At 47.3% G+C, this 72,089-nt stretch overlaps 2 protein-coding genes across 2 annotated transcripts; both read left to right on the top strand.

Annotated features, from left to right (window-relative positions):
• Positions 1-5,027: 5,027 nt before the first annotated feature.
• Positions 5,028-5,989, top strand: LOC100278208 (uncharacterized). The gene has a single exon (NM_001374036.1). The coding sequence runs from the start codon at positions 5,071-5,073 to the stop codon at positions 5,770-5,772; it is 702 nt and encodes a 233-aa protein (NP_001360965.1). The 5' UTR covers positions 5,028-5,070; the 3' UTR covers positions 5,773-5,989.
• Positions 5,990-37,498: 31,509 nt separating this feature from the next.
• On the top strand, positions 37,499-44,514 carry LOC103645850 (crossover junction endonuclease EME1). Its single transcript, XM_008670560.2, has 12 exons — positions 37,499-38,186; positions 38,530-38,621; positions 40,807-40,869; positions 40,949-41,014; positions 41,092-41,245; positions 41,344-41,486; positions 41,590-41,765; positions 42,491-42,548; positions 42,628-42,746; positions 43,302-43,391; positions 43,794-43,908; positions 43,990-44,514. The coding sequence occupies exons 1-12, from the start codon at positions 37,640-37,642 to the stop codon at positions 44,152-44,154; spliced, it is 1,788 nt and encodes a 595-aa protein (XP_008668782.1). The 5' UTR covers positions 37,499-37,639; the 3' UTR covers positions 44,155-44,514.
• The last annotated feature ends 27,575 nt before the right edge of the window (positions 44,515-72,089 follow it).

The following is a 72,089-nucleotide window of genomic DNA, read 5'->3' as shown; positions in this document are numbered from 1 at the left end:
CAACAGGGACCGGGAAAGGGGACACCCCAAAAGGGATCCTTCTCCGCGAAGGAAGCGGGCCCCGAGCCCCCCTACTGATCAGAGGTTCGAAGGCTGGCCCCTCGGAAGGGTTCAACAGTCGCCTTAGAGCACTTGGGCTCCGCGCCCACTACTGGTCAAAAGTTCGAAGGCCGGCCCCTCGGAAGGGTTCAATGGCCGCCTCAGGCCACTCGGGCTCCGCGCCCACTACTAATCAGGGGTATAGGTGTACATTCGGGCCGCCCGGCCCGGCCCGACCCGGCCCAAGCCCGAAAAGGCCCGTATTGTTTGAATTTCGGCCCGGCCCGGCCCGTTTGAATTTCGGGCCGTGCCGGGTCGGCCCATGGCCCGGCCCGTAATTGCTTAAACGTGTCGGGCTCATTTCGGGCGGCCCGAAATTATAAAAGCCCGAAATTCACATTACGGCCCGAAATTCAATTTTTGGCCTGAAATTCAGTTTTTTGCCCAAAATTCACATTAGAGCCCTAAATTCAAAAAAATAATAAAACAAATAAAAGATAAGACAAATAAATGTGAACAAAATCAAACTTAATATTTGTATTAAAGTTACCACAGCTATGCAATGACTACCTCGTTTATAAATCATTTTGTTAGAAGGAAAAGGAGTATAATCAGCTCTATACAAAGTTCGTAAGTTCAGTTTATTGTCTAATATTCATAACAAAAGCAAAATTACATCACACACTCTAATTCAAAGCTACAAAAAAACATTTAACTAGCATTATCTCTAGCTTTGTGTTCTTTATCAAGTATATGAAAGTGTGGAATGAAGTGTGGTTTTAATAAATATATGGGCCTTTTCGTGCCTCTATATGGGCCATTTCGTGCCTGCCTTAAACGGGCCGTGCTCGTGCCCGCCCATGGGCCGTGACCTCGGCCCAAACCCGGCCCGATATAACGGGCCGTGCCGGCCCGACACTAAATTATTTCGGGTCGTGCCGTGCCTGGGCCGTGTTTTTTTTCGTGCTTCGGGCCGGCCCACCAGGCCCGGCCCAAATGTACACCTATAATCAGGGGTTCGTAGGCTGGCCCCCGAAGGGTTCAACAGCCGCCTCAGACGCAGAGCGAGGGATGACCCTGGGTACGTTCGATACATAACCAAGGCTCAGGCTACGCTCCCGAGGTACCCTAGGACATTTCCAAGACCAACGGGAACGATTTTGTAACGGAATCCCACCAGAGGGAGGCATCGAGCCCTCGAACCCCGTCAAAAGGGGACCGGGTCCGGCAAATCACCTACATGTACTTTTGGAGCGCGCCTCCGGGCCACTAGCCGACCCCTAACAAATGGGGCACGGGCATCCACTCGGATTACCCGTTAGCAACTCACTGGAGACACCATGTTCGACGCCCTCCGAGGGCAACATGGCGCTTTCCCCCTCCTCCTGCGGAAAGGCGACGCAGGGGCGTATGTAAAAAAGTCGAGTCTGTCCTTGACCGTCCTCTCGCTCTGTGCGGAGGCTCGGGGGCTGCTCTCGCAAACTCGGCTCCGGCCAAACCGTTGACAACGTCAACATACCAGCCCGAGAACTTGGGACTCGACTGTGCACCCGGGCTACGGCCAGTTCGCATGAGGGAACAACCAGACCGGCCGAAGCATCACGAAATGCATTAAGACCTCGAAGGAGTCAAACCACTCCTCCGAGGCCTCGGGGGCTACACCCGGCGGGTGCGCCCGCGCGCACCCACCGGAACGAAACGCAACCGAGAAAGGCCGGTCCCCTTGCAAAAAAGTGCGACAAAAGCCTCCAAGCGAGTATTAACACTCCCTTCAAGGCTCGGGGGCTACTGTCGGGGACCATAATTAGGGGTACCCCCAAGACTCCTAATCTCAGCTGGTAACCCCCATCAGCACAAAGCTGCAAAGGCCTGATGGGTGCGATTAAGTCAAGGCTCGGTCCACTCAAGGGACACGATCTCGCCTCGCCCGAGCCCAGCCTCGGGCCAGGGCAGCCGACCCCAGAAGATTCACGTCTCGCCCGAGGACCCCCTCAAGCGACGGACACACCTTCGGCTCGGCCGAGGCCCAGTCTTCGCCGAGAAGCAACCTTGGCTAGATCGCCACGCCAACCGGCTGTATCGCAGGAGCATTTAATGCAAAGGTGGCCTGACACCTTATCCTGACGCACACCCTTCAGTCGACAGAGCCGAAGTGACCGCAGTCACTTCGCCGCTCCACTGACCAGCCTGACAAGAAGACAGCGTCGCCCGTGTCGCTCCGACTGCTGTGCCACTCGATAGAGTGAGGCTGACAGCGGCCAAGTCCGGCCTCGAGCGCCATAGGAAACTCCGCCTCGCCCGACCCTAGGGCTCAGACTCGGGCTCGGCCCCAGAAGACGACGAACTCCGCCTCGCCCGACCCCAGGGCTCAGACTCGGGCTCGGCCCCAGAAGACGACGAACTCCGCCTCGCCCGACCCCAGGGCTCGGACTCGGGCTGGGCCCCAGAAGACGACGAACTCTGCCTCGCCCGACCACAGGGCTCGGACTCGGGCTCGGCCCCAGAAGACGACGAACTCCGCCTCGCCCGACCCCAGGGCTCAGACTCAGCCTTGTCCTTAGGCGATGGTCTCCGCCTCGCCCGACCCGGGGCTCGGACTCGACCTCGACCTCGGAAGACAGACTCGACCTCGACCTCAGAGGAGCCACCGCCTCGCCCGACCCAAGGCTCGGACCGACCACGTCACAGGGGGCCATCATTACCCTATCCCTAGCTAGCTCAGGCTACGGGGAATAAGACCGGCGTCCCATCTGGCTCGCCCCAGTAAACAAATAATGATGGCGCCCCGCGTGCTCCATGACGACGGCGGCTCTCAGCCCCTTACGGAAGCAAGGAGACGTCAGCAAGGACTCGACAGCCCCGACAGCTGTCCTTCTGCAAGGCTTCAGCGCTCCTCCGACGGCCACGACATCACATGAACAGGGTGCCAAAACCTCTCCGGCTGCCACGACGGCATGTACTTAGGGCACTAACTCCTCTCTGCTAGACACGTTAGCACACTGCTACATCTCCTATTGTACACCTGGGTCCTCTCCTTACGCCTATAAAAGGAAGGCCCAGGGCACTCGTACGAGAGGGTTGGCCGCGCGGAGAGGACGGGACGACGCGTGCAAGCCTCTCGCTCCCTCCCACGCGGACGCTTGTAACCCCCTACTGCAAGCGCACCCGACCTGGGCGCAGGATAAACACGAAGGCCGCGGGTTTCCCCTTTACGCCTGTCTCCTTGTTTTCCCCCCTTCGTGCTCTGTCTCGCGCCGACCCATCTGGGCTGGGACACGCGGCGACAATTTACTCGTCGGTCCAGGGACCCCCCGGGGTCGAAACGCCGACAATATCTTTATCTGTGTCAGAGCAAGGTTAATAATATAACCTATGACAGGCTTTATGATGTTGTCATGTCATATATAACAAGCTAAAAGTTGTATGTTTAACATTTGGTACACTTCTTTATCTCGTAGGGAATATTGAAGTTCGTGTGGAGCCTCCTCTTAGTTGTATTATAGTGAGCAACTCATTTTCTCTCTCTTTATTTCCCTTTTCTTTCACATTACCATAAATCTATCTCCTATAGCCTACTTACATAAGCTTATTATAATTTTCCTAAAAATAAGGAGACATACATTACTCTCATCAATTTATAACTGATTAAAGTTCTGCATTGATTGGACTATGGCCCCGTTTGGTTTGAGGGACTAAAGATTAGTCCCTTCATTTTAGTCTCATTTAGTTCATAAATTGTCAAACGGTAGGACTAAAACAGGGACTAAACTGCTTTAGTCCCTAGTCCCTCAAGATGTGGCTAAAGGAGACTAAACCATATTAATTTCACACTTGCCCCTCATTTAATTCAATTATACTAATAGCAGGAGAATGTTAAAGGTCATTTTAGTCTTCTTATAAGTCATTTAGGCCCCGTTTAGTTCCATTAGTCCTAGGACTAAAGTTTAGTCCATGGACTAAATTTTAGTCACTATCCTATTTGGTTGTAGGGACTAAACAGATTCTAAATATATTAAATGCAACATATAAAGACTAAAATGTCCCTTTTTTGTTTGACACCAATTTTATAGCAAGGGTAATTGAAGTAAATATTGCCCTTTAGTCTCTATTAGCACCCATATGAGGGACTAGAGACTAAAACAAATTAGTCCATACTTTAGTCCTTTCGTTTGGCAAAATGGAGACTAAACCGGACTAAAAACCAGAGACTAAAGATTAGTCCATCTAACCAAACGGTGTCTTAGTATATTCTTACTAATTTTAGTCCCTAGAAAAATATGTTAGGAACTAAACTTTAGTCCCCTTACTAAACTTTATTTCCTAGACTAAATAAACCAAACATACATGGTCTATGTTAGGTTCCACTGAATTAAAGTTCTGAAAACTATACGGGAAAAGACGGATACACGAGCTGACCAATGATATGACCTCGCCAACTGGCAATCATGCCATAGGATTAGGAACGTGTCGTCTAGAGCACAGAGGAACGGTCTACATCTCCACTTCCCCTCGTACTACACATACGGACATATACCTCAACGGATGACTACTCGTGCGGTCAGTGCAGCATTTGCGACAGTGACCACATCAACGCCCCGCCTTCCCGCCCGCCAAAACCCGCCCGTCTTCCAGCATTTGCGACAGAACGACGCTGCGCTTTATCTACAGTCCTCGCTTCTCAGTTCTCACTCACCAGCTCACGGCTGACATGTTTGCCCCACACGGGCCGGGAGGCGGGAGCCCGGGACCCGGTTGCCACTGTGAGGGCTCAGACGCTGACGAGTGGCTGCTGGTTTTGAGACAAAGCACACGCTAGTCGTACCGGGACCGGGGGGTCTAGCTTTTCGAAGTAACTCGCCTCGGGAAGCGCGACGGGGAAGTTGATCAACGGCTGGATTAGATAGCCTAGCCTTTTTTGTCTTCTGATGCGACCTCAAGCAGTCGTCCCACTCCCCCAAACACTCCCCCAAACACTTTCCCGCTCCCGCACCGCGACCACTCCGCTTGGCGCCCGGCGCCAGCCAGCCAGCCATGTTCACGGACGGCATGTCGAGGCTGGCGGTGGCGGTGAGCGTCACGGTGGCGCTCAGCCTGGCCATCTTCCTCACCATCCTGGTGCTCCTCCTCGCGGACCTCATCTGCGCGCACCTCCGGCGCCGGCGGCTCCGCGCCGACGCGTCCCGGTCGAAGCTGGGCCTCGGCCTGTCGCTGGCGGCGTCGTCCCCGGCGCGCGCCGACGCCGCGTCGTCGTCGGCCACGACGGCGCTCGCCGGCACGCCGCCCTTCTACTACGCGCACGGCGTCCTGCACGCGCCCTGCACCAAGGACCTCCTCCTCGCCATCCCCAGGCTGGAGGGCGCCGTGTGGCGGTGGTCGCCGCCGACGCCGTCGTCGGGCTCGTCGGGGGGCGGCGACGGGTTCATGTGCATCTCCAACCCGGTGTACGACCGGGCCGCGGCCGCCCCCGGCGGCGGGGACACGCCGCCGTCGCCGCTCGGGATCACGGAGGAGGCGGACGCGTACGGGTACGGCGAGGAGGACGCCCGCGGGTTCTCGCCGCCGCTGTCGGCGATGAGGAAGCTACCGCCGCTGGGTGTCCTGGCCGCGTACCCCCCACCGCCGCGGCCGAGCTTCACCGATGCCATGCCGACAATGGCAGCACCGGTGACCGACACCAACCGGGCCTCCTCCTCTTCGTCCGCCTACTTTTTCTCTTCGTGGTCGTCCAAGTAAGAGATCACCTGTGACGTACGCGGATTGTAGTGAGATGGAGGTGGTCAGCAGCTTCGATTTCATTCATTATTTTGGCCGTTTTTTCCTCGTTCTGTCATATCATTGTCATCTACGGAGTACGGAGTAGTACCATCGCCTCGGTCCTGCTAGCTCCTCCTGCACACTCCATGTCCTACGACTACGATAACCGAAGCTTTTGCTTGGTGTTTTATCCAAATAACTCGCCAAGTTTGTGTCCAGTATTTATTAGTTCTAATGTTCACGGAATATTTGGTGTCGTCGCTATAGATGAGCATGCAGCCCGGTGGCCCGGCACGCGGCCCGGTTTTTTTGGCCCGGCCCAAGCACGGCCCGACACGGCTGGATGCGTGCCCGGGCCGGCCCGGACCATTCCACCAGGCCGTGTTTGGGCTGCCGGCTACGCCCGTCGGACGGCACGGCCCGGCCCGCCTAAAAACGGCAGGCACGTACCGGCCCGGTCCCGGGAGCGGCAGGCGACAGCGTAGCGGAGCGCCGGGGCATAAGCCACTCGTGGCTGCGCGGCTGGCCCCACTCCCCGCTCCGTCTCTCACTCTCTCGGTCTCTCTGTTGTCCGCTCGCTCGGCTCTCTCCCTCTCGCGGTCTCGCTCGCCAGTCGCCTCTCGCCCTCGACCTCTCCGTCGCTGCTCGCTCCGCCTGCTGCTCACCGCCTCACCGTCGCCCGTCGCCGTAGTCTCTGCCGGATCCGTTCCGTGCGGCGCCGCTCTCTAGGCTCCGGCTCTGCATCGGTGAAATCCCTAACCCTAATCACAAATCCCTAACCCTAAATCCCTAATCTCCGCTCTCCGGACTCCGGCTCTCCCTCCCGCCGTCCTGTGTCATCGTCTCCGGCTCCGGGCTACGGCTTGGCAGATAAGTGCCTCTCCGGCTCTCTCTCCAGTCGGCCATCCCAATCCCTAACCCTAACCCTAATCTCCTCTTCTCCGGCTCTCCCTCTCGCGTCGTCCGTCGTCGTGCACTTTACCCTCGTCTCCGGCTCCGGGCTCCGGCTTGGCAGGTATGTCACTCACTCACTCTTCCTCAGTTTCTCACCACCAGTCAGCCATCTCAATCCCTAACCCTAAGCCTCGCTGCTTGCTTGTGACTTTGGTAGGTTGCCGGCCGACTACGTAGTCGTGCTAGTGCCGCCACTGCCGTCGAGGTACGTGTCGAGATAGAAGGCAGTTATGGATGACGACGACGACAACGGTTGGTACCCTAGAACCATCAACGAGGAGCTCGTTGAGTTAGGACAGCTTCCCGATGACGTCGACGACATGGGAGATGCTGCTGCTGCCTTGTTTGGTGTCGACAGCACTCATCCCGGGCCAGTAAGTGATGCTGCTGGCTCTAATGAACTTGATTCATTGACTTCTAGCACTGATAAACGTCGATCTGCTGTTTGGGATGACTTCACTAAAGTCACAGAAAACCGTAATGGTAAGAAGGTGCGCATTGCGGGTATTTGCAAATTTTGCAAAGCTAGGTTGAGTGCTAATTCTAATGCTGGCACTGGACATTTGCTTAGGCACCAGAAATCATGTAAAAAGAAGTCTGATCATGCTGCTATGGTTCAAACTAGACTTGCTTTGAACCCTAATGGGTCTTTTAGAAACTGGGAATATGATCCTCAAGTGGCTAGAACTGAGCTTTGTCGTTTGATTGCTAGACTTGATCTTCCTTTAGGGATAGCTGACACAGATGCTTGGGATGATTACATTCAGCATGCTCACAACCCTAGATATGTTAGAGTATCTAGGTTTACAACTGCTAGAGACTTGGTTAAGTTATACAATGACAAATTAAAGAACTTAAAAGATGTTGTTTTTCCTACTGTGTCTTCTATTTGCTTGACTTCTGATATATAGTCTGGTAATGCCAAGGAAGACTACATTACTGTTGTTGCTCATTTTGTTAATGCTGATTGGGAGTTAAAGAAGTGTGTGATAGGCTTTAAATTGATCCAAGTGTCTCATAATGGTGTTAACATTGCTGAACGCATTGCTAGAGACATTATGTATGTTCCTGCCTCAACTACTTCTTCGGAGTCTACTTTTAGTTTGTCTGGCAGGATTCTTGAGGATCGACGACGGCGCTTGAACTCAGAGACAGTGGAGATGTTGGTGTGCATCAAAGATTGGGAGCTAGGCCAACAGCGGGCACAACATGCTGTGGTGGATAATGAATTAGAGGAGTCCTTCAAGGACCTCTGGCTGGATGAAGCTGCTGGTGCTACTGACAGTTTGGCTTGATACTTTGTCTGGATGAAGCTGTTGTTCCTGAATCCTGATACTTTTTCTTGATCTGTCATTCACTCATTCTATCCTGATACTCATTCTGTCCTGATACTTTGGCTAGATCTATATTCTGTCCTGATACTTTGGGTTTGTAAATTGTAATAACTTTGAACATTTGAATTATAAACTGAGCTGGCCATACTCTTTTTTCCTTTCTAGGGTTTCTCACGAGGTGTGAGTTTTACCTAGAAAGGTTTTTAATGAGGCGACATTGCACTAACAGCTCAAAATTTCTGTATATTTTGTTGTACTGTGTTGAATTCAATTTGATCTCTGTTTTCTATTTAAACTGTGTTGAATTATGTTTTTTCTATCATCGAGCTTCGGGCTGGCCCGATCCACTTTTGGGCCTGGGCTTTTCGGGCTGGCACGGCCCGAAAAACGACCCGAAGGGCCGTGCCTGGGTCTCTGGCCAGGCACGTAGGACTGTGCAGGCCTGGCCCGGACGGCCCATGGGCCTGGTCGTGCCGTGCCAATTTGGGCCGTGCCTTGCACGGGCCCGGGTCGTGCCGTGCCAGGTGGCCCGTTTGCTCATCTATAGTCGTCGCGAAGAAAGGAACAATGTGTAGAATAGCAGCGTCTGCGCAGTTCTTGCATTGGGTCGGTCGTTCGTCAACCTGGGCAGCACCGATGCAGAAGGGCCTGTCGCCGTCGTGCTGTGTTCAGGAGGCAGAGTGGCTGACATCGGCTCAGTGAGCCCTGACATCAAACCCGAGAGCACTGTTCCATTAACCGAGCTGTAACTTTGTTGCACAAAAGGTATCAAACTGTTGTTGGCCACGCCTCAACACAAACGCAGGCGCAGTATACTCAATTACTCTGACCCCCCATTGCAGTCTTGCAGAATGGATCTGTCATGGATGATGAACAAAGGCACAAAGCTTGTTCACAGAACAATAGCACACCGCCAACTCCTGGTGCCATGGGAACATGCCGCAAAAGCTATATAGCTCGGCACGCCCCGCTGCATGTGTTCGGTAACTTGGGCGGTTGGTGATGCACATCTCGGGGGACACCAAAAAGAACAGCACCCAGCACACCCTTTATAGCCGTATGAAAAGCCTGGCCGAAACGTGCATGCATGCTTGTTCCCGCCTTTGGGCAAGTTCGGCTTCGCGGTGAGGGCGTCACGACTCTCGACTTACGAGTCCTGGGCTTGACCCTGAACCAACCGAGACGAAAAGGCAGCCGGCGGTCCGGCGCCCCAGCCGCAGACGCCCAGTGGTTTGTCTTTGCTTTCCCGGGCTTTTCGGCAGCGCCGTGGCTCTGTCCTCTAGCCTCTAGCATCTAGCTCTGGTCCCGGCGCTGCTCCAGTTCGTGCACCCGGTTGCAGCGGTGCATGCATGCTTCCACGTTTGGTTGCTTGGCGTCTCCACGGGACCCCACTTAGGGCTTGTTCGGTTCTACCACAATCTATATGGATGAGGGGGATTGAGGAGGTTTTAATCCCTAGTAAGTCAAAATCTCGTTCAATCCGTATCAATCCTCTCCAATCCATATGGATTGAAAATAACCGAACAAGTCCTAAGTGGATTAATGGGATCGGAGGAGATTAAATTTTCTCCTATATAAATTTGTACAGAAGGGGATTTAATCCCTTCTATATATATATTAGATTGTATATTAGGAGCCCTGGGCTTCCAATAACTAGAGGAAGCCCAGGTCGGACGGCGCACACCGGTTGAGCCGGACTAGATGAGGACGTCTATAAAATAGGACCCGAAGTGCTAGGGTTCAGTTTTTTACGCTCCACCCGATTCATTAGCGACGCCGCGTGCGACGACGGCAGTTGCCCCAGAGCGTGCGCGGCGATGGACCCCCAGCCGGTGGCCGCAGCTCCATGACCTCGACGTGCGGTGGCGGAGGTTCCTCGATCCGGAGTAGTGGTGGCGGTTCCCAGGTCGGTGGTGGCGGCTCCCCGATCTAGAGGGCGAGCGACAGCAGGGCCCTTGTGCGGGCAAGCGGCGGCATCCCCGAGGCCCTGAGGAGGCGGCACTTCCAAGGCCGGCGAGCAAGCGGCGCCCGTCGACGTGCGAGTAGCGACGGCGACGCATGAGGCGCGAGGTTCGAGCGAGCGGCGTCACGAAAGGCGCGAGATGCGCGCAGCGTTGATCGCGCGTGACATCCTCCGATCTGGCGCGGTTTGGGCGGCCCAAGTGACGATCTACATTTGTGCTTTTGTCATCGACGACGTCCTCCGGCCACTACATCCTTCGATTCGTGTTTTCTTTTCGATTATTGTGTTTTATGCCTACCACATGTATTATTTACGCTAAAAACTGTATGATTTTATGCTTGAACACGGAGTTCGTATATCAGTTTACTGCGTGCACATTGGAAAGGCAATTTCTTGATTTATGTTGTTCATAATTTGCGGGCATGCAATGGAAACTCCCACGATTTTGCTATAATTTTTGGATCTGTATAAAAATAGAAACCACATAATTTGCGCGCATGCAATGGAAACTCCCACGATTTTGCCATATTTTTTGGATCTGTATAAAAATAGAAACGGCATGCATGCAGCTGCCATATTTTTCGGATATGCCATAAAAATAGGATCGTAATAACAACCTACTAGAGCTATCAACTTCTCACATTGGCTCGGTATTTACGCTTATAATTGAGGGATTTTTTGCTCAAAACTTAAGGATTTTACGCTCCACCCGGAGATGCGTCCACCAGTGAACAACATGCCAGATTTTTTACGCAGTGTAACGAATTGCATAAATACCTACACCGTATAGTATAATTTATATCAGTATATATCATAAACTAGTTCTAATGTGTTTAGCTGTATGGCTGTTGGAAGGATCCTATATTTATGATGGAAATAAAACATTAAGGGCCCCTTTGGCAGGGCTCTGGCTTCTCCAAAAACGGCTTTGGCTCTGGCTCACGATGTGAAACCACTTCTTTAGATGAGCCAAAGCTATTCTAAAAAATCATTTGGCAAAACGGCTTATAGGTTGTTTTTCAGAAAGACCCTTGTATATGTATATCTCTTCTGTACGTGGCTAGGGATTGAGGGCAGGACCAAAAAATAATAATTTGGACTGGTGGGAGGGCTATTGTGCAAAAATGACGTGAGCTGAAGCCGGGTGAGCCACTTTTTTTGGCTCATGCCCTCTAGTTCATTTTGGAAAAGCACTTCACTGGTGAAGCCATTTGAAAAAGAGGTGTTTGGCACAACTTTTGCATGAGCCAGAGCCGAAGCTGAAAAATAAGCCCTACCAAAGGGGCCCTAAATACGATTTTTTGTTTCTATGCATGCAATTCATTTCCTTTCATTGCATATTCTTTCCATCATAAATTCGTGCGCATGCAACCTGTAACAGATTTTTACGCAGTATACCGAATTGCATAATTATCTACACAATGTAGCATATTTAGTATCAGTATATATCATAAAATGGTCATTACGAGTCTAGCTGCATGACTGTTGTAGCGATCCTAAATTTATGGAGGAAATAAAGCATTTAAAAATAAAAACTGTCACACATATCTTTCCTAAATTTACGCGCATGCAAATGAACGTGTTAGACCATTGCATGCATTTTGCCATAATTTTTGGATCTGTATAACCGCATGCATGCGGCTGCCATGTTTTTCGGATCTGCCATAAAAATAGGATCGTAATAACAACCTACTAGAGCTATCAACCTCTCACATTGGCTCGGTATTTACGCTTATAACTGAGAGATTTTATACTCAATACTTGAGGTTATTACGCTCCAACCCGGAGATGCGTCCAACAGTGAACAACATGCCAGATTTTTACGCAGTGTAACGAATTGCATAAATACCTACACCATGTAGTATAATTTGTATCAGTATATATCATAAACTAGATATAATGTGTTTAGTTGCATGGCTGTTGAAAAGATACTATATTTATGAAGGAAATAAAACATTAAATACGATTTTTTATGCATGCAATTCATTTCCTTTCATTGCATATTATTTTCATCATAAATTCGTGCCCATGCAACTGGTAACAGATTATTACGCAGTATACCGAATTGCATAACTATCTACACATGGTAGCATATTTAGTAGCAGTATATATCATAAAATGGTCCTTACGAGTCTAGCTGCATGGCTGTTGCAGTGATCCTAAATTTATGGAGGAAATAAAGCATTTAAAAATAGAAACTGCCACACATATCTTTCCTAAATTTACGCGCATGCAAGGGAACGTGTTTGACTCATGCGTGCATTCCTTTTTTGTGCGCACAGACTTGGGACGGGTGGCGCAACCGACAGCCTGGTTCAGTCGGTGCGCTAGGTTGAACCAAGTTGCAACGATGATCGACCTGGACTTTCTTTAACTATTGGAAGCCTAGGTCTTCTGTTATACCTGCCCTCTACATATATATATATATATAGGAACTTATGAACGCATAATTACTGACCTTAAGTAGTTTTCTAATAATTTTAGTTTTAAAAAAATTGGCAGATGGACACAATAAAGAAGATTTGGTATACAATAGAGACATTAGTATAACAATCCATCTCTTTTATACGCTCGAAAATTTCTATAGCAGACAATACTATATCAAAAAATTACTTACCTTAGCCTTTTAATCACTTGGTGCCAAGATAAGATAAGAGCCGGGGACAAAAAAATTGGCTTTTGGATCCTATACAGAATAATGTGAGTTTGAAAATATACACATATATACAATACAGGCACTAGTACACTATACACTATAGCTACATCTAGTGGCGGACCCCGCTGCTATGCTTACGGTGTTCCAGGAAAAAAATAAAAATAAAAACAAAAATAGGGATCAACAGGACTCGAACCTTAGCTACCAAGTTCAAAATATAGCACTTATACTACTATGCTAACTACTCTTATGTAATCTTAGAGTGTGTCGTGGCCCATATGGACCACCCACTGAGTCCGCCCCTGGCTACAGACATCTAACAAACACACACTCAGTGTGTCGCCGTGTCACATTAGCAGTTTACGATGATTTATTCCCTCTAATACTGCGGCAGTAGACTCATCGATTCATTTATTAGATTTCCAACAAGCTGATGTTAACGAATAGTTAACGAAACTACCGAATGGTGACTAAAATAAGACCAACTACTAACAATATATAGTATACATTATATACTTGGTACATACTTAGGAGCCCATAACTTCGGAGGCCCAGGGCGGCGGCCCACCTTGCCCCCCTCAAGGCAGGCCCTGTCCGTGCTCTGCTGCTTGCTTACATTGTCAACGTCAATCACCGGCTCAGTGGCCCACCCTCCTAGATGACATGTGAGGCGTCCTCAAGATCGTCGTCGTAGACTGTGCACGAGGCGTCCGGCACGATGCGTTTGTGATGGAGGTTGTTCTTCGTCTGGAGGCGGTCGTGGCCAGTGAGCCAGACAAAGAACTAGACGTGGGGCGCCCGGGTGCGCCAGCGAACTTGAGCTCCAGAGTCGCGACGGTGGCAGAACCTGCACGGAGGATGTAGTACAATGAGCCCATGCGGAGATTGCTGTTGTCATCCAAGAGAGAGCACACCGACGAATGTCATGCCCCACAGAGAGGCAGACTCTGACTGTTGCAACGCGGAGGAGGAGGAGGTCAGCGGTCGCCACAGTGGAGAGACGAGGTCGCATGAAGGGTGTTGATGTGACAGTCATCATGGTGCACACACTGGTGTCGATGTCGGTGTTGGACACCAAAAAAGCCTAGCAGACGGTCTGGCCCTGAGGCCGAACGGTCCGCGGTCCGGACAGTCCGCGGTGGTGGCGCGGACGGTCCGCGCGTGCGTAGAGTCAGTTAGGGTTCCTATTTTCTCGTGGGATTTGTTACCTAAAACCGCGGGATTAACTCGAGAAACAGTTTGAAGCGGATCCAGACCTCCCCCTTTATATAGATGAAGGGCTACACCGATTGAACCCCCCAACAATCGATCAAATCAAGTCTATTTCTCGTTTTTACCTTATGCATTAGGAGTAACTCTAGTTTAGTATTTCAATCCCCAAATTCTCCACTTCTCTTTGACTCTACGTCGATTAGAGGAGTCTAGGTCGGCCTGCCGAGCCTAGACAACCCCTAGGATCTCTCCTCCCCGATGGGGTCCCTCCTGGGAGCGAGATCGAGGCGCCGTCGGCGACCTTCGCCGTCCCTGCGCACGCGCGAACCGTCCGGCCCCAGGGCGCGAACCGTCCGGCACATTAGGGAGGGAACTCAAGCCCTACGCCAGGTCGTGGACCGTCCGGCCCTTGGCCACGGACCGTCCGCCCCTGTGCAGAGAGCACCGTCGCCGGTTCTTGTTAGTGTTTGACGCCCGAAAAAGGCGTCAACATACTTTTGGCGACTCAGCTAGGGACTAGGTGTCCAGACCTGCTAAAAATCGACACATAGATGGTTGGTTCTAAGGATCACACCAAGATCTCCACCACCAACATCAAGCCGGCCATGGAGGCGCTCCCGGCTGATGACCAAAGACCCTTTGAAGACCTCATAATGCGCAATGAGAAGGAGGTGATGCGGCAATGGAACAAACAACGTGACAAGGAAGAGGCAGAACTGCTGCATAAACTCTCCGAATGGCGCAAGGAGGCGGCAGAAAAGTACTTGTCACACTTCATGGTGGATCACCACCAAAAGATCATCCATCAAGGGGAGATCGATATGGAATCTCTCCTGCCTCCACTTCAGGGTCCCACTGTAAGTGCTCCAGATCTATCTCTTACGACTTTCATGGATCAACGTGGAGATCAGTTAAAGCAATATGTAGATGAATCTATTAAAATGCATCTACGTTCATACGAGAAATCAGCTGCTTCTAGCTTTCCATCGCGAGAGTCTAATACAGAGCCACCCGCGCCAAACACATCGGCTATAAACGGGTCACCCTTGACCCAACCATCATATGGTATGCCGATGCACGCTTTCGTGTCGCCGTCACAGCCGCAACCACTAGGCACGCGACAGGTACTAGATGTGGCCGAACTGTCTGAGCCTCATCTCAGACAGTCCGGTTATACCGCAGACCTTCCGGTGTATTACGCCAGACCGTCCAACCCGATGTAGGCCCACACACAAAACTCTCAGGTCGCACTGTGCATGGTCGGACCATCAGGGTACAACCCTGAACAATTCAGCCCCATCACAGACCGTCCGGTGTATCACACCGGACCGTCCGGATATGTTGCGGACCGTCCGCTATCTTACGTCGGATCGTCCGGATATGGCATGAACCGGCCAGCGTATTACGTCGGACCATCCAACTCTACACGAGTCCACACGTAGACTGCCCAAGTCGCGCCATATATGACCGATCTGTCTGGGTATAGCCCTGGACCATTCGGCCCGATCGCGGACCGTCTAGTTCTTTACGACAGACGGTCTGGGTACGAGACTGCCCAGGTAGCACCATATACGGCTGGACAATCCAGATATACCTTCGGACCGTTTGCCCGGTCGCGGACCATTCGGCCTCTTAAGCCGGACAGTCCGGGTATGCGTATGCAGAGCTGAGAGCTGCGCAATACACACAGTTCCCACATTCATCGCAGCAACATTGAAAGTCGCCTAGAGGGGGGGTGAATAGGCAGAATCTGAAATTTATAAACTTTAAGCACATCTACAAGCAGAGGTTAGCGTTAGAAATAAAATCGAGTCCGAAAGAGAGGGTGAAAACAAATCACAAGCAAATGACAAGAGTGACACGGTGATTTGTTTTACTGAGCTTCGGTTCTTGCAACTTACTCCCCATTGAGGTGGTCACAAAGACCGGGTCTCTTTCAACCCTTTCCCTCTCTCAACCGGTCACCTAGACCGAGTGAGCTTCTCTTCTCAATCAATCGGGACACTTAGTCCCCACAAGGACCACCACACAATTGTTGTCCCTTGCCTTGATTACAAATGACTTGGGAACAAGAAAGAGGAAGAAGAAAAGCGATCCAAGCGCAAGAACTCAAACGAACACAAATATCTCTCTCTCACTAGTCACTATTTGATTGAAGTGAACTTTGGACTTGGGAGAGGATTTGATCTCTTGTTTGTGTCCTGGAGTGATGTCTAGAGCTCTTGTATTGAATGCAATGGCTGAAAACTTGGATGCCTTGAAATGTGGTGGTTGGGGGGTATTTATAGCCCCAACCACCAAAGTGGCCGTTGGGGATGGCTGCTGTCGAAGGGCGCACCGGACAGTCCGGTGCGCCAGCCACGTCACCCAACCGTTAGGGTTCAACTGTTGCAGCTTCTGATAGCTAGGCCACCGGACAGTCTGGTGGTGCACCGGACAGGTCCTGTTCACTGTCTGGTGCGCCTTCTGGCGCCTACTCTGACTCTACGCGCGCAGTCCACACTGTTCACTGTTCACTTTTGCAGTCGACCGTTGGCGCGCTAGCCGTTGCCTCTGCTGGCACACCAGACAGTCCGGTGAATTATAGCAGAGAGCATTTTCAAGAAACCCGAAGCTGAGCAGTTCAGAGTGATTCTCCCTGGTGCACCGGACACTATCCGGTGGCACACCGGACAGTCCGGTGCGCCAGACCAGGACAACCTTCGGTTTTCTTTGCTCCTTTGTTTTGAACCCTATCTTGGACTTTTTATTGGCTTGTGTTGAACCTTGGCACCTGTAGAACTCATAATCTAGAGCAAACTAGTTAGTCCAATTATTTGTGTTGGGCAATTCAACCACCAAAATTATTTAGGAAAAGGATTGACCCTATTTCCCTTTCAATCTCCCCCTTTTTGGTGATTGATGCCAACACAAACCAAAGCAAATATATAAGTGCAAAATTGAACTAGTTTGCATAAAGTAAGTGCAAAGGTTGCTTGGAATGAAACCAATATAATTATTTCAATAGATATGCATGGATTGTTTTCTTCTTATTTTAAAATTTTGGACCACATTTGCACCACGAGTTTTGTTTTTGCAAATTCTTTGGTGGATTCTTTTCAAAATCCTTTTTGCAAATAGTCAAAGGTATATGAATAAGATTGAAAGAAGCATTTTCAAGATTTGAAATTTTCTCCCCCTGTTTCAAATGCTTTTCCTTTGACTTAAACAAAACTCTCCCTCAATGAAATTCTCCTCTTAGTGTTCAAGAGGGTTTTACAAATTTTTGAAGATACTAGAACTTTCTCCCCCTTTTGAAACACATTAAGATACTAATTTGAAAACTTCGTTTTTTTAAAATTCGTTGGTGGTGGTGCGATCCTTTTGCTTTTGGCTAATACTTTCTCCCCCTTTGGCATGAATCGCCAAAAACGGATACTTGTGAGTGAAATATAAGCCCTTTTACTTTCTCCCCAATGTAAACAAATAAATATGAGTGAAGATTATATCAATGGAGAGATGGCGGAATACCGACAAAGAGTAGATAATACCGATGGAGTTGAGTGGAAGCGTCGTCTTTGCCGAATACTCCATTTCCCTTTCAATTCTATGACTAAGCATAATAATACACTTGAAAACACATTAGTCATAGACATAAAAGGGATATGATCAAAGGTATATAAATGAGCTATGTGTGCAAAGTATCAATCAAAATTCCTAGAATCAAGAATATTTAGCTCATTCCTAAGTTTGGTAAAGGTTTTCTCATCTAATGGCTTGGTAAAGATATCGGCTAATTGATCTTTGGTGTTAATATAGGCTATCTCGATATCCCCCCTTTGTTGGTGATCTCTCAAAAAGTGATACTGAATGGCTATGTGCTTAGTGCGGCTGTGCTCAACGGGATTATCCGCCATGCGGATTGCACTCTCATTATCACATAGGAGAGGGACTTTGCTAAGTTTGTAGCCATAGTCCCTAAGGGTTTGCCTCATCCAAAGCAATTGCGTGCAACAATGGCCTGCGGTAATGTACTCGGCTTCGGCGATAGAAAGAGCTACTGAGTTTTGTTTCTTTGAAGCCCAAGACACCAGGGATCTCCCCAGAAACTGACAAGTCTCTGATGTGTTCTTTCTATCAATTTTACACCCTGCCCAATCAGCATCAGAATATCCTAATAAATCAAAAGAGGATCCCTTGGGGTACGAAAGGCCAAACCTAGGCGTATGAACTAAATATCTCAAGATTCGTTTCATGGCCCTAAGGTGAACTTTCTTAGGATCAGCTTGGAACCTTGAACACATGCATACAGAAAGCATAATATCTGGTCGAGATGCACATAAATAGAGTAAAGATCCTATCATCGACCGGTATACCTTTTGATCTACGGTTTTACCTCCCGTGTCGAGGTCGAGATGCCCGTTGGTTCCTATGGGTGTCTTGATGGGCTTGGCATCCTTCATTCCAAACTTGGTGAGTATGTATTGTATGTACTTTGTTTGGCTGATGAAGGTGCCCTCTTGGAGTTGCTTGACTTGAAATCCTAGAAAATACTTCAACTCCCCCATCATAGACATCTCGAACTTTTGAACCATGATCCTACTAAACTCTTCACAAGTAGATTTGTTAGTAGACCCAAATATAATATCATCAACATAAATTTGGCATACAAACAAATCATTTGCAATAGCTTTAGTAAAGAGAGTAGGATCGGCTTTTCTGACTTTGAAGCCATTAGCAATAAGGAAATCTCTTAGGCATTCATACCATGCTCTTGGGGCTTGCTTGAGCCCAGAAAGCGCCTTTGAGAGTTTATACACATGGTTAGGGTACTCACTATCTTCAAAGCCAGGAGTTTGCTCAACATAGACCTCTTCCTTGATTGGTCCATTGAGGAAGGCACTTTTCACGTCCATTTGATAGAGCTTAAAGCCATGGTAAGTAGCATAGGCAAGTAATATACGAATTGACTCAAGCCTAGCTACGGGTGCATAGGTTTCACCAAAATCCAAACCTTTGACTTGTGAATAACCCTTGGCTACAAGTCGTGCTTTGTTCCTTGTCACTACACCATGCTCATCTTGCTTGTTGCGGAATACTCACTTGGTTCCTACAACATTTTGGTTAGGATGTGGAACCAAATGCCATACATCATTCCTCGTGAAGTTGTTGAGCTCCTCTTGCATCGCCAGCACCCAATCCGAATCTTTAAGTGCATCCTCTACCCTGTGTGGCTCAATAGAGGAAACAAACGAGTAATGTTCACAAAAATGAGTGACTCGAGATCGAGTGGTTACCCCCTTATGAATATCGTCGAGGATGGTGTTCACAGGGTGATCTCTTTGAATCGCCTGGTGGACTCTTGGGTGTGGCGGTCTCGGATCTTGTTCATCTTCCTTGTCTTGATCATTGGCATCTCCCCCTTGATCATTGTCCTCCTCTTGAGGTGGCTCATCTTCTTGATCTTCTTCTTCATTATCTTGAGCCTTTTCCTCATCTTGAGTTGGTGGAGATGCTTGTATGGAAGATGATGGTTGATCTTGTGTTTGTGGAGGCTCTTCGGATTCCTTAGGACACACATCCCCAATGGACATGTTCCTTAGCGCGACGCACGAAGCCTCTTCATCTAGCTCATCAAGATCAACTTGCTCTACTTGAGAGCCGCTAGTCTCATCAAACACAATGTCACAAGAAACTTCAACTAGTCCAGTGGACTTGTTAAAGACTCTATATGCCCTTGTGTTTGAGTCATAACCAAGTAAAAAGCCTTCTACAGCCTTAGGAGCAAATTTAGATTTTCTACCTCTTTTAACAAGAATAAAACATTTGCTACCAAAGACTCTAAAATATAAAACATTGGACTTTTTACCGGTGAGGAGTTCATATGATGTCTTCTTGAGGATTCGGTGAAGGTAGAGACGATTGATGGCGTAGTAAGCGGTGTTGATTGCTTCTGCCCAAAATCGGTCCGAAGTCTTGTACTCATCAAGCATGGTCCTCGCCATGTCAAGTAGAGTTATATTCTTCCTTTCCACTACACCATTTTGTTGTGGTGTGTAGGGAGAAGAGAACTCATGCTTGATGCCCTCGTCCTCAAGAAAGCCTTCAATTTGTGAGTTCTTGAACTCCGTCCCATTGCCGCTTCTAATCTTTTTTATCCTTAAGCCGAACTCATTTTGAGCCCGTCTCAAGAATCCTTTCAAGGTTTCTTGGGTTTGAGATTTATCCTGCAAAAAGAATACCCAAGTGAAGCGAGAATAATCATCCACGATAACTAGACAGTACTTACTCCCGCCGATGCTTATGTAAGCAATCGGGCCGAATAGGTCCATGTGGAGTAGCTCAAGTAGCCTGTCGGTCATCATGATGTTCTTGTGTGGATGATGAACATCAACTTGCTTCCCTGCTTGGCATGCACTACAAATCCTGTCTTTCTCAAAATGAACATTTGTTAGTCCCAAAATGTGCTCTCCCTTTAGAAGCTTGTGAAGATTCTTCATCCCAACATGGGCTAGTCGGCGATGCCAGAGCCAACCCATATTAGTCTTAGCAATTAAGCAAGTGTCGAGTTCAGCTCTATTGAAATCAACTAAGTATAGCTGACCCTCTAACACTCCCTTAAATGCTACTGAATCATCACTTCTTCTAAAGACAATAACACATATATCTGTAAAAAGACAATTATAGCCCATTTTGCATAATTGAGAAATTGAAAGCAAGTTGTAATCTAAAGAATCTACAAGAAAAACATTGGAAATAGAATGGTTAGGTGATATAGCAATTTTACCAAGTCCTTTGACCAAACCTTGATTTCCATCCTCGAATGTGATAGCTCTTTGGGGATCTTGGTTTTTCTCATAGGAGGAGAACATCATTTTCTCCCTAGTCATATGGTTTGTGCACCCGCTATCAATGATCCAACTTGAACCCCCGGATGCATAAACCTACAAAACAAATTTAGGCCTTGTTCTTAGGTACCCAAACGGTCTTGGGTCCTTTCATATTAGAAACAAGCACCTTGGGTACCTAAACACAAGTCTTTGACCCCTTGTGTTTGCCCCCAACATATTTGGCAACTACTTTGCCTGATTTGTTAGTGAGCACATAAGAAGCATCAAAAGTCTTAAATGAAATATTAGGTTCATTTGATGCAATAGGAGATTTCTTTTTAGACAATTTAGCATGAGTGGATTGCCTAGAACTAGATGCCTCACTCTTATACATAAAAGCATGATGAGAACCAGAGTGAGACTTCCTAGAATGAATTCTCCTAATTTTGTGTTCGGTATAACCAGCATGATATAAAATATAGCCCTCGTTATCCTGAACCATGGGAGCTTTGCCCTTAACAAAGTTAGACAATTTCTTAGGGGCATTAAGCTTGACATTGCCTCCCTGTTGGAAGCCAATGCCATCCTTAATGCCAGGGCGTCTTCCATTATAGAGCATGCTTCTAGCAAATTTAAAATTTTCATTTTCTAAGTCATGCTCACTAATTTTAGCACTAAGTTGAGCTATGTGATCATTTTGTTGTTTAATTAAAGCTAGGTGATCATGAATAGCATCAACATTAATGTCTCTACATCTAGTGCAAATAGTAACATGCTCAACGGTAGATGTAAAGGGTTTGCAAACATTTAATTCATCAATCTTAGCATGTAGCATATCATTTTCATTTCTAAGATTGGAAATAGAAACATTGCAAACATTTAAATCCTTAGCCTTAGCAATTAACTTTTCATTCTCATTCCTAAGGCAAGAAAGTGATTAATTCAACTTGTCAATTTTAGCAATCAAACTAGCATTATCATTCTTAAGTTGGACAAGAGAATCATCACAAACTTCTAACTTTTCAACCTTAGCAATTAATTGGACATTTTCAATTCTAAGGTTAGAAATAGTGTCATGACAAATGCTAAGCTCACTAGTTAATTTTTCACATTTTTCTACTTCCTGAGCATAAGCATTTTTAACCTTAACATGCTTCTTGTTTTCCTTAATAAGGAAGTCCTCTTGGCTATCCAAGAGTTCATCCTTCTCATCAATAGCACTTATTAACTCATTTAATTTTTCCTTTTGTTGCATGTTTAGGTTGGCAAAAAGAGCAAACAAATTTTCTTCATTATCACTAGAGTTATCCTCATCACTAGATGTAGCATATTTAGTGGAGGCTCTAGATTTTACCTTCTTTTTGTCGTCCTTTGCCATGAGGCACTTGTGGCCGACGTTGGGGAAGAGGAGGCCCTTGTTGATGGCGATGTTGGCGACGTCCTCGTCGAAGGAGGAGTCGGTGGAGCTCTCAAGGAGTCCCACTCCCGGCATACATGGGCATCGCCGCCCTTCTTGTAATATCTCTTCTTTTCCTCCCTCTTTCCCTTCTTATCGTCGCCCCTGTCACTGTCTAGAAATAGGACATTTTGCTATAAAGTGACCAGGCTTACCACACTTGTAGCAAACTTTCTTGGAGCGGGGTTTGTAATCCTTCCCCCTCCTTTGCTTGAGGATTTGGCGGAAGCTCTTGATGATGAGCGCCATCTCCTCGTTGTCGAGCTTGGAGGCGTCGATGGGAAGTATACTTGATGTAGACTCTTCTTTCTTCTCCTCCGTCGCCTTGAATGCGACGGGTTGTACCTCGGGTACGGAGGAGGTGCCTTGCTCGATTATTTTCTTGGAGCCTTTGATCATCAATTCAAAGCTCACAAATTTTCCTATAACCTCCTCGGGAGACATTAGCTTGTATCTAGGATCACCACGAATTAATTGAACTTGTGTAGGATTAAGAAAAATGAGTGATCTTAGAATAACCTTAACCATTTCATGGTTATCCCATTTTGTGCTCCCGAGGTTGCGCACTTGGTTCACCAAGGTTTTGAGCTGATTGTACATGGCTTGTGGCTCCTCTCCTTGGTTGAGCATGAACCGACCGAGCTCCCCCTCGATCGTTTCCATCTTGGTGATCTTGGTCACCTCGTCTCCTTCGTGCGCGGTCTTTAGTACGTCCCAAATCTATTTGGCACTTTTCAACCCTTGCACCTTATTATACTCCTCTCGACTTAGAGAGGTGAGGAGTATAGTAGTTGCTTGGGAATTAAAGTGTTGGATTTGGGCGACTTCGTCCGCATCATAATCTTCATCCCCTATAGAAGGTACCTGTACTCAACATTCAACAATGTCCCATATGCTTTTGTGGAGTGAGGTTAGGTGATATCTCATCATATCACTCCACCTAGAATAATCTTCACCGTCAAACATCGGTGGTTTGCCTAAAGGGACGGAAAGTAATGGAGTATGTTTGGAAATGCAAGAGTAATGTAAGGGGATCTTACTAAACTTCTTGCGCTCATGGCGCATAGAAGTGACAGACGGCGCGTCGGAGCCGGAGGTGGATGGTGACGAAGAATCAGTCTCATAGTAGACCACCATCTTCATCTTTTTTTCTTGTCACCACTCCAATGCGACTTGTTGTGGGAGGGTGATTCTCCCTTTCCTTTAGAGCCGGACTCCCTTGATGGAGCCTTCCCGTGGCTTGTGGCGGGCTTATCGTCGGTCACGACCTCCTTCTTGGCGTGATCTCCCAACATCACTTCGAGCGGTTAAGCTCTAATGAAGTATCGGGCTCCGATATCAATTGAAAGTCACCTAGAGGGGGTGAATAGGTGGAATCTAAAATGTATAAACTTTAAGCACAAGTACAAGCCGAGGTTAGCGTTAGGAATAAAATCGAGTCTGAAAGAGAGGGTGAAAAGAAATCACAAGCAAATGACAAGAGTGACACGATGATTTGTTTTACCGAGGTTCGATTCTTGCAAACCTACTCCCCATTGAGGTGGTCACAAAGATCGGGTCTCTTTCAACCCTTTCCCTCTCTCAACCGGTCACCTAGACCGAGTGAGCTTCTCTTCTCAATCAATCGGGACACTTAGTCCCCACAAGGACCACCACACAATTGGTGTCTCTTGCCTTGATTACAAATGACTTGGGAACAAGAAAGAGGAAGAAGAAAAGCGATCCAAGCGCAAGAACTCAAATGAACATAAATATATCTCTCTCACTAGTCACTATTTGATTGTAGTGAACTTTGGACTTGGGAGAGGATTTGATCTCTTATTTGTGTCTTGGAGTGAAGTCTAGAGCTCTTGTATTGAATGCAATGGCTGAAAACTTGGATGCCTTGAAGTGTGGTGGTTGGGGGTATTTATAGCCCTAACCACCAAAGTGGTCGTTGGGGATGACTGCTGTCGAAGGGCGCACCGGACAGTCCGGTGCGCCACCGGACACTGTCTGGTGCGCCAGCCACGTCACCCAACCGTTAGGGTTCGACCGTTGGAGCTTCTGACAGCTGGGCCATTGGACAGTCCGGTGGTGCACCGGACAGGTCCTGTTCACTGTCTGGTGCGCCTTCTGGCGCCTGCTCTGACTTTGTGCGCGCAGTTCGCACTGTTCACTTTTGCAGTCGACAGTTGGCACGCTAGCCGTTGCCTCCGCTGGCACACCGGATAGTCCGGTGCTACATCGGACAGTCCGGTGAATTATAGCGGAGAGCATTTTCCAGAAACCCGAAGCTGAGCAGTTCGGAGTGATTCTCCCTGGTGCACCAGACACTGTCCGGTGGCACACCAGACAGTCCGGTGCGCCAGACCAGGGCAGCCTTCGGTTTTTTTTTGCTCCTTTGTTTTGAACCCTATATTGGACTTTTTATTGGTTTGTGTTGAACCTTGGCACCTGTAGAACTCATAATCTAGAGCAAACTAGTTAGTCTAATTATTTGTGTTGAGCAATTCAACCACCAAAATTATTTAGGAAAAGGTTTGACCCTCTTTCCCTTTCAAACATTATGGTGCCCCACCAGCAACACATTATAATCATGCCATACCACCTCATGGACATAGGGTTGAATACTGTTCGGCCACAAGAGAGCCTGAGAGGTATAGGACAAGAGCTGGTGACATTAATAAGACACCTAACACACACCTCAAACACCACTGGGAGGAAAACCGACAGAGTGATGTCAGGCAACCTGAGATTTCCACCCACAAACTCAATGGATGGTGAAAGTCGCCTAGAGGGGGGGTGAATAGGGCGAAACTGAAATTCTCAAAAATAATCACAACTACAAGCCGGGTTAGCGTTAGAAATATAAATGAGTCCGCGAGAGAGGGAGCAAAACAAATCGCAAGCAAATGAAGAGTGTGACACGCGGATTTGTTTTACCGAGGTTCGGTTCTTGCAAACCTACTCCCCGTTGAGGAGGCCACAAAGGCCGGGTCTCTTTCAACCCTTCCCTCTCTCAATCGGTCCCTCGGACCGAGTGAGCTTCTCTTTCTCAAATCACTTGGGAATCAAACTTCCCGCAAGGACCACCACACGATTGGTGTCTCTTGCCTCAATTACAAGTGAGTGTTTGATCACAAGAAAGAATGTCAAAGAAAAGGAAGCGATCCAAGCGCAAGAGCTCAAATGAACACAACAAATCACTCTCTCTAGTCACTAGGGCTTTGTGTGGAGTTGGGAGAGGATTTGATCTCTTTGGTGTGTCTAGAATTGAATGCTAGAGCTCTTGTAGTAGTTGGGAAGTGAAAAACTTGGATGCTATGAATGGTGGGGTGGTTGGGGTATTTATAGCCCCAACCACCAAACTTGACCGTTGGCTGGGCTGTCTGTTCGATGGCGCACCGGACAGTACGGTGCACACCGGACAGTCCGGTGCCCCCGCCACGTCATCAGTGCCGTTGGAAATCGACCGTTGGAATTCTGACTTCTGGGCCCGCCTTGATGTCCGGTGGCGCACCGGACATGTACTGTAGAGTGTCCGGTGCGCCAGCATGCGCGTGCCTGACCTCTGCGCGCGCTGGCGCGCAATAAATGCGCTGCAGGTAGCCGTTGGCGCCTGAAGTAGTCGTTGCTCCGTAGATGCACCGGACAGTCCGGTGCACACCGGACAGTCCGGTGAATTATAGCGGAGCGGCTGGAGTGAAAACCCAAGGCTGGCGAGTTCCTGAGGCCGCCCTTCCTTGGAGCACCGGACAGTCCGGTGCACACCGGACAGTCCGGTGAATTATAGCGGAGTGGCCTCTGGAAATTCCCGAAGGTGACGAGTTTGAAACCTGAGTCCTCTGGTGCACCGGACATGTCCGGTGGCACACCGGACAGTCCGGTGCGCCAGACCAGAGGAGCCTTCGGTTGCTCCTTTGCACTTTTGTTGAACCCAACACTTGGTCTTTTTATTGGCTAAGTGTGAACCTTTGACACCTGTATAACTTATACACTAGAGCAAACTAGTTAGTCCAAAGATTTGTGTTGGGCAATTCAACCACCAAAATTATTTAGGAACTAGGTGTAAGACTAATTCCCTTTCAATCTCCCCCTTTTTGGTGATTGATGCCAACACAAACCAAAGCAAATATAGAAGTGCATAATTGAACTAGTTTGCATAATGTAAGTATAAAGGTTGCTTGGAATTGAGCCAATATAACTACTTACAAGATATGCATGGATTGTTTCTTTCTTATTTAACATTTTGGACAACGCTTGCACCACATGTTTTTTTTTGAAAATTCTTTTGTAAATCCTTTTCAAAGTTCTTTTGCAAATGGTCAAAGGTAAATGAATAGGATTTTGCAAAGCATTTTCAAGATTTGAAATTTTCTCCCCCTGTTTCAAATGCTTTTCTTTTGACTAAACAAAACTCCCCCTAAAGGAGATCCTCCTCTTAGTGTTCAAGAGGGTTTTGATATATCATTTTTGAAATACTAATTTCTCCCTCTTTTGAACACAATAGGATACCAATTTGATAAATACTCTTGGAAAATACTAAGTTTTTGAAATTGGTGGTGGTGCGGTCCTTTTGCTTTGGGCTCATACTCTCTCCCCCTTTGGCATGAATCGCTAAAAACGGAATTATTAGAGCCCTCGAAGTGCTATCTTCCCCTTTGATCATAAATAAATGAGTTAAGATTATACCAAAGACGAAGTCTTTTGCTTTCTCCCCCAAAGGTGAAGAGTGGCTTGGAGCGACGGCGAAGGATGAGTTACGGAGTAGAAGCCTTTGTCTTTGCCGAAGACTCCAATTCCCTTTCAATATACCTATGACTTGGTTTGAAATAGACTTGAAAACACATTAGTCATAGCATATAAAAGAGATATGATCAAAAGTATATAAATGAGCTATGTGTGCAATCTAGCAAAAGAAGTTGCGTGAATCAAGAATATTGAGCTCATGCCTAAGTTTGGTAAAAGTTTGTTCATCAAGAGGCTTGGTAAAGATATCGGCTAATTGATCTTTAGTGTTGATGTAAGAAATCTCGATATCCCCCTTTTGTTGGTGATCCCTAAGAAAATGATACCGAATGGCTATGTGCTTAGTGCGGCTATGCTCGACGGGATTGTCGGCCATTTTGATTGCACTCTCATTATCACATAGCAAAGGAACTTTGGTTAATTTGTAACCGTAGTCCCGCAGGGTTTGCCTCATCCAAAGTAATTGCGCGCAACAATGGTCTGCGGCAATGTATTCGGCTTCGGCGGTAGAAAGAGCGACCGAGTTTTGCTTCTTTGAAGCCCAAGACACCAAGGATCTTCCCAAGAACTGGCAAGTCCCTGATGTGCTCTTTCTATTAATCTTACACCCTGCCCAATCGGCATCCGAATAACCAATCAAATCAAATGTGGATCCCCGAGGGTACCAAAGCCCAAACTTAGGAGTGTAAGCTAAATATCTCAAGATTCGTTTTACGGCCGTAAGGTGTGATTCCTTAGGGTCGGCTTGGAATCTTGCACACATGCAAACGGAAAGCATAATGTCCGGTCGAGATGCACATAAGTAAAGCAATGAACCAATCATCGACCGGTATACCTTTTGATCCACGGACTTACCTCCCGCGTCGAGGTCGAGATGCCCATTTGTTCCCATGGGTGTCTTGATGGGCTTGGCATCCTTCATCCCAAACTTGTTTAGAATGTCTTGAGTGTACTTCGTTTGGCTAATGAAGGTGCCCTCTTGGAGTTGCTTTACTTGGAATCCTAAGAAATACTTCAACTCCCCCATCATAGACATCTCGAATTTCTGTGTCATGATCCTACTAAATTCCTCACAAGTAGATTCGTTAGTAGACCCAAATATGATATCATCAACATAAATTTGGCATACAAACAAATCATTGTCAAGAGTTTTAGTGAAGAGTGTAGGATCGGCCTTGCCGACTTTGAAGCCATTAGCAATAAGGAAATCTCTAAGGCATTCATACCATGCTCTTGGGGCTTGCTTGAGCCCATAAAGCGCCTTAGAGAGCTTATAGACATGGTTAGGATACTCACTGTCTTCAAAGCCGGGAGGTTGCTCAACATAGACCTCTTCCTTGATTGGTCCATTGAGGAAAGCACTTTTCACGTCCATTTGATAAAGCTTAAAGCCATGGTAAGTAGCATAGGCTAATAATATGCGAATTGACTCAAGCCTAGCTACGGGTGCATAGGTTTCACCGAAATCCAAACCTTCGACTTGGGAGTATCCTTTGGCCACAAGTCGAGCTTTGTTCCTTGTCACCACACCATGCTCATCTTGCTTGTTGCGGAAGACCCATTTGGTTCCTACAACATTTTGGTTAGGACGTGGAACTAAGTGCCATACCTCGCTCCTTGTGAAATTGTTGAGCTCCTCTTGCATCGCCACCACCCAATCCGAATCTTGTAGTGCTTCCTCTACCCTGTGTGGCTCAATAGAGGAAACAAACGAGTAATGCTCACAAAAATGTGCAACACGAGATCTAGTAGTTACCCCCTTATGAATGTCGCCGAGGATAGTGTCGACGGGGTGATCTCGTTGTATTGCTTGGTGGACTCTTGGGTGTGGCGGCCTTGGTTCTTTATCCTCCTTATCTTCATCATTTGCATCTCCCCCTTGATCGTTGCCGTCATTTTGAGGTGGCTCATCTTCTTGGTCTTCTTGTTCAACATCTTGAGTCTCATCCTCAACTTGTGTTGGTGGAGATGCTTGCGTGGAGGAGGATGGTTGATCTTGTGCATGTGGAGGCTCTTCGGATTCCTTAGGACACACATCCCCAATGGACATGTTCCTTATCGCTATGCATGGAGCCTGTTCTTCACCTATCTCATCAAGATCAACTTGCTCTACTTGAGAGCCGTTAGTCTCATCAAACACAACGTCACAAGAGACTTCAACTAGTCCAGTGGACTTGTTAAAGACTCTATATGCCCTTGTGTTTGAGTCATAACCAAGTAAAAAGCCTTCTACAGTCTTAGGAGCAAATTTAGATTTTCTACCTCTTTTAACAAGAATAAAACATTTGCTACCAAAGACTCTAAAATAAGAAATATTGGGCTTTTTACCGGTTAGGAGTTCATATGATGTTTTCTTGAGGATTCGGTGAAGATATAACCGGTTGATGGCGTAGCAAGCGGTGTTGACCGCCTCGGCCCAAAACCGATCCGAAGTCTTGTACTCATCAAGCATGGTCCTTGCCATGTCCAATAGAGTTCGATTCTTCCTCTCCACTACACCATTTTGTTGAGGGGTGTAGGGAGAGGAGAACTCATGCTTGATGCCCTCCTCCTCAAGAAAGCCTTCAATTTGAGAGTTCTTGAACTCCGTCCCGTTGTCGCTTCTTATTTTCTTGATCCTTAAGCCGAACTCATTTTGAGCCCGTCTCAAGAATCCCTTTAAGGTCTCTTGGGTTTGAGATTTTTCCTGTAAAAAGAATACCCAAGTGAAGCGAGAATAATCATCCACAACAACTAGACAGTACTTACTCCCGCCGATGCTTATGTAAGCAATCGGGCCGAATAGATCCATGTGGAGTAGCTCAAGCGGCATGTCGGTCGTCATAATGTTCTTGTGTGGATGTTGGTTCCAACTTGCTTCCCGGCTTGACATGCGCTACAAATCCTGTCTTTCTCAATATGAACATTTGTTAATCCTAAAATGTGTTCTCCCTTTAGAAGCTTATGAAGATTCTTCATTCCAACATGGGCTAGTCGGCGGTGCCAGAGCCAACCCATGTTAGTCTTAGCAATTAAGCAAGTGTCGAGTTCAGCTCTATCAAAATCTACTAAGTATAGCTGATCCTCTAACACTCCCTTAAATGCTATTGAATCATCACTTCTTCTAAAGACAGTGACACCTACATCAGTGAATAGACAGTTGTAGCCCATTTGACATAATTGAGATACGGAAAGCAAATTGTAATCTAATGAATCAACAAGAAAAACATTGGAAATAGTATGGTCAGGTGATATAGCAATTTTACCCAATCCTTTGACCAAACCTTGATTTCCATCCCCGAATGTGATAGCTCGTTGGGGATCTTGGTTTTTCTCATATGAGGAGAACATCTTTTTCTCCCCTGTCATGTGGTTTGTGCACCCGCTGTCGAGTATCCAACTTGAGCCCCCGGATGCATAAACCTACAAAACAATTTTAGTTCTTGACTTTAGGTACCCAAACGGTTTTGGGTCCTTTGGCATTAGACACAAGAACTTTGGGTACCCAAACACAAGTCTTGGAACCCTTGTGTTTGCCCCAACAAACTTGGCAACTACCTTGCCGGATTTGTTAGTAAGCACATAAGAAGCATCAAAAGTTTTAAATGAAATGGCATGATCATTTGATGCATTGGGAGCTTTCTTTCTAGGCAACTTGGCACGGGTTGGTTGCCTAGAGCTAGATGTCTCACCCTTATACATAAAAGCATGATTAGGGCCAGAGTGAGACTTCCTAGAATGAATTTTCCTAATTTTGCTCTCAGGATAGCCGGCAGGGTACAAAATGTAGCCCTCGTTATCCTGAGGCATGGGAGCCTTGCCCTTAACAAAGTTAGACAAGTTCTTAGGAGGGGCATTAAGTCTGTCATTGTTTCCCTTTTGGAAGCCAACGCCATCCTTAATGCCAGGGCGTCTCCCATTATAAAGCATGCTACGAGCAAATTTAAATTTCTCATTTTCTAAGTTGTGCTCGGCAATTTTAGCATCTAGTTTAGCTATATGATCATTTTGTTGCTTAATTAAAATCATGTGATCATGAATAGCATCAACATTAATATCTCTACATCTAGTACAAATAGTGACATGCTCAATGGTAGATGTAGAGGGTTTGCAAGAATTAAGTTCAACAATCTTAGCATGTAGTATATCATTCTTATCTCTAAGATCGGAAATTGTAACTTTGCAAACATCAAAATCTTTAGCCTTAGCAATCAAATTATCATTTTCTACTCTAAGACTAGCAAGAGAATCATTCAATTCCTTAATCTTAGCAAGCAAATCATCATTATCATTTCTAAGATCGGGAGCTGAATCAATACAAACATGAGAATCAACCTTAGCAATTAATCTAGCATTTTCATTTCTAAGGTTGTTAATAGTCTCATGGCAAGTGCTTAGCTCACTAGACAATTTTTCACATTTTTCTACCTCTAGAGCATAAGCATTTTTAACCTTAACATGTTTCTTATTTTCCTTGATTAGGAAGTCCTCTTGGGAGTCCAAGAGATCATCCTTTTCATGGATGGCACTAATTAGCTCATTTAATTTTTCTTTTTGTTCCATGTTAAGGTTGGCAAAAAGGATACGCAAATTATCTTCCTCACCACTAGCATTATCATCACTAGACGATTCATATTTAGTGGAGGAGTTGGATTTAACCTTCTTCCTTTTGCCGTCTTTTGCCATGAGGCACTTGTGGCCGACGTTGGGGAAGAGGAGTCCTTTAGTGACGGCGATGTTGGCGGCGTCCTCGTCGTCGGAGGAGTCGCTAGAGCTTTCGTCGGAGTCCCACTCCCGACAAACATGGGCATCGCCGCCCTTCTTCTTGTAGTACCTCTTCTTCTCCTTTCTTCTCCCCTTCTTGTCGTCGCCCCTGTCACTATCACTTGATAATGGACATTTAGCAATAAAGTGACCGGGCTTACCACACTTGTAGCAAACCTTCTTGGAGCGGGACTTGTAGTCTTTCCCTCTCCTTTGCTTGAGGATTTGGCGGAAGCTCTTGATGACGAGCGCCATTTCCTCATTGTCGAGCTTGGAGGCGTCTATAGGTTGTCGACTTGGTGTAGTCTCCTCCTTCTTTTCTTCCGTCGCCTTGATTGCGACGGGTTGAGCTTCGGATGTGGATGGATCATCAAGCTCGTTGATCTTCCTTGAGCCTTCGATCATGCACTCAAAACTTACAAAATTCCCGATAACTTCCTCGGGGGTCATTTTAGTATATCTAGGATTACCACGAATTAATTGAACTTGAGTGGGGTTAAGGAAAATGAGAGATCTTAGAATCACCTTAACCATTTCGTGGTCGTCCCACTTTGTGCTCCCGAGGTTGCGCACTTGATTCACCAAAGTCTTGAGCCGGTTGTACATGTGTTGTGGCTCTTCCCCTTTGCGAAGTCGGAACCGACCGAGCTCCCCCTCGATCGTTTCCCGCTTGGTGATTTTGATGAGCTCATCTCCTTCGTGCGCGGTTTTGAGCACATCCCAAACTTCCTTGGCGCTCTTCAACCCTTGAACTTTGTTATACTCCTCTCTACTTAAAGAGGCGAGGAGTATTGTTGTCGCTTGAGAGTTGAAGTGCTCGATTTGGGCCACCTCATCCTCATCATAGTCTTTATCCCCTACGGATGGTACCTCTGCACCAAACTCAACAACATCCCATATACTTTTGTGGAGTGAGGTTAGATGAAATCGCATTAAATCACTCCACCTAGCATAATCTTCACCATCAAAAGTTGGTGGTTTGCCTAATGGGACGGAAAGTAAAGGTGCATTTTTAGAAATGCGAGGGTAATGTAGGGGGATCTTACTAAACTTCTTACGCTCTTGGCGTTTAGAAGTTACGGAGAGCGCATCGGAGTCGGAGGTCGATGTTGATGAAGTGTCGGTCTCGTAGTAGACCACTTTCCTCATCCTTTTGTGCTTGTCCCCTTTCCGATGTGGCTTGTGGGAGGAAGATCTCTCCTTCTTCTCTTTGTGGTGCGAAGAAGATTTCTTCTCCTTCCCTTTGTTGGAGGAGCTCTTCTTCTTCTCCTTCCTCTTGGTGCGGGACTCTTCCGATGAAGTGCTCCCGTGGCTTGTAGTGGGCTTTTCGCCGGTCTCCATCTCCTTCTTGGCGTGATCTCCCGACATCACTTCGAGCGGTTAGGCTCTAATGAAGCACCGGCTCGGATACCAATTGAAAGTCGCCTAGAGGGGGGGGGGTGAATAGGGCGAAACTGAAATTCTCAAAAATAATCACAACTACAAGTCGGGTTAGCGTTAGAAATATAAATGAGTCCGCGAGAGAGGGAGCAAAACAAATCGCAAGCAAATGAAGAGTGTGACACGCGGATTTGTTTTACCGAGGTTCGGTTCTTGCAAACCTACTCCCCGTTGAGGAGGCCACAAAGGCCGGGTCTCTTTCAACCCTTCCCTCTCTCAATCGGTCCCTCGGACCGAGTGAGCTTCTCTTTCTCAAATCACTTGGGAATCAAACTTCCCGCAAGGAACCACCACACGATTGGTGTCTCTTGCCTCAATTACAAGTGAGTGTTTGATCACAAGAAAGAATGTCAAAGAAAAGGAAGCGATCCAAGCGCAAGAGCTCAAATGAACACAACAAATCACTCTCTCTAGTCACTAGGGCTTTGTGTGGAGTTGGGAGAGGATTTGATCTCTTTGGTGTGTCTAGAATTGAATGCTAGAGCTCTTGTAGTAGTTGGGAAGTGAAAAACTTGGATGCTATGAATGGTGGGGTGGTTGGGGTATTTATAGCCCCAACCACCAAACTTGACCGTTGGCTGGGCTGTCTGTTCGATGGCGCACCGGACAGTCCGGTGCACACCGGACAGTCCGGTGCACACCGGACAGTCCGGTGCCCCCGCCACGTCATCAGTGCCGTTGGAAATCGACCGTTGGAATTCTGACTTCTGGGCCTGCCTTGATGTCCGGTGGCGCACCGGACATGTACTGTAGAGTGTCCGGTGCGCCAGCATGCGCGTGCCTGACCTCTGCGCGCGCTGGCGCGCAATAAATGCGCTGCAGGTAGCCGTTGGCGCCTGAAGTAGCCGTTGCTCCGTAGATGCACCGGACAGTCCGGTGCACACCGGACAGTCCGGTGAATTATAGCGGAGCGGCTGGAGTGAAAACCCGAGGCTGGCGAGTTCCTGAGGCCGCCCTTCCTTGGAGCACCGGACAGTCCGGTGAATTATAGCGGAGTGGCCTCTGGAAATTCCCGAAGGTGACGAGTTTGAAACCTGAGTCCTCTGGTGCACCGGACATGTCCGGTGGCACACCGGACAGTCCGGTGCGCCAGACCAGAGGAGCCTTCGGTTGCTCCTTTGCACTTTTGTTGAACCCAACACTTGGTCTTTTTATTGGCTAAGTGTGAACCTTTGACACCTGTATAACTTATACACTAGAGCAAACTAGTTAGTCCAAAGATTTGTGTTGGGCAATTCAACCACCAAAATTATTTAGGAACTAGGTGTAAGACTAATTCCCTTTCAGATGGTCGCCAGACATGGCGGAGAGGATCAGAGACGAGGTAGCTGGGATGTTCAGGGATAAACTCGGTGTTAGTGTGTCAGGTACTGGACAATCGTATCAGAAACCTTATAGCCACCGTTTCGACACCGTGCCATAACCACAGGGAACTAGAATACCAGACTTCTCTAAATTTTCTGGTGAAGGTGGGAAAAGCACACACGAACATATTAGTCAATTCATAACACACTTGGGAGAATTGGCTGATGGGGAAGCCTACTGTGTTCGTTTATTCTTGTTGTCCCTTACTGATACTGCATTCGCATGATACACAACTTTGCCACCAAACTCTATTAACTCTTAGGAAGAATTAGAGCGGAAATTTCATGAACACTTCTTCTTAGGAGAATAAGAATTAGAATTGGCTGACTTAGCTTCAGTCCGACAGGGGCCTGAAGAATCGGTTAATGACTATATCTGGAGGTTCCGGGACACTAGAAACCGATGCTTTCAGATCCATGTCGCAGGAAAACAACTAACAGGGCTGGCTTTCAATGGGTTGCGACCCTACTTAAAAGAAAAAATAGATGGCACCCAATTCTTTTCGCTAGTGCACTTGCACCAGTGGGCGAAGACCTGTGAAAGCCGAAGTAAGGAAACATCAAAATCGGCTAGCCATAAGATGCATCTAGTGGGATACGATAATTCGGACGATGAATCCACGGATGTATACACGCCGAACTGGTTTGTCCAGGACAGGCTAAACCTTCAGCATGTTCTGCTTTACAGTCGATTCGAAAGAATCGACAAGAAGTTAAGTTTACTTTTAATGTTGCCAAATGCGATAAAATATTTGACGAGTTACTAAAAAACGGCAACATTAAATTAACGCATACTATTCCTCCTCCTGATGAATTAAAAAGATGTGCTTATTGTAAGTGGCATAATTGTTTTTCTCATGCCACTAATGATTGTAATGTTTTTCGTCGACAGATACAATCGGCCATAAATAAGGGCCGATTGACTTTTCAGGAGATGCAAGTAGACACACAACCTTTTCCTGTTAATACAATAGAACTCACATGCAAAAAGGTCTTGGTTCAGCCCGAAATGAACGATAAAGGCAAAGGCAAGGGCATCGTCATTGGCGATCCTCGCATGTCAATTATATCACAAAAGGAGATTGCTCGAAAGGCTTCGGACGAGAAGGTTAAAAAGTCCGAAGGCACCGGGGAGCAGGCACAATTAATGAACCAAACACATCAGCCTGGCCCGAGCATCGCAGATGGTCCGGCACCTACGTGTGGACGATTCGGTGCTCAGACAAACGATCCGACTAACCCAACCGGACAGTCCACCTATGACCGAAGGCGTCAGCCTCTACACGAAGCAAGGAAAGAGACGCAAGGGCAAAGCACATATAGTCGGCTGATCAAAGCCGACTCTGCTTTTGATCAGTTGCTCTCTAAAAATGCTAGCAAAAAGACTGTTACACGTGATCGGTCAACGAAGAAACACTGGTCACCTGCTAAAACGAAACGGCCGAACAAAATGGTCCAAAAGGTGACGCGACAAGCATCGCCTGTTCATCCTATGAGACCAGGGTACTTTCCATCCGTTTATTCGTCGGTATATTGTCCTACTTAAATGTGGAATGGCACGACGATGAATCCATGGTACATTTATAGTTCCTTTTGTCTATCCAGGCTGGGGGCACCTCCATTCTATTTATTTTGATCCATTGATCAAATGGTCATAGCCGAAAAAGATACAATCCAAAATGGTCTTTATACATTGGTGCTTTATTGAATGATCTGTATATTGAAAAGCCGATGACTAACATCAGGTTTAGTTCATATGCTTTTGGTTCGTCAACCTTCACCAAAAGGCAGGGGCATATGTTGGACACCAAAAAAGCCTAGTGGACGGTCCGGCCCTGAGGCCGGACGGTCCGCGGTCCGGACAGTCCGTGGTGGTGGCGCGGACGGTCCGCGTGTACGCAGAGTCAGTTAGGGTTCCTAGTTTCTCGCGGGATTTATTACCTAAAACCACGGGATTAACTCGGAAAACAGTTTGAAGCGGATCCAGACCTCCCCTTTATATAGATGAAGGGCTACGGCCGATTGAACCCCTAACAATCGATCAAATCAAGTTTATTTCTCGTTTTTACTTTATGCATTAGGAGTAATTCTAGTTTAGTATTTCAATCCCCAAATTCTCCGCTTCTCTTCGACTCTATGTCGATTAGAGGAGTTTAGGTCGGCCTGCCGAGCCTAGACAACCCTTAGGATCTCTCCTCCCCGACGGGATCCCTTCCGGAAACGAGATCAAGCGCCGCTGGCGACCTTCGCCGCCTCTGCGCACGCGCGGACCGTCCGACACGTTAGGTAAGAAACTCAAGCTCTGCGACAGGTCGCGGACCGTCCGACTCCTGGCTGCGGACCGTTCACCTCGCAGAGGGCACCGCCGCCGATTCTTGAAAAAAAGGCGTAAACAGTCGGTGCAGAGCGGCGGGGAAGCGGGTGGCGAAGTCGCCCTCGTCACACCACTCGTCGAGCCAGAACGCAGTGGCCCTGCATTCCATAACATCGCACGAGGTGATGGCCAGGAGCGAGCTGAGCACTCGCCAGTGATCACCGAGAGAGCCTTTCAGGGTAGCGAGGCACACGCTCCTGCGGACCCAAATTGCTCAGGAGGAAGTCGCAGTGCGTAGGCGATGGAGGAGCTTCAGCAGGAGACAGGCGTTGAGAGTCTTCAGGTCCTTGACGCTTTCCTTAGTGTCACACAGCTTGTACCATGCGACCAGTCAGCGTGAGCCACCAGCGACGCCTGTCCCATACCACAAGAAGTGGCGGCGGCGACGGTCGACCGCGGCAACGGCGATGGCCACAGCTAACTCTCTACTGGTTTTCAAGAAAAGCAGAGTATCTATTTTTTTTAAAATAAAACGTCTACGCTCAAGAAACCCATAAGTCATAGCCCACGAGCGCAGCGTAGACAGCAGCTGAAACGGGTAGTGGCCCATCCGCAAGCGGAACATGGACACGGAGCTGGAGCCCTAGAGGCAACGCCCGAGTCGGGCCGATAGCCCACTAGCCTTGCAAATTTTAAAGCTACTTCCGCAGCGCCGCAGCCCGCAGGCCGCAGCGAGAGGCAGCGACACACCCTGCAGTCGGCGCCGCGGCCGGAGCCCGGATTGCCCTAACCCGCCAAACCGCTCAAAACCCGAAATCAAAATTCCCCATCTCGCCTCGGCTAGGCGAATCCGCAAACACAGCTCTGTCTATGGCGTCCTCCGTTCCCGTGGTCGACATCCTCGACGACGACGACGACGACAACACCTGCCTCGGCATCGCCTCCCCTGCCTCGTGCAAGCGGTCCCTCGGATCCTCCGGAACCTCTTCCCGCGATTTCCTCGACGCGTTCTCGCCGTCCCCGCCCCTGCGAAAGCGGCCTCCCCTCGCGGCGGTGGCCCCCATCAACCTCGACGACACCCCGTCTCCGCCTAAGCGGCGGCGCTCCTCGGTCTCCATCAACCTCGACGACACCCCGTCACCGCCAAAGCCGCGGCTCTCCTCGGTGCCCAAGCAGCCGGTCGGGGTGGACGACGACGTGGCGCTCTCACCCACTGGTGATGTTGTTGCCGACAGGCCCGATTCTATCTTTTACTGGGCCGCTTTCTCCGAGTCACCAGAGACGGTTGTGCCCACTTCTGACGGCCTCGGCAGTCTTGCTGCTGAGACTCCGGGCTTCGCCTCCCCGGACTCGGTTAGGCCACCTGCTGCCCCTGACATGTCAATGTCATCTGCTCCGCCGGCACAAAAAGGATCTGGTAAATTGTCCTCGCTTGTGGCTGCTTGCTCTCTGTGTCAACAAGAGGAATCTACTACTATTATTGTCAAGCACTGTTTTTGTTTACTTAGCACGGTTTCTTGTGTCTAATAGAGTAGAGTTGCTTCTAGTATGTTTCAGCTTACATTAAGTTAAGGTAGGTTAAAAAAGAATTGTAATGCAGCTCTTGATTTTGTGAATTATCATTGTGACTCATCATATCGGCAACTCCCATGCGGTCCTGATGGAAAAAATCACTGTTTTTACCACAATAACACTCGGTTCTAGACTCATCATGATTTGCCTACTATCTGCGACTGATAACACCTGATCCTGTTTCGCAGGAGTTACCTCTCTGATATCACTTGATAGTGACAATGAGTCAGATGATGACATCATGAACATGGAGCCTTTGACCAATTTGCCAAACAATAAGGTAAAGTCTGATTTTGTCATGGTTTCAGAAACCGCGGGACAATAAGATTGTGTTCGGTGGGGATGCAAGCGCGGACTCACTCCGAATGGTGAGCCACAGGGGGCTCAAAGCTGGATCTGAGACAGTGGGTTATATTGGTTCAGGCCGGAGCCCTAGTCTAGTGTAGTGCTGATTGTAGTATTGCAGGAGAGTGTGTTCCAACGGGTGTGCTTGTGTGGTCATGTGTTTCTCCGAAGGAGGGCCCCTGCCCTTTTACATCTCAAGGGTAGGACCTTACAGTGGGAATTGTATTCTACTAGAGAGAAAGAGAGAGAGAGGGAGATCTGCTCCTCGAGTTGTCGTGGTGGGTCCTCCGTAGGTCATGTGTAGCCGTACTCCTAGTATGGTGTCGTCTGTTACTCCGGCTCCTGTAGTGAGTCCATTGCTGACATCTTTGTAGTGGTGCACGGCGGGTCCCACGGATCAGTCTCATGGTGCGGTCGTACGAGGTGTTGCTTCTCCTGTCGTAATGAGCCCTTCGTCACCTGTTAGCGTGTGTAGGCGTACATCGGTATGGCGCGTTGTCCCATCCTTTCGATGTATGGGTCACTGTAGAGACCCCGACGTCCATTCAGCGTGTTGTGCGCATGTCCGGGCGTGGTTCGATGGTGACGCGTCCCGTCGTAGCTGACATGGATCAGTAGCGCTGGACTCAGCTTTTTGCCTCGTCGGGTTGCTCGACAATGAATTGGTGGGAGAGTTGGTCGGCTGGTCCGCTTGCAAAGTTGGTCGCCTTCCGAAGCATCGCCCGAGACGCCCTCGGGCGAGTCGGAGAGTTGGTCGGTTGGTCCGCCTTACGGAGTTGGTCGGTGGAGTCGGGCACCTTCTGGAGCATCATCCGAGATGCCCTCGGGTGAGTCAGTAATGTGCTGCTTGTCCGGGGTTGGCCTCGGGCGAGCCATGACTTCGTCTACCACCCGAGGGTGTCCTCGGGTGGGGATGAAAACGGTTTCGGAATTTTTCGTTATCTCGGAAACCGATTTCGAAAATTTTCGATCGGATTCACCGGTAACGGTATTTTTCGAAAACGGAATCGGTTTCAGAATTTTCTATCGGAATCGGCGTGGTGTTTTACCGACCGTTTCCTTCGGTTACCGTTTTTTGTCGGAAATTACCGGATTTGTGTCTCGGAATTTTTTTTCGAAATTTTCCAACATGTGATTTTTTCGCATCGCCTGTACGTCTCTGGATAAGGATTATTTATTTTTGTATTTTTAGACGTCTTAAGATATTTTTTTGGATAGATGGTGTTGGAAGCCATTTGAGATTAACGATTTGGTCTCTCGAACGAATCCATCATTTTCTATGCACATGTTATGTATTAGTAATATATAATGATAGAGAGCCGACAGTCTGTCTTTTCTAGGCACTTGTTATACTGTGAACTTGTTATATTGTGAACTTGTGATATTTGTAAACTTTTTATATTATAAATTTGTGATCCTTGTGAACTTGTTATATCATGAATTGTGAATTTGTGGTCTTTGTGATCTTTTGTCAACTTTGTTGTATTGTGAAGTTAGATATGTTTACTGATCGTATTTTAGATTTCGACCGTTACCGGTGTATTTTTCGCACCGAACTTTCATTTCCGATGTTTCCGAAATACCGATATCGTTTCCGTTTCCGGAGTTACCGTTTTCGATTTTGTTTCCGATAAAAATATGATAACGGTAATGGTTTTAGTGTTTACCGACCGTTTTCATCCCTCTCGGGCGAGCCGTGACATCGTCTTCTGTCCGAGGTTGGCCTCGGGCCAGCTGTGACTGCGTCTGCCTGCCTCAGGGTTGGCCTCCTTCTCACCCAGCGGGGACTTGGTCGAGGTTTGTGGGCCTTGCCTTAGGTACCCCGTTCCTGGGTACACGACAGATTTTGTGGTTGAAATCATTTGACAACAGAGAAAACATGTATGGACTTATGCATTTCTGTTTATGGGTGTTTATATGTCATATCTTGCACACAATGTATGCGTGCATAAGTAGAAACATTATATGCTGTTCAAGAAATACATCGCTTCATTGCATAAATAAAGGCAAAACTTACTAGTTGTGCATGTTCATGCCTAGTGCCTACTGAAGTACTGATTAAGATAGATATATCAACACGCTTAATTGTAATCAAGTGGCATAGCACCATGTCTATGTAGGAAGCGATGATGTGCCAAAAGGACGGTACCGAGCAGGTTCATGAGAAGCAGAAAAGACAACCGGTATGAGTTTTGTCAAGAAGGGAATCGAGTTTTACAGACAGGTAATTTAAGTGATGAAGCATTCTTGCAAATTATGTAGGCAGGGAAGAAACTGACGAAGGAGGAGAAAGACAAGCTGATGCAAGAAAGAAAACAAAAACGGCAGGTTCAGTTCAGCAAGTGTTTCATATGCTTATCCATGGATAAGGTAGATTATTAGAGCGCATATTGGTTATTTTGTAGGAAGATAAACTACTGAAGCAAGCCTTGAAAGATGAACTAGCTAAGAAGAAGAAAATGGAAAAAGCAATTCAGAAATGGGAATCAGGAAAATTTGCTTTAGAATGTATAACTGTTGAGATTGACAACAGTGTTATCCAAAGGGGCTCTATTGGAGGTCTGTTTGACTATGGTGAATTAAGTTGTATAAAAACCATTTATCGTCATTCACTGTTTCCATATTTTATCACTAATACATCTGCCTCTTTTTAACAGGTCCTCTTCTTTCAAGTTTGACAGAGAATGGTCTTTCCTATGAACCTACCAAGAATAGAATCAGCGGTTCAATTTTATGGAAGTTGGATGTTCCTGATGATATTGCTCAGGCGTTTTCCGACCTTAACAATAGCTGTGATATGGTGCTACATGTTTCCTTTATTCCTCTCTAACCTTTTAGCATCATATCTTCTATTTTACAGTAACCACACAGTCCTAAAATTGTAGCATGACATCTTTCTACAGAACCAAAATCCATTGTCACAAGTGAAATATGTAGCAATTGTGCTTGAAGCTGAGGAATTTTGTAACCTTATAAGCAATGGATCGTTCTTTGATCATGTCCAAAGAGTTTGTGATGGATACCCAGGATTCACCATTTGCTACATCATTAATAAATTGATGAACTACATCAACAAATGGTGAGCTCTCTGAAGTCTGAATTATATATTTGACTGTTTCTAGTTTGGACTTTGGCCTTCACAAGAAAAGGAAGTAATCTTTGCATGTTATCTTCAGTCCCAAACTTTAACAAAACCTTCTGAACCTTTTTAAACAGCATGTTGGCTAATTTTAGACAGGGATGGATGAAAGATGTTTGATCAAAACTTACCTTTCTATCTTTTGTCTTGGACCTACTCTTTTAAACCATAACCTAGTGAAGTATGGTACCCCCCTTTCCAACTGGAGTTCTTAGTATGAAAATAGCTAGGGATGTGAGAAAAACTTACTTGCACTGCCATGTAATAAAATAGTGATAGATAAGGTTCAGTGCCTGGTGAATGAGGATGCAAATTGAGAGAATGAAATGAGAGCACCGCTTTTTCTTTTCTTAATGAGATGGTGACAATGATGTGGTCCTCAACAGTATTCTAAACTTCCCATCTGATAGCAATATATGTTATGTCCTGAAGATATTAAATTGCTTATTGAGTTGATTGTTATTTATCTGTAAGAGCATAAGCCCAATTAGTCTGACGTTGGGAGTTGGATATGGGTGAGGATGCTGTTCACTGTGCATCACCTTGTGGGCGTTTTGGATTGTGAGGAATGTGCAATGCATGGTAACTTCTATGTAGTAGGAAATGTAACCAACTTTGACCATCTGAATCCGAAAAAATTGAAATGTCTTCTGTTATCATGTCAGTGAGCAAAGTCAATACAAGAACCCTTCAAATACTTGGAGACGTCCGCCAGTGGAAGAGGTCTGTTTCCGTTTCTTGCATTTTTTTTGATGATGAACTTTTATTATCCTAGGATGCGTTACAGCTATTTTTTGTATAGGTTTTATGCAAACTGGCAACACACTATATTAACGTTCACTCAAGGCAATGCATAGATGAAGCTGAAGTAGTAGAGCACCTTGTTGGCCTGACGTCTAGTCTTGCAAAATGCAAATTCAGGCAAGTTAAATTTACTTAGACAAGTTCAGTAACTTTGTTAGTTGTTTCTAGTGAATCTAGAAATTTGTGATGGATGGTAGCCCCCCCCCCCTCCCCCCATGCTTAGCTATCATGTATGGTCACTGTTTTGTGCTTTCAATGAGTCCACTGCTACCATGCTGTTTTGTTGGAACCTACAGCTTAGTAGCAAAGATTAAAGTTTCTGTTCTAATTGTTAATAGTATGTTGTGTATTATAAAAAAACTTGTATTGCCTTTGATGCGTGGAAATATTTGATGTGGTGGAACAGCAAAACCCCTGATATTTATCATTGGTGTAACGGAGCGACAGGTAAAAGTAGAAATGCATACGGGCTTATCAACTATATTTAGTTCGGTAGGCATGTGCATATTTCTTTTAGATGGATTCACCATTAATGCTTTTAAACGATAAGATATTTAAATCCTTGGCATGTAGTTTATTTGGCTTTGTGTCCTGGATCTCCATTTAGTGCAGTTCTATTCGCTGCCATAAGCATTTCCATATTTGATTAGTGTCCTCGGTGACTTTTTGCAGGAAACCACTGACATGGTTATCTGTGCAAGCTAACGGTGCAGTTATCCCGAAAGGTTTTGTTCATAAGGACCTGGCGAAGAAAGACACCTGGTATGTTTTGCAGAGACTAGTCCATCGAGTATCAGTCTCTTTTGCTAACCACCCCTACGGCCTACCTCTCAGCGTGCACTCTAGCCTACAATCAGTACATTTTCAATACTATCACTTCTGCATGATGCTAGCTGCAATTTTATCTGATCTGTAATGGAACAAAATCTAGTTACTCTTTCATTTACTGATGAGTTTCTCCTATGCAGTGTCTAGCCTAACCTTTCTACTAGGTTCCTGAGTTGTTCCTGCTTAGTAGTAGTATTCTGATTTGTTCTTTGCAGAGAGTTAGTTTCTAGTTCATTATTTTTATTCGGTTCTGTTTTACAATAGTTTAATGTAAATGGAGACCATCTGTTTGGCTATCATGGGCATGAACCATTGCACACGTATTGTATCTGACAGGTTAAAAGCTTTAATAGCGATCCCTGACATCCAGCCAAGATATGCTTTTGCAATCTGGAAGAAGTATCCCTGCATGAGATCCCTTCTAAATGAATATATGGATGGCAGTAAAACCGTGAGTGTGACGTCCCTGGGTTTCATATAAAAAGTTAGGAACTATGGGCCTTTTTGTGCTAATAACTTGTCCCTGAAACAGGTTGCCGAGAAGGAACTTCTGCTTAGCGACTTGAAGTGGGAAGATCGACTGGGTGACGAAGGCAAAAGGCTGGGGAACAAATGCTCTAGAAGGGTGTACAGAATGCTCATGGCACAGAATGGAGACCTGGATGCAGATGACCCCGAAGCTGGCGGTAGATCTTAGTGCCTAATCATCTGGACCTTGGGCCATCAATATATGCATGCCCGCCCTCTTGCTGACCGGTTTGTGTACATATCGTCCTTTTGACCATGCTTGCACTGTCAGTGTCATGGTGAAAGAGTCGCGCATTAGCTCGTGCGATGTTTGGTGCCGAAAGCATGGCCTGCAATGCTACACACGATGGCACATGGTGTGTGTGTTTTATTTATTAGGTACCTGTGAAAAGCATTTGGTCGAAGTCGAATGCTAGGAAACTGGGCATTCGTTGTGCGTAGCTAGCTTACTGCCTCTATAGAGCCCCCCAACAGGCTACTCCAACTTTTGAGAACCTATAATATATTATACTAGTAGTTCAGAAAGGCACGAGGAAATGTTTGTATTGAATCCATGCTGCCGTGCTGTGTACGGTAACCCGCATTGATCCACTGAAAGATCCCATGTATCGCCGTTTGTGGAGGACAGCTACCAGTGAAGTGACCCTTGCGCAGCTAGTTTTGCTCGTCCGAATATGCTCTGTGGAATGCATCTGGTACCTGGGCATAACTCTCCAGACTCCAGAGATTAACTAGTTAATGGCTTTGGGTTCTTCCTTTTCTATTTCCTATTGTGAGCTTTGGGTTCTTCCTTTTCTATTTCCTATTGTGATTTTATGATCGAGCTCACGATCTATCTGGCGCAGGCTTGCCGATTGAAGAAGAGAGAGAGAGCGAGAGAGGAGACTTTGCTGGGACGCCACCAGGGGTGCCTGCCAGTGGCAGCGTTCCTTGGGTACAAGCATCGTTTTGGCTGTAGGGCAAGCCGGAGATTGCCTTGCGATGCATTGATCGGGCGCAGCGACTAGTACTGATGGTGCGTGCATGGGCCTCGGACCACATGAGCGCTGCCGGGTGGGCGGTGGAGCAGCGGACACGGCCTCGTGCTCCCAGTCCCAGCACGGACGACGGGACGAGCGGCACGCTCCGGCCTCCGGCTAGGTTGGTGTGCGCTGCCCGTGCCTGCCCTGGCTCTCTTCCAGGATTCCAATTCGAGGCCGGTCCATGGTAGTATTAGATGCAAAGGAATGGAGTGGGAAAACGTTCCGCTACAAAAGGAATTGATGCACGAGCAGGCAACGCAGAAACCGCTCTTGGATTTGTGCGTAGGTTTGGACCAACAGATGCATGCCTCCTACTGCATCCAAGACCTCTCTCTCTATTCACCCACCATTCGCCCATTCGGTCTCTGCCGGTGCCTTGCATCCGAATCCGGCAATGTGCATACACATACACCTGCCGGACTGCATTGCATGCATTGCACCCGTGTCGCGTTGCCGGAGGCCCGGAGCCGCCAGATCCATCCACGGTTCCGGTCCACCACCACATGCGCGATGACATTGCTGCTGTAGAACCTCGGGCAAGCAGAGTCGGCCCCGGAGCCACTCGGTTTTCGTTGGTCGCCATGATGAGGTCGTCATGATGCAGATTTCACGAGGCGGGGGACGGGGGGAGAGAGAGAAGTTTACGTTATCCCCAGCTACCTGCGTGTAGCTTTCCTTGGCCTGTCCGTTCGTTCTCCCCTGCGATAGATGCCCGCCCGATGGTCCATGCTGGATTATATTATAAATATAAGGTTGATAGGACACACAGGCAATCGAGTAACCTCCTGGGCGCGGATTCGTGTTGCTTCTCCATTGGCGGGCTGCGTGCTCAAGCTTTTCCTTTCCTTTCCTTTCCTCTGTTGATAGAACACCGAAAAATTCTGGCGAAAGAAATGATCGAAAAGCCTCACTTTGCAGTTGTGCATACTTTCACGGCAGCAGGGCGGAAGCAGACGGTAGTGTGTGTGACTGTGAGAGAACATTTCATTTTACGAGCCCTCTGCGATTTTTGTACGAGCCGGGTCGCCGTCCCAAAGAGATCGAGGAGGAATCGATCTCTCTCTATCTCTCTCTCCCCACGGCATCGGCATCGGCATCGGCATGGCCGCCTCCACGCTCCACATGCCATGTGTGTACCAGTAATCCCTCTCACGAGGAAGAGCCAGTCACTCGTGAGTTGTTGTCACCTTCACTTCACATGCCTCCACGAGGAACCGTATACCACCTTCAAATACACACACACAGCACTTCAACAGGGCACGGCGTCGGCGAGTATATGTATGCACGGACGCCACAAGGTCAGGGACTCAGTCAGGGATTTGTCAACAGTTGCAAATAAACGAGCCTACGGCGTTAGCCCTCAACTTTTGACTCCATGTGATAGCCTTCTCTCCTTGTCACCTGTCAGTCAGTAGTCAGTGGAGTGGAGGTGAAGACCCAAGAGGAGGACTAAAGCTCTCTTTATAACTTCTAAAATTAATAGTTAGGTACTAAAAATTACTTGTTGGGTTCTAAACACTACCAACTGATACCGTAGCTAGCTAATTGTTAGCTAACTCACAATTAACAATTAGTTTATTAGAGCAGTCCCAAACCTCCACGTCATCATCCTGTTTCTATAGGAGTAGTAGCTTGGATTGGATGGTAGAACCAAGGGGTCGTTTCAACAAGGCTACCAGACCTTCAAAAAAAAAAAAGGCTACCAGTAGCGCATTAGGTGTTCGTTGGCACTATATAGATTCTTGACTGGTTTAAATGCGGCTGCACCTGGACCTGTTGTAAGCAAACTGTCACATTTGAACGTTGAATGTTCTAAGGTTCACAAGTGCTGATCTGCATCTGCTTGCCGCGGGTTTCGTTTCGCCCGTAGTCCTCCTGGTTGTGATGGCAGCAGCAGTATCTGTTTGGCCGGCCTGCCTAATCTCAATTAACCTGCAAGTGAAGTGAGACGCAACTTGGCTTGCCAATATCTTCCCGGTCGCTGTTACGGCATGGCTATTGGCTACAATGATGTAAAGATAGATTTTAGCATGTATGAATCAGTTGCCATCGTCCGACCTCACGTCACAACCACAACCGCTGACAGGGGAAGCAGGGCAGAGGCAGCGTAGGAAAACGAATACAGTGCACACTAGTGTATCTATCATGTTCGGCCAAAATAATACTCCATCCATCATAAAATATTATTTTTTTAGAGTGTTAATTGATCGTATAGTCGACACGCAGGCAGGTGAAGGTCGTGACCATGTCACGCATAGGCAGCCAGAATAGATTAGCTAGGCTCCTAGCTTGAGGCCCCGGCCCGGCGTGTGATTAGTTGCCGCTGCACTGTGTTAGGCAGCTGTGCAGTTACAGCTAGGCTCGTAGGTAGCGTGGTACGGGGGCCCTCGGAAAGGCAAGCAGTGCTCCAGCACCGTGCCGTCAGGCTGTTGGCAGTTGGCGTAGGAAGCAGCCGGGGTCGGGCAGTCGCCGGTGGAAACCGTGCAGCCGGCGGTGCGCTCTGGCCTCTCGCCTCTGGGCTGTGCATGTATGATTATGCAGCGTGGCTGCTCGAGGTGCCGCGGCAAGGCAGGCATGCGTCTCCACCGCAATCAAGTGGCAAGCAAGCCGGCCGGTGTTAACGAGCAAGGTGGCAGTGGTGTCATCGCCGGTTGCTGCGTCACGGCGCTGGCCTCGTGATGCAACTTTTACGACGTCGGGCCGCGGTCGGGGTGCCGTGCCGCGGTCCATGGGTGTGTAAATGTAACACGAGAGTGCTGTCATCCCAAGGAACAACGCAAGCGACAAGCGGCTTCGGGACGGCACGGGAGCAGAGCAGAGCATAGCAGAGCAGAGCAGCAGCACGGCCCCCGGGACCCGGGTGAAACCCTAAAGAAAGCGCCGTGTTCCCGTCCCGGCCACGGCCAGCGGTGATCGCTCATTCTGGCAGTGGCACGTCGCGTCAGTGAGAGTAGTTTAGGCGTTGCCCCATCCGGCGCCGCGCATCGGGAGCGGGGAGCAAGCCGCAGCTCGAGCCGCCCGCCCGCCCGCCCGCTCCCGCAGTACGCAGACGACACGTCGGTCGCCACAGGCCGCAAATTATGCCGAGCGCCCGCTCACCGTTCCGACCTGGCGATTGGCAGAGCAGCAAATCGCACAGTCACCGACGGCCCCCACCACGATCGCGCGCATTTCCACCCAGGCCAGGCGTAGGTAGTACCGTACAGGCGGTGACTGACGAAGAAGCACCACCGTACCACCCCCACGATGGGCGACGCCTGGACGGGACGGCACGGGGCCTAGATGGAAAAACGAGCCCGAAACCGGCGGGAGGCCGCCGCGAATCCACACGACCCGTCTCCGTCGACCGTTCGGCGTTCGTTCGCCAGTGGCTGAGTGCGGCGGAGTTGGTGGCCTGGCCGGGATCGTGCGCGCACTGTGCGTGCGATGTGCGGAACCCAAGCCAGGAAGCCAGTGCAGCGGGCAGAGCGAGGCTGGATGGTTGTCACCTGCGTGCGCACGCCGTACGCCTCAGCCTGTGCCGCTAGCTGCGGCGGCCGGCTGGGCCCCTACTACGACTACGCTGGGCCTGGGACTCGACTCGACTCGACTCGCGTGTCCAGTCCAGGGGGCACTACGGACCTCTAGTGATCCTGGTCGTGCGTTGGCCGAAAGCTGGACGGCTCGGCAGCACTGGCACGGGACTGGTCAGCAGTAGTAATTGCTCGGTTGACCCGTCGTGGATGCAGCGCAGCGCATATGCGTGGGAATGGGATCACGCACCGCAGCGCAACGCACCGCGGAAACGAGCGAGCCCACACAGACACAGGGGAGGGGACACGGGTAAAGTGAGATTCCGTGACAAGCGCTTTCATGTTACTGTGCGTTTGCCATCGCCTGCGTTGGTTGGTCACGGGAGGGAGGGACCGAGGGTGGTGCAGTGCAGCAACGACTTGAGTCATGTGGTGTGCTCTAGGCTAGATGCTCGCCTCTTCTCGTCAAAACAGTTGTGGCTTCTCCACCCCATCTTCTTGCATGTTTCTGCCTCTGAAATCTAGCCAAAGCTAAATTATCTTAAGCTTAATCGACTTCTTATTAGGGATATAAACGAACAGGAACGGACGAGAAACACTCAACCGTTTTTGTTACCATATTCTTTCACCGGAAATGGGAGCGAGAGCGGGATAACAATAATTAAACTAATGATTGATGAAATATGTATATGTGTTAAATTGGTCTATGCAAATATAATTGTACGTTAAACTGATGAACATGAGTGTAAATTATGAATTGATGAGCCGTGTTAATTTGATGTTACATTGATCATTATATACATATCTATTAGGATTTATGTGCTAGACCCAATTGAGAAATTCAAATCAATCCCAGAAAAATCTCAAAAGCCCATATAAGTGTATGACTAGAGAATGGTGGAACCAATAGCACCATATTGCTAGTTCTAGTGGAGTAGAGCTAGTTTAAATATGAAAGCCACACTCACCAAGTCATGGATGAGAGGAGAGAGTGTGGAGAGCCACATGTGCGCGCTCGCTGGCCTGGCGGGGCGGGGCGAAGGACGTGGGCGCACGACATGCGCGTGAATGGTTCGTCGAAATCCGGCCCCTCGCCTTGCGGGGGCGCGGTCTCCTTTTGCCGTTTGAATTTTTTGGTTACTTGACTGTTAAGTTTAGAATCCTAACCAATCGCTATAAAATCTAAACTGAACGCGAGATTTTTGTGGGCGGATAAGATCGAAGGTAGCTATCTGGTCGCGGACTCGGCCCTATAAAAGACGCCTGGCAGCCAGCATCCAAATCATCCCAGTTTTGTTTTCGCCTCTCTTCACAGCTGAGCTGCTTTCCAGTTCTCTTTATCCCGACCGCAGACGTGTATTTGCGATCAGGAGAGCAGGTCTCCAGAACCCTTCGCCCTCGAGATCCCTGCACTGGGAGAGGGTGAATAAGGTTTTTGGAAAGCGTCCGCACGCGACTGCTCGTGATCTTCTGACCTCGTCGACCTTGCTGATTTCGCTGCTTCGACGTCGTTGACCCTTCTGATTCTGGCCCACGCCATCAACCAGTATGTATGATCAGTATGCATCATCTGATTTGACTTTTTAATTCAGTTCTTCTAATTTGGTCATGATTTATATTCGGAATTTAATCTAGAATTTGTCTAATTATTCAACAATCCAAAAACCTTATTATAGACAATTTAAACTAATGATTGATGAAATATGTATATGTGTTAAATTGGTCTATGCAAATATAACTGTACGTTAAACTGATAAACATGAGTGTAAATTGTGAATTGATGAGCCGTGTTAATTTGATGTTACATTAATCATTATATACCTATTGTCGAGCCGAGCCGAATTGACTCTGTGGCTCGTTAGCTAAACGAACCGAGCTGACTCAATATCTAGCCTCGATCGGGAGGACCTTAAGAGGTGTAGCTAGGCTTGAGCCTCTTTGAGCTAGGCCAAGTTGATTTTGTGGTATGGTGTAACGCGGGAAAAACGAGATAAAATGAGATACCAACCTTAACGGCTGCTTTCGTACCCGTTTTCGGTTAGTCTCATCCTGTTTTCGTACCGTTTTTGTGTTTTTCTGGAAATACAAAAATGGTCGGGAAAAAGTGGGAATACGATGCAAGCCGGGACGATATACAGTCGCAAGTAAAGTAATGGAACTTGGTATGATCTAGTTTTATTATTTTTTATTTTTCAAAACGATCTCATGTAACAATGTGAGTTATACCAAAGTTGTAGCCTCTAATATGCTCTATGAATTTATAGTTGACAGTATGTTTAATGTTTGTCCGAGGATGAGAGCCGAAGGTATATACACCATGTGGGTGCAAATGCACTCACGACAAAAAAAAAATACTACTAATCATCTCACACCCCCTTGGGCAAGGATAGCGCAGCCCCCCCTCCCCCCCCAAACGTGGCAACGTGGAAGCGTGAAAGTTCAAGCAAGCTAGTGTTCGATATTAAAACAATAAGGGATTATTTGATTTATGACTAACTATATCTTATTTTACTTAAGATTAGTAGTTCGAATTGAAGAACTAATCTTAGATAGAAAAGTTAGGCAAAATGTGGCAAATTAGGTAGCAAACCAAACAGACCCTAAATCCAAGCAAGCTGGGATCAAGGGGCAGTCTTAGTACTTTAGTAGTATATCATGTATGCTGCATTTTTTTAGAAATGAAAATATATAGATTCGTAATAAAAGTTATTATGTATATAGAAAATAAAAATAACTTAAGTATAATTTAAGTTAGCAAAAGTCATATACATCAGAGCATCTCAACAATTATCAGTGTTTAGAGTCCGACCGCACACCCAGAGTTACCCCTTGTGGTACTTTTGGGTAAGACGATGCTATTGATTGTAACTCAATTATTCATGCTGGACGCACGAGAGAGACACACACGATTTTCTGCAGGTTCGGGCCGCTTAGACCGACGTAATACCCTACTTCCTGGGATGGATCTATATGTGGTGGGTTATAAGCGAGGTCTTCTGAATGGAGAAAAGCTGATGAGATAGATAGATGGTCGATGGAAATGATGGGGTACCCCTGGCCCTTATATACACGACCATGGGGCACTCCATACGTACAAGAGGATCATATGTCTCCTAAATAATAGCGAACCGACTGAACGAATCTTCTGAAAATCTCGTCGACTCATCGCTAATCCGCCCCGATATTCTAGGATGCCATGCGCGGGAAAGTCAGGTGGTTTCTGTGGATAGCGCACGAGTCGACGGATTGTTTGGGCTCAAGTCTGTTGCCTTCTTGGGATGGCCCATTCCACCAGTAGTTCTAGCCCGGCCCACGAAGGGATGGCCTTGCGGGGTAACTGGCCCGTGGCTCCATGCGAGGCCTTCTAGCCTTATAGTGGACCCGGGGGATATCTGTCCCCTACAAGCCCCCCACCTTTGAGTTGATTTTGAAATAATCAACCCAAATATTCTTGGTCCGGCTTATGGGTTTGTTATGGGGCCTAATTTCTGTTCTGCCGATGGATGCACCGAAGGTGCACCCATTGGGTGTAGCCCCTGAGCTTTGAGTGGATTTTTAGAAATAATACATTCAAAGGTCTTCATCTCATGCTTTAGAAATCAGCAATTTTGTTTTCATAGGACTACAAATCTATTAGGTGCACCAAAGCTGCACCCAATGGGTGTAGCCCCCGAGCTTCATCTCATGCTGTAAAAACTCAAACGATGCCATCTATCTATGCCTTGTTAGGTCTGAAATCAATTTGATTGGTGACAGATTGGACGTCTGGCTAGTTGAGGCAGATGGCTCTCAGCTAGACATCACCCTGATCTGTGCTTCAATGCTTCTGTTGATTAGACTTGCGCTTCAGTAGCCACATTTGGACTTCCTTCCATCTCAGTTGATCTCCTCTTTTTGTCGTGGTACATTCATGGCGTATATTTTGTGGATATCACTTCTTCAGAAAATCTTTGAAAATTCTGGGCGACACACCCAATGGGTGTGCCCAAGGGGTGTCTTAGTACGTAGAGTGTTTGCCGCGTTGTCCTGGAGTAGTAACTTGATGTGACCGAGAGGTGTAATCATTTGCCTGAGCATTTGACTTAGGTCCAACTGGTGCCATGTTATGTGAAGCGGTGCCTGTTGCCTGACTCATTTTCAGGTGGCTTGAATTGCTTATTGAATTCTTGCGATTGTTTGGAGAACGGGGTAGGAAGTGGACGGTCACCTCTAGCCTCTATAGATAGCCTGCTTGCCCTAGCTGTTCTCTTCACTTGTTCGTTGATCACTTGCTTTCTTCTTCGTCTTTTTCTTCACTCACTCCCTCCCTTTCCAACCGACTATGGGCAGGGGTAGGAGGGGCAGAGGTTTGCCTCACCGCGCTGACGGCAAGCGTGAGTGCGCTCCGAGTCCTCCCTCGAAGGCCTCCTCCGAGTTTGATCGATCGTTCGCTCTGGCTTCTCCCCCGGCGTCATACGAGGATTCGAATGATTCCATGGGGTTGTCCATTGCAGCCCGGGCGTACTGGCGTTCCATCGAGCGTGCCGGGCTCGGTGGGTCGGATGAGTCGGAGGAGGTCTCCTCGGAGGAGGTGGACTCCTCTGACTACTCCGAGGAGTGGAGTGGCAGCGATGGTGACGGCGAGAGCGACGACAGCAGCGGTGGCGACGACGGCGAGGGCGACGGTAGCAACGACGACACCAAGGGTGATGGTGATAGCGGCGACGGCGACAAGGGCGACAACAGCAATGGCAAGGGCGACGACGGCAGTAGCGGCAAGGGCGACGGCGGCAGCGGCAAGGCCAGTGGCGCAATGCCACTGGTTTAAATATTAGTATAGATAATAGTAGTAGTAGTAGTGAAAGGGAAATATGGTTAACCATTTCCTATAATTAATTTTGGTGGTTGATGACCAACGCAAACACGTGGACTAACTAGTTTGTTCTAGAATTCATCTATTATAGGTGCATAAGGATCAACACAAACCAAGAAAGAAATCAAGTTAGGGACTCAATTTAAAACGGAGCAAAGAACTTGAGTGTGCTGAAAATTGGCGCACCGGACTGTCCGGTGTGCCACCGGACAGTGTTCGGTGCACTAGGGCCGTACACTCTGAACCAGCCACTCTCGGGAAAACAAGGGCGCCCTCCGCTATAATTCACCAGACTGTCCAGTATGCCACCGGACTATCTGGTGAGCCAGCGGAGCAACAGCTATCTGTGCCAACGGTCGACTCTAACAGCAGGAATAGTGCAGCACAGTGCCCCACAGAAGTTAGAGCAGCGAAGTTAGAGGGGTACTGGACTGTCCGGTGCCGCAAGAGGACAAAGCCTCCAATGGTCGACCAGCTCCAAACCCTAACGGTTGGATGACGTGGTGGTGCACCGGACAAGGAATAGTTGAAAGGGAAATGTGCCCTTGGGCCATTTCTAAGTATTTTGGTGATTGAGTGCCAACACAAGTGCTTTTGTGCCAATCTATGCAAAGTGGTGGACAAAGTGCAAATCATGTCAAAAGGTATGTTTCTAGACTTAGTACATTGTTTTATGGACTAATGTATTGTGTCTAAGTGCTGGAAACAGGAAAGATTGAATTAGAAATGAGATGGCTTTGTTCAGCCAAAATCTGCTCAGTCTAGGTTCACCAGACTGTCCGGTGGTGCACCAGACAATGTCCGGTGGTGCACCGGACAGTGTCCGGTGCGCCAGGCTGGCTCGGGCAAACAGGCTGCTCTCGGGACTTCGACGGCGGTGTACGGCTACAATTCACCGGTCTGTCCGGTGGAGCACCGGACTGTCCGGTGAGCCGTTCACAGGCGAACTCGTCGCTCTCGGGAAACCATCAACGGCGTACGACTAAAATTCACCGGTCTGTCCGGTGGTGCACCGGACTGTCCGGTGAGTCAACAGTCAGTCGGGGCAACGGTCGGCCAAGGATTCCGCGCGTGACGCGTGGCCGAGCTAACGGTCACTTTGGTGCACCGGACAGTGTCCGGTGCGCCAACGGCTCTCAGACTCCAACGGTCGGCTTCGCCAAATAAGGAAGGATATTTGCACCGGACAGTGTCCGGTGGTGCACCGGACTGTCCGGTGCGCCAGTCGACAGAAGGCAAGATCTGCCTTCCAGGATTGCTCTCAACGGCTCCTAGCTGCCTTGGGGCTATAAAAGGGACCCCTAGGCGCATGGAGGAGAACACCAATCATTCCTAGAGCACTCTTGATCACTCATACTCCATTCTTACGCACTTGTTCGACATTCTAGTGATTTAAGCTCCGTTCTAGTGTGCTAGTCTTTTGAGCTTAAGTCTGGGTCTTGTGTGTGTGTATTCGCTGTGATCTTAGTGTCTTGTGTGAGTTGCTAATCCCTCCCTTACTCCGTGCTTCTTTGTGAACTTCAAGTGTAAGGGCGAGAGGCTCCAAGTTGTGGAGATTCCTCGCAAACGGGATTAAGAAAAGCAAGCAAAACACCGTGGTATTCAAGTGGGTCTTTGGACCGCTTGAGAGGGGTTGATTGCAACCCTCGTCCGTTGGGACGCCACAACGTGGAGTAGGAAAGCGTTGGTCTTGGCCGAACCACGGGATAACCACCGTGCCATCTCTGTGATTGATCCCTTGTGGTTATTGTGTTTTGTGGAAGACTCCTCTCTAGCCACTTGGCAATTATTGTGCTAACACTTAACCAAGTTTTGTGGCTTAAGTTTTAAGTTTGACAGGATCACCTATTCACCCCCCCTCTAGGTGCTCTCAATTGGTATCAGAGCCGTTCTCTTCACAAGGGACTAATCGCCCGAAGAGATGGATCCTAAGGGGAAGGGAATCGTGATCAACGACAAAGAGAAGGAGTCCTTCGTCAACGAGCCTAAGGATGATAAGCCTACCGACTCGGGCTCGGGCCATAGACGCAAAGATGGAAGGAAGAAGAAGATGAGACGCATCAAGGAAATCGTCTACTACAACGACAGTGATGAGTCCACTTCTTCCCATAAGGACAACGACGACCAGGACTACGACAAACGAAAGACGGTTAACTCAAACTTTTCTTTCGATTATTCACGTATTCCTCAAAGTTCAAATTCACATTTACTTTCCATTCCTCTCGGCAAGCCTCCACACTTTGATGGGGAGGACTACGGATTTTGGAGTCACAAAATGCGTAGTCATTTGTTCTCTCTCCATCCAAGCATATGGGAGATTGTTGAGAATGGAATGAAGTTTGATAGCTCGGATAGTCCTATTTTTATTAATGAACAGATTCATAGAAATGCACAAGCTACTACTGTGTTGTTAGCCTCCTTGTGCAGGGACGAGTACCATAAGGTGAGCGGCTTGGACAATGCCAAGCAAATCTGGGACACCCTCAAGATCTCTCATGAGGGGAATGATGTCACCTTAATCACCAAGATGGAGTTGGTAGAAGGCGATCTCGGAAGATTTGCGATGATAAGGGGCGAGGAGCCAACCCAAACATACAACCGGCTCAAGACCCTTATCAACAAAATAAGGAGCTACGGAAGCACGCGATGGACGGACCACGACGTCGTCCGACTATTGCTAAGGTCCTTTACCGTTCTTGATCCTCATTTGGTGAATAATATTCGTGAGAATCCCAGGTACACCAAAATGTCGCCCGAAGAAGTCCTTGGAAAATTCGTAAGCGGGCGAATGATGATCAAGGAGGCGAGGTACGTGGACGACGCACTGAATGGTCCAATCAATGAGCCTCAACCCATTGCTCTCAAGGCAACGAGAAGCAAGGAGGCGTTACCTAGCAAGGTGGCGCAAGTTGAGGCGGCAGGACTCAATGATGAAGAGATGGCCCTCATCATCAAGCGCTTCAAGACGACGTATAAGGGTCGCAAGGGACAGCCAAGCAAGACCAAAGCCAAGGGGAAGCGCTCATGCTTCAAATGCGGTAAGATTGGTCATTTTATTGCTAACTGTCCCGATAATGAAAGTGACCAGGAATACGGGAGCAAGAGGGAAAAGAAGAAAAATTACAAGAAGGCCAAGGGCGAGGCACATCTGGGAAAGGAGTGGGATTCAGATTGTTCCTCCTCCGACTCCGACAATGAAGGACTCGCCGCCACCGCCTTCAACAAGTCATCCCTCTTCCCCAACGAGCGTCACACATGCCTCATGGCAAAGGAGAAGAAGGTATGTACTCGAGACAGTACTACTTATGATTCTTCTAGTGATGATGAGTCTAGCGATGAGGAAATAGATTACTCTAGCTTGTTCAAGGGATTGGATAGAAATAAAATTGATAAAATCAATGAATTGATTGATGCCTTGAATGAGAAGGATAGACTCTTAGAGAAACAAGAGGACCTTTTATATGAAGAGCATGATAAATTTGTTAGTGCACAAAATTCACTTGCTTTAGAAGTTAAAAGAAATGAAATGCTTTCTTATGAACTATCTACTTGTCATGAAACCATTGCTACTTTAAAAGGTGTTAATGATGATTTGAATGCTAAACTAGAAGTAGCTAGCAAATCTAACTCTTGTGTAGAACATGTTTGCACTAGGTGTAAAGATCTTAATGTTGATACTTGTAGTGAACACCTAGAGTGCATTTCCAAACTAAATGATGAAGTAGCTAGTCTTAATGCTCAACTTAAGACTAGCAAGAGTGAATTTGACAAATTAAAATTTGCAAGGGATGCCTACACGATTGGTAGACACCCCTCAATTAAGGATGGTCTTGGCTTCAAGAGAGAAGCCAAGAACTTAACAAGCCATAAGGCTCCCATCTCCGCCAAGGAGAAAGGGAAGGCCCCTATGGCTAATAGTGTGCAAAAGAACCATGCTTTTATGTACCATGACAGGAGACAATCTAGAAATACTTATAGGAGTTATAATGCATATGATGCTTTCGATTCTCATGCCATGTTTGCCTCTAGTTCTTCCTATGCGCATGATAGAAATGTTGGTAGGAGAAATGTTGTTCATAATATGCCTAGGAGAAATGTTGTTAATGTTCCTAGGACAGTTAATGAACCATCTACAATATATCATGCTTGCAATGCTTCTTTTGCCATTTATAGGAAAAATAAGAAAGTGATTGCTAGGAAGTTAGGGGCAAGATGCAAGGGAGATAAAACTTCCATTTGGGTCCCTAAGACAATTGTGACTAACCATGTAGGACCCAACAAGAGTTGGGTACCTAAGACCCAAGCCTAAATTTGTCTTGCAGGTTTATGCATCCGGGGGTTCAAGCTGGATTATCGACAGCGGATGCACAAACCACATGACGGGGGAAAAGAGGATGTTCTCTTCCTACGTCAAGAACAAGGATCCCCAAGATTCAATAATATTCGGTGATGGGAACCAAGGCAAGGTAAAAGGGTTAGGTAAAATTGCTATTTCATCTGAGCACTCTACTTCTAATGTGTTTTTAGTTGAGTCACTTGGATATAATTTGTTATCTGTTAGTCAATTATGCAAAATGGGATATAATTGTCTTTTCACAAATTTAGATGTGTCTGTCTTTAGAAGATGTGATGGTTCACTAGCTTTTAAGGGTGTACTAGACGACAAACTTTATTTGGTTGATTTTGCAAAAGAAGAGGCCGATCTAGATGCATGCTTAATTGCTAAGACTTGCATGGGCTGGCTGTGGCATCGCCGCTTAGCACAAGTGGGGATGAAGAACCTCCATAAGCTTCTAAAGGGAGAACACGTGATAGGTCTAACTAATGTACATTTCGAAAAAGATAGACCTTGTGCAGCTTGTCAAGCAGGGAAACAGGTGGGAGGCTCTCATCACACCAAAAATGTGATGACCACATCAAGACCCTTGGATATGCTTCATATGGACCTCTTCGGACCCGTCGCCTATCTAAGTATAGGAGGAAGTAAGTATGGTCTTGTCATAGTTGATGATTTTTCCCGCTTCACTTGGGTATTCTTTTTGCAGGATAAATCTGAAACCCAAGGGACCCTCAAGCGCATCCTCAGGAGAGCTCAAAATGAGTTTGAGCTCAAGGTGAAGAAGATAAGGAGCGACAACGGGTCCAAATTCAAGAATCTTCAAGTGGAGGAGTTCCTTGAGGAGGAGGGAATCAAGCACGAGTTCTCCGCTCCCTACACACCACAACAAAATGGTGTGGTAGAGAGAAAGAACATGACGCTCATCGATATGGCGAGGACAATGCTTGGAGAGTTCAAGACCCCCGAGCGTTTTTGGTCGGAAGCCGTGAACACGGCTTGCCACGCCATCAACAGGGTCTATCTTCACCGCCTCCTCAAGAAAACTTCATATGAGTTGCTAACTGGTAACAAACCCAATGTGTCTTATTTTCGTGTATTTGGGAGCAAGTGTTATATTCTTGTGAAGAAAGGTAGAACCTCTAAATTTGCTCCCAAAGCTGTAGAAGGGTTTTTATTAGGTTATGACTCAAATACAAAGGCGTATAGGGTCTTCAACAAATCATCGGGTTTGGTTGAAGTCTCTAGCGACGTTGTATTTGATGAGACTAATGGCTCTCCAAGAGAGCAAGTTGTTGATCTTGATGATGTAGATGAAGAAGATGTTCCAACGACCGCAATGCGCACCATGGCGATTGGCGATGTGCGACCACATGAACAATTGGAGCAACATCAACCATCTTCCTCAACAATGGTGCATCCCCCAACCCAGGATGACGAACAGGTACCTCAAGTGGAGGCACATGATCAAGGGGGAGCACAGGATGATCAAGTTGAAGAGGAAGATGCACCTCAGGCACCTCCAACCCAAGTTCGAGCGACGATTCAAAGGAATCATCCCGTCGACCAAATTTTGGGTGATATTAGCAAGGGAGTAACCACTCGTTCAAGATTAGTTAATTTTTGTGAGCATTACTCTTTTGTCTCTTCTATTGAGCCTTTCAGGGTAGAAGAGGCCTTGCTGGATCCGGACTGGGTGTTGGCCATGCAGGAGGAACTCAACAACTTCAAGCGCAATGAAGTTTGGACACTGGTGCCTCGTCCCAAGCAAAATGTTGTGGGAACTAAGTGGGTGTTCCGCAACAAACAGGACGAGCACGGGGTGGTGACTAGGAACAAGGCTCGACTTGTGGCAAAAGGTTATGCCCAAGTCGCAGGTTTGGACTTTGAGGAGACATTTGCTCCTGTGGCTAGGCTAGAATCAATTCGTATTTTGCTAGCATATGCCGCTCACCATTCTTTCAGGTTGTACCAAATGGATGTGAAGAGCGCTTTCCTCAACGGGCCGATCAAGGAGGAGGTGTACGTGGAGCAACCCCCTGGCTTCGAGGATGAACGGTACCCCGACCACGTGTGTAAGCTCTCTAAGGCGCTCTATGGACTTAAGCAAGCCCCAAGAGCATGGTATGAATGCCTTAGAGACTTTTTAATTGCTAATGCTTTCAAGGTTGAGAAAGCCGATCCAACTCTTTTCACTAAGACTTGCGATGGTGATCTTTTTGTGTGCCAAATTTATGTCGATGACATAATATTTGGTTCTACTAACCAAAAGTCTTGTGAAGAGTTTAGCAGGGTGATGACACAAAAATTCGAGATGTCGATGATGGGCGAGTTGAACTACTTCCTTGGGTTCCAAGTGAAGCAACTCAAGGACGACACTTTCATCTCCCAAACGAAGTACACGCAAGACTTGCTAAAGCGGTTTGGGACGAAGGACGCCAAGCCCGCGAAGACGCCGATGGGAACCGACGGACACACCGACCTCAACAAAGGAGGTAAGTCCGTCGATCAAAAAGCATACCGGTCCATGATAGGTTCTTTGCTTTATTTATGTGCTAGTAGACTGGATATTATGCTTAGCGTATGCATGTGTGCTAGATTTCAATCTGATCCTAAGGAGTGTCACTTAGTGGCTGTGAAGCGAATTCTTCGATATTTAGTCGCTACGCCTTGCTTCGGGATCTGGTATCCAAAGGGTCTAACTTTGACTTGATTGGATATTCAGATTCCGACTATGCTGGATGTAAGGTCGATAGGAAGAGTACATCGGGGACGTGCCAATTCTTAGGAAGGTCCCTGGTGTCGTGGAACTCTAAGAAACAAACTTCCGTTGCCCTATCCACCGCTGAGGCCGAGTATGTTGCCGCAGGACAGTGTTGCGCGCAACTACTTTGGATGAGGCAAACCCTCTGGGACTTTGGCTACAATTGAAAGGGAAATGTGCCCTTGGGCCATTTCTAAGTATTTTGGTGATTTAGTGTCCAACACAAGTGCCTAAGTGTAAAATGGTGGACAAAGTACAAATCAAGGATAAAGGTATGTTTCTCAGACTTAGTACATTGTTTTAGAGACTAATGTATTGTGTCTAAGTGCTGGAAACAGGAAAAATCCAATTGAAAATGCCTTGGCTCGAGCAGCCAAGACTTTGCTCAGTCTGGAGCACCGGACTGTCCGGTGGTGCACCGGACAGTGTCCGGTGCGCCAGGCTGGCTCGAGCGAAGTGGCTGCTCTCGGGACTTCGACGGCGGTGTACGACTATAATTCACCGGACTGTCCGGTGGGCCGTTCACAGGCGAACTCGTCGCTCTCGGGAATTCATCGGTGACGTACGGCTATAATTCACCGGACTGTCCGGTGTGCACCGGACTGTCCGGTGAGCCAACGGTCGGCCGGGCCAACGGTCGGCCGCGCGATCTGCACGGGACACGTGGCCGAGCCAACGGCTAGAAGGAGGCACCGGACTGTCGCCAACGGCTCTCAGGCTGCCAACGGTCGACTACGCCATTTTTGGAAGGAAATCGGGCACCAGACAGTGTCCGGTGTGCACCGGACTGTCCGGTGCGCCAGTCGACAGAAGGCAAGATCAGCCTTCCTAGATTGCTCTCAACGGCTCCTAGCTGCCTTGGGGCTATAAAAGGGACCCCTAGGCGCATGGAGGAGATCAAGCATTCCTACAACATTCCTAAGCACCAAGACATCGATTCCGCGCCTTTGATTCTTTGCGATAGCAATTAGAGCTCTAGTTGAGTGGTGAACTCATTGAGTTGTGTTGTGAGCTCTCGTTGCGACTTGTGTGCGTGGTGTTGCTGTGATTTCTTGTCTTGAGTGTGTTGCTAATCCCTCCCTTGCTCTGTGCTTCTTTGTGAACTTCAAGTGTAAGGGCGAGAGGCTCCAAGTTGTGGAGATTCCTCGCAAACGGGATTGAGTAAAGCAAGCAAAACACCATGGTATTCAAGTGGGTCTTTGGACCGCTTGAGAGGGGTTGATTGCAACCCTCGTCCGTTGGGACGCCACAACGTGGAGTAGGCAAGCGTTGGTCTTGGCCGAACCACGGGATAACCACCGTGCCATCTCTGTGATTGATCTTGTTGGTTATTGTGTTTTGTTGAAGATTCCTCTCTAGCCACTTGGCGGTTATTGTGCTAACACTTAACCATGTTTTTGTGGCCTAAGTTTTAAGTGTTACAGGATCACCTATTCACCCCCCTCTAGGTGCTCTCAACAATCTGAGCAAAGTCCCACTCCTATGTGACAATGGGAGTGCTATCCGAATAGCGGAAAATCCTGTTGAGCACAGCCGCACAAAGCACATTGACATCCGACATCACTTTTTGAGAGACCACCAGTAAAAGGGAGATATCGAAGTGTTTCATGTTAGCACCGAGAACTAGCTAGCCGATATCTTCACTAAGCCTTTAGATGAAAAGACCTTTTGCAGGCTGCGTAGTGAGCTAAATATCCTAGATTCGCGCAACTTGGATTGATTTATAGCACACATGTGTTTATGCCTTGATCATGTTCCTTATGCGTTTTGTTGCTTATGTATGGAGCTCAAGTTGTACAAACATTCCCTGGACCTCACAAGTCCTTTTTGCAAGTGATGCACATATTTAGAGGGAGCTGTGCTACAACTTGACCCTTTGAGACTAACCGTGTGCTTGAGTTTGCTTGTTTTAGTCTCAAAGGAGGTTTGAAAGAGAAAAGGTGGACTTGGACCATGAAAGACTTCCACTGCACTCCGATGAGAGGGTAACTTATTCCAAGTTCATCTTATGTACTCTTTGCTTTTGCATTCTTATTGAAGATTTTTGGTGAGGCAATGGGGTTCTAGGGCCAAGATTGATCTCGTTTTGGTGCTTGATGCCAAAGGGGGAGAAAATAAAGGCCAAAGCAATAGATGGATCAGCTACCACTTGAGAAATTTTGAAAATAGTAGATTAGAGCTTTTGGTTTGTCAAAACTCTTTTATGTTTATTGTCTCTTATGTCAAAAGTTGGCCTCTTGTGGGGAGAAGTGTTGATTATGGGAAAAAGGGGGAGAAGTGTTGATTATGGGAAAAAGGGGGAGTTTTTGAAATCCTTGATCAATCTCTTTTGGAATACCTCTCTTTATGTCTCTACAAGTGGATTTGACTTAGAGATAGGAAATTGAGTTTGATTTGCAAAAACAAACCAAGTGGTGGCAAAGAGTGATCCATATATGTCAAATTTGATTCAAAATAACTTTGAGTTTTCATTTGCATTGATATTGCACTTGTTCTAGTTGCTTTATGTTGTGTTGGCATAAATCACCAAAAAGGGGGAGATTGAAAGGGACATGTGCGCTTGGGCCATTTCTAAGTATTTTGGTGATTGAGTGCCAACACAAGTGCTTCTGTGCCAATCTATGCAAAGTGGTGGACAAAGTGCAAATCATGTCAAAAGGTATGTTTCTAGACTTAGTACATTGTTTTATGGACTAATGTATTGTGTCTAAGTGCTGGAAACAGGAAAGATTGAATTGGAAATGAGATGCCTTTGTTCAGCCAAAATCTGCTCAGTCTGGGTTCACCGGACTGTCCGGTGGTGCACCGGACAGTGTCCGGTGCGCCAGGCTGGCTCGGGCAAACAGGCTGCTCTCAGGACTTCGACGGCGGTGTACGGCTACAATTCACCGGTCTGTCCGGTGGAGCACCGGACTGTCCGGTGAGCCGTTCACAGGCGAACTCGTCGCTCTCGGGAAACCATCAACGGCGTACGGCTAAAATTCACCGGTCTGTCCGGTGGTGCACCGGACTGTCCGGTGAGTCAACAGTCAACCGGGGCAACGGTCGGCCGAGGATTCCGCACGTGACGCGTGGCCGAGCCAACGGTCACTTTGGTGCACCGGACAGTGTCCGGTGCGCCAACGGCTCTCAGACTCCAACGGTCGGCTTCGCCAAATAAGGAAGGATATCTGCACCGGACAGTGTCCGGTGGTGCACCGGACTGTCCGGTGCGCCAGTCGACAGAAGGCAAGATCTGCCTTCCAGGATTGCTCTCAACGGCTCCTAGCTGCCTTGGGGCTATAAAAGGGACCCCTAGGCGCATGGAGGAGAACACCAATCATTCCTAGAGCACTCTTGATCACTCATACTCCATTCTTACGCACTTGTTCGACATTCTAGTGATTTAAGCTCCGTTCTAGTGTGCTAGTCTTTTGAGCTTAAGTCTGGGTCTTGTGTGTGTGTATTCGCTGTGATCTTAGTGTCTTGTGTGAGTTGCTAATCCCTCCCTTACTCCGTGCTTCTTTGTGAACTTCAAGTGTAAGGGCGAGAGGCTCCAAGTTGTGGAGATTCCTCGCAAACGGGATTAAGAAAAGCAAGCAAAACACCGTGGTATTCAAGTGGGTCTTTGGACCGCTTGAGAGGGGTTGATTGCAACCCTCGTCCGTTGGGACGCCACAACGTGGAGTAGGCAAGCGTTGGTCTTGGCCGAACCACGGGATAACCACCGTGCCATCTCTGTGATTGATCTCTTGTGGTTATTGTGTTTTGTTGAAGACTCCTCTCTAGCCACTTGGCAATTATTGTGCTAACACTTAACCAAGGTTTGTGGCTTAAGTTTTAAGTTTGACAGGATCACCTATTCACCCCCCCTCTAGGTGCTCTCAATAGTGCCTGTCCGGTGGTGCACCGGACTGTCCAGTGCGCCCATCGCCAACATCCTCCCCAACGGCTATGGAAATGGTTGGGGGCTATAAATACCCCCAACTACCTCATTCATATCTGTAAGGAAAATGGACCCCAGGCCTTTTGGCTAATTGAGTTTTGGTGTTTGATGGTTAACACAACCTGTGGACTAATATGTTTGCTAGTGTTTATAATTATAGTTCACAGGATGCAAAGAGAATTGGACTAAGGCAATGAGGATGCAACACCTCAAAAGAAGACATAAAAAGATGCATAGGAGTCCAATACTCAAGAACAAAAGAAGCCCGAAGAAATCAGCGAAGAAATCCAAGATGAGGGCTGTCAGCCAGCGCCTGGTGGTGCACCGGACATTGATGTTGAGAGCACCTAGAGGGGGGGGGGGTGAATAGGTGATCCTGTAAAACTTCAAAAACTAAAGCCACAAAAACTTGTTAAGTGTTAGCACAATTATGGCCAAGTGGCTAGAGAGGAGTCAAAACACAATAACCACAAGAAATCAATCACAGAGATGACACGGTGGTTATCCCGTGGTTCGGCCAAGTACAAAACTTGCCTACTCCACGTTGTGGCGTCCCAACGGACGAGAGTTGCACTCAACTCCTCTCAAGTGATCCAATGATCAACTTGAATACCACGGTGTTCTTGCTTTTCTTTTCTCAATCCCGTTTGCGAGGAATCTCCACAACTTGGAGCCTCTCGCCCTTACAAAAGATGTTCACAGAGAATCACAGAGCAAGGGAGGGATTAGCAACTCACACACGACACAAAGATCACAGCGAATATGCACACACAAGACCCAGATTTGAGCTCAAAAGACTAGCACACTAGAACGGAGCTCAAATCACTAGAATGTCGAACAAGTGCACGAGATTGATGTGTGAGTGATCAAGAGTGCTCAAAGAATACTTGGTATATTCTCCTCCATGCGCCAAGGGGTCCCTTTTATAGCCCCAAGGCAGCTAGGAGCCGTTGGGAACAAATCTGGAAGGCCATCTTTGCCTTCTGTCTCGTGGCGCACCGGACAGTCCGGTGCACACCGGACACTGTCCGGTGCCCGATTTGTTTCTATAAACAGCGCATCCGACCGTTGCTGTCTGAGTCAGATCTGCGCACCGTTGGCGCACCGGACATGTCCGGTGCACACCGGACAGTCCGGTGCCCCTTCCCGACCGTTGGCTCGGCCACATGTCGCGCGCCGATCGCGCGGCCGACTGTTGGCCCGGCCGACCGTTGGCTCACCGGACAGTCCGGTGCACACCGGACAGTCCGGTGAATTTTAGCCGAAGTCGCCGGAGAAAAACCCGAGAGCGGCCTCTTCGGCCGAGGCAGCCTGGCGCACCGGACACTGTCCGGTGCACCACCGGACACTGTCCGGTGCACCACCGGACAGTCCGGTGCCCCAGACCGAAACAGCCCCTTGGCTGCACACAGCCAAGTCTTCTCTTCTCTTCTTCTTTCTGTTTCTAACACTTAGACAAATATATTAGTACACAAAACCAATGTACCAAGACTTAGAAACATACCTTTGCTCTAGATTTGCACTTTGTTCATCCATGTGCATTGATTCACATTTAAGCACTTGTGTTGACACTCAATCACCAAAATACTTAGAAATGGCCCAAGGGCACATTTCCCTTTCAATCTCCCCCTTTTTGGTGATTTATGCCAACACAACATAAAGCAACTAGAACAAGTGCAAAATCACTTCAAATAAAAACTGACTTTGAGTTTTATTCAATTTTGGCATATATGGATCATCTTTTGCCACCACTTGGTTTGTTTTTGCAAATCAAACTCAAATCTCTATTTCTATGTCAAACACACATGTTGAGGCATAAAGAGAGTCATTCCAAAAGAGATTGATCAAAAATTTCAAAAACTCCCCCTATTTCCCATAATCAACACTTCTCCCCACAAGAAGCCAACTTTTGACAATAGAGACAATAAAAGACAATAAAAGCTTTTGACACAACAAAAACTCTATTCTACTATTTTCAAAATCTCTCAAGTGGTAGCTGATCCATTTATCACTTTGGCCTTTATTTTCTCCCCCTTTGGCATCAAGCACCAAAACGGGATTAATCTTGGCCTTTTAACCCCATTGCCTCACCAAAGTCTTCAATTAAGAGCAAATGGCAATAAGATGTCATGAGATGAACTTGAAATAAGTTACCCTCTCATCGGAGTGCAGTGGAAGTCTTTCATGGTCCAAGTCCACCTTTTCCCTTTCAATCCTCCTTCGAGACTAAAACATCAAACTCAAGCACATGGTTAGTCTCAAAGGGTCAAGTTGTAACACATCTCCCCCTAAACATGTGCATCACCTTGCAACAGACTTGTGAGGTCCAGGGAGTGTTTTTACAACTTGAGCACCATAATGAAGCAACAAAATGCAAAAAGGAACATGATCAAAAGCATAAGTACATGTATGCCACAATTCAATCCAGGTTCCGCGAATCTATGACATTTAGCTCACTGCGCAACCTGCAAAAGGTCTTCTCATCTAGAGGCTTAGTGAAGATATCGGCTAGCTGGTTTTCGGTGCTAACATGAAACACTTCGATATCTCCCTTTTGCTGGTGGTCTCTCAAACAGTGATGCCGGATGTCTATGTGCTTTGTGCGGCTGTGTTCAACAGGATTTTCCGCCATGCGGATAGCACTCTCATTATCACATAGGAGTGGGACTTTGCTCAGATTGTAGCCAAAGTCCCGGAGGGTTTGCCTCATCCAAAGTAGTTGCGCGCAACACTGTCCTGCGGCAACATATTCGGCCTCAGCGGTGGATAGGGCAACGGATGTTTGTTTCTTAGAGTTCCATGACACCAGGGACCTTCCTAAGAATTGGCACGTCCCCGATGTACTCTTTCTATCGACCTTACATCCAGCATAGTCGGAGTCTGAGTATCCAACTAAGTCAAAGGTAGACCCCTTTGGATACCAGAGCCCGAAGCAAGGCGTAGCAACCAAATATCTAAGAATTCGCTTCACCGCTACTAAGTGGCACTCCTTAGGATCGGATTGAAATCTAGCACACATGCATACGCTAAGCATAATATCCGGTCTACTAGCACATAAATAAAGCAAAGAACCTATCATTGACCGGTATGCTTTTTGATCAACGGACTTACCTCCTTTGTTGAGGTCGGTGTGTCCGTCGGTCCCCATCGGAGTCTTTGCGGGCTTGGCGTCCTTCATCCCAAACCGCTTTAGCAGATCTTGCGTGTACTTCGTTTGGGAGATGAAGGTGCCGTCCTTGAGTTGCTTCACTTGGAACCCAAGGAAGTAGTTCAACTCGCCCATCATCGACATCTCGAATTTCTGCGTCATTACCCTGCTAAACTCTTCACAAGACTTTTGGTTAGTAGAACCAAATATTATGTCATCGACATAAATTTGGCACACAAACAAATCACCATCACATGTCTTGGTAAAAAGAGTTGGATCGGCTTTCCCTACCTTGAAAGCATTAGCAATTAAAAAGTCTCTTAGGCATTCATACCATGCTCTTGGGGCTTGCTTAAGTCCATAGAGCGCCTTAGAGAGCTTACACACATAGTCGGGGTACCGTTCATCCTCGAAGCCAGGGGGTTGCTCTACGTACACCTCCTCCTTGATTGGCCCGTTGAGGAAAGCGCTCTTCACATCCATTTGGTACAACCTGAAAGAATGGTGAGCGGCATATGCTAGCAAGATACGAATAGACTCTAGCCTAGCCACAGGAGCGAAAGTCTCCTCAAAGTCCAAACCTGCGACTTGGGCATAACCTTTTGCCACAAGTCGAGCCTTGTTCCTCATCACCACCCCGTGCTCGTCCTGTTTGTTGCGGAACACCCACTTGGTTCCCACAACATTTTGCTTCGGACGAGGCACTAATGTCCAAACTTCATTGCGCTTGAAGTTGTTGAGCTCCTCTTGCATGGCCAATACCCAGTCCGGATCTAGCAAGGCCTCCTCTACCCTGAAAGGCTCAATAGAAGAGACAAAGGAGTAATGTTCACAAAAATTAACTAATCGAGATCGAGTAGTTACTCCCTTGCTAAGGTCACCCAGAATTTGATCGACGGGATGATCCCTTTGAATCATTGCTCGAACTTGGGTTGGAGGTCCCGGTTGCGCTTCTTCCTCCATCACATAATCATCTTGTGATCCCCCTTGATCATTTGCCTCCTGTTGATGAACCTGTTCATCGTCTTGAGTTGGGGGTTGCACCATTGTTGAGGAAGATGATTGATCTCGTTCACCTTGTTCCTGTGGCCGCACTTCTCCAATCGCCATGGTTCGTATAGCAGCCGTCGGAACATCTACTTCATCTACATCATCACAATCAACAACTTGCTCTCTTGGAGAGCCATTAGTCTCATCAAATACAACGTCGCTAGAGACTTCAACCAAACCCGATGATTTGTTGAAGACTCTATACGCCTTTGTATTTGAGTCATAACCTAATAAAAACCCTTCTACAGCTTTGGGAGCAAACTTAGAATTTCTACCCTTCTTCACTAGAATGTAGCATTTACTCCCAAATACACGAAAGTACGATACATTTGGTTTGTTACCGGTTAGTAGCTCATACGACGTCTTCTTGAGGAGGCGATGAAGGTAGACCCTGTTGATGGCGTGGCAAGCAGTGTTAACGGCTTCCGTCCAAAAGCACTCGGGGGTCTTGAACTCTCCTAGCATCGTCCTTGCCATATCGATGAGCATCCTGTTCTTCCTCTCTACCACACCATTTTGCTGTGGTGTGTAGGGAGCGGAGAACTCATGCTTGATCCCTTCCTCTTCAAGGAACTCCTCCACTTGAAGGTTCTTGAACTCGGATCCGTTGTCGCTCCTTATCTTCTTCACTTTGAGCTCAAACTCATTTTGAGCTCTCCTGAGGAAGCGCTTGAGGGTCCCTTGGGTTTCAGACTTATCCTGCAAAAAGAACACCCAAGTGAAGCGGGAAAAATCATCAACAATAACTAAACCGTACTTACTCCCTCCTATGCTCAGATAGGCGACGGGTCCAAAAAGGTCCATATGCAGCAGCTCCAGGGGTCTTGAAGTGGTCATCACGTTCTTGCTGTGATGTGCTCCTTCCACTTGTTTACCTGCTTGACAAGCTGCACAAGGTCTATCTTTTTCGAAATGCACGTTAGTCAAACCTATCACGTGTTCTCCCTTTAGAAGCTTGTGAAGGTTCTTCATCCCCACATGTGCTAAGTGGCGATGCCACAGCCAGCCCATGCTAGTCTTAGCTATTAAGCATGCATCTAGACCGGCCTCTTCTTTTGCAAAATCAACTAAATAAAGTTTGCCGTCTAATACACCCTTAAAAGCTAGTGAACCATCACTTCTTCTAAAGACAGACACATCTATATTTGTAAATAGACAGTTATATCCCATATTGCATAATTGACTCACAGATAGCAGATTATATCCAAGAGACTCAACTAAAAACACATTAGATATGGAGTGCTCATTAGAAATTGCAATTTTACCTAAACCTTTTACCTTGCCTTGATTCCCATCACCGAATATAATTGAATCTTGGGAATCTTTATTCTTGACGTAGGAGGTGAACATCTTCTTCTCCCCCGTCATATGGTTTGTGCATCCGCTGTCGATAATCCAGCTTGAACCCCCGGATGCATAAACCTGCAAGGCAAATTTAGGCTTGGGACTTAGGTACCCAACTCTTGTTGGGTCCTACAAGGTTAGTCACAATTTCCTTAGGGACCCAAATGCAAGTTTTATCACCTTTGCATTTTGCCCCTAACTTCCTAGCAATTACTTTTCTATCCTTTCTACAAATTGCAAATGAAGCATTCAAAGCACAATAAATTGTAGAGGGTTCATTCACTACTTTTTTATGAACATTTGCAACATTTCTTTTAGGAACAATATTTCTCCTAGTAATATTTCTATCATACACATAAGAAGAACTAGGAGCAAACATGGCATGAGAATCATAAACATATGAATCAAAAGCATCATAACTTCTATTTCTAGTTTGTCTTTTATCATGATACAAAAAGGCATGGTTCCTTTTAGCACTAGTAGCCATAGGGGCCTTCCCTTTCTCCTTGGCGGAAATGGGAGCCTTATGGCTTGTTAAGTTCTTGGCTTCCCTCTTGAAGCCAAGTCCATCCTTAATTGAGGGGTGTCTACCAACCGTGTAGGCATCCCTAGCAAATTTTAGTTTTTCAAAATCACTTTTGCTAGTCTTAAGTTGGGCATTAAGACTAGCCACTTCATTATTTAACTTTGCAATAGAAGCTATGTGTTCACTACAGGCATCAATATCAAAGTCTTTACATCTATTGCAAATAACAACATTTTCTACACAAGTTGTTGATTTACTAGCTATTTCTATCTTAGCATTCAACTCATCGTTAATGCTCTTTAATTTTGAAATTGTCTCATGGCATGAAGATAATTCACAAGTAAGCATTTCATTTCTTTTAACTTCTAGAGCATGAGATTTTTGAGCTTCTAAAAATTTATCATGCTCTTCATACAATAAATCCTCTTGTTTCTCTAAGAGTTTATCCTTCTCATTCAATGCATCAATTAATTCATTAATTTTGCCAATCGTAATTCTATCTAGACCTTTAAATAAACTAGAATAGTCTATTTCATCATCGTCACTAGAATCATCACCACTAGAAGAAGCATGAGTAGAGTTTCGAGTACTTACTTTCTTTTCCTTAGCCATGAGACACGTGTGACGCTCGTTGGGGAAGAGGGCCGATTTGTTGAAGGCGGTGGCGGCGAGTCCCTCATTGTCGGAGTCGGAGGAGGAGCAATCCGAATCCCACTCCTTGCCTATATGCGCCTCGCCCTTGGCTTTCTTGTAGTGCTTCTTCTTCTCCCTTTTGTTCCCCTTTTCCTGGTCACTTTCATTATCAGGACAGTTAGCAATAAAATGACCAAGCTTACCGCATTTGAAGCATGATCGCTTCCCCTTGGTCTTAGTCTTGCTCGGCTGTCCATTGCGACCCTTTAGCACCGTCTTGAATCTCTTGATAATGAGGGCCATTTCTTCATCATTAAGACCGGCCGCCTCAATTTGCGCCACCTTGCTGGGTAGCGTCTCCTTGCTCCTTGTGGCTTTGAGAGCAAAAGGTTGCGGCTCGTTGATCGGTCCATTCAAGGCGTCGTCCACATACCTTGCCTCCTTGATCATCATTCGTCCGCTGACGAATTTTCCTAGGACTTCTTCGGGTGACATTTTGGTGTACCTGGGATTCTCACGAATATTATTCACCAAATGAGGATCAAGAACGGTAAAGGACCTGAGCATTAGTCGGACGACGTCGTGGTCCGTCCATCGCGTGCTTCCGTAGCTCCTTATTTTGTTGATAAGGGTCTTGAGTCGGTTGTATGTCTGAGTTGGCTCCTCGCCCCTTATCATCGCGAACCGTCCAAGCTCGCCTTCCACCAACTCCGTTTTGGTGAGCAAGGTAACGTCATTTCCTTCATGAGAGATCTTGAGGGTGTCCCAGATCTGCTTGGCGTTATCCAAGCCGCTCACTTTGTTATATTCATCCCTACACAATGAAGCTAGAAGAACAGTGGTAGCTTGTGCATTCTTATGGATTTGCTCATTAATGAATGAAGGGCTATCCGAGCTATCAAATTTCATTCCATTTTCCACAATCTCCCAAATGCTTGGATGGAGAGAAAATAGGTGAGTACGCATTTTGTGACTCCAAAATCCGTAGTCCT

This window comes from Zea mays, chromosome 2 (genome assembly GCF_902167145.1).
Source record: "Zea mays cultivar B73 chromosome 2, Zm-B73-REFERENCE-NAM-5.0, whole genome shotgun sequence".
NCBI lineage: Eukaryota > Viridiplantae > Streptophyta > Magnoliopsida > Poales > Poaceae > Zea > Zea mays.
Note: the sequence above shows the minus strand (reverse complement) of the source record. Positions and strands in the feature narration are given on the sequence as shown.

Coding starts and splice junctions, on each gene's coding strand:
- LOC100278208 (NM_001374036.1), top strand. CDS start 5,071: ATGTTCACGGACGGCATGTCGAGGCTGGCGGTGGCGGTGAGCGTCACG.
- LOC103645850 (XM_008670560.2), top strand. CDS start 37,640: ATGGCGTCCTCCGTTCCCGTGGTCGACATCCTCGACGACGACGACGAC. Junction 41,246..41,343: donor CCAAAGGGGCTCTATTGGAG/GTCTGTTTGACT, acceptor TCTTTTTAACAG/GTCCTCTTCTTTCAAGTTTG. Junction 41,766..42,490: donor ATGAACTACATCAACAAATG/GTGAGCTCTCTG, acceptor TTATCATGTCAG/TGAGCAAAGTCAATACAAGA.